The sequence below is a fragment of the Nansenia antarctica genome (genome assembly GCF_963989245.1).
Source record: "Nansenia antarctica genome assembly, chromosome: 14".
Classification (NCBI taxonomy): Eukaryota; Metazoa; Chordata; class Actinopteri; order Argentiniformes; family Microstomatidae; genus Nansenia; species Nansenia antarctica.
The window spans coordinates 32,478,615-32,550,703 of record NC_137684.1 but is presented as its reverse complement, the minus strand read 5'-3'; the positions used below and the strand labels follow the sequence as shown (position 1 = coordinate 32,550,703).

The following is a 72,089-nucleotide window of genomic DNA, read 5'->3' as shown; positions in this document are numbered from 1 at the left end:
TCAGCCGTTTAACATTGGCGACCTCCGGAAGTTTAGGCTCACTTTTGGGACACTTCCTATGTAGCCAGGGTCACAAAAAAACACACACGCCATCACTGGGATGCCAGCTTTCATCCAAAAGTGATTTCAAGTCTCTAGCCCAATTTATCACCAAACAGCACTCAATTTAGTCACTCACTACCCCTCCCCACTCAGCCGTTTAACATTGGCGACCTCCGGAAGTTTAGGCTCACTTTTGGGACACTTCCTATGTAGCCAGGGTCACAAAAAAACACACACGCCATCACTGGGATGCCAGCTTTCATCCAAAAGTGATTTCAAGTCTCTAGCCCAATTTATCACCAAACAGCGCTCAATTTAGTCACTCACTATTCGCCTCCCCACTCAGCCGTTTAACATTGGCGACCTCCGGAAGTTTAGGCTCACTTTTGGGACACTTCCTATGTAGCCAGGGTCACAAAAAAACACACACGCCATCACTGGGATGCCAGCTTTCATCCAAAAGTGATTTCAAGTCTCTAGCCCAATTTATCACCAAACAGCACTCAATTTAGTCACTCACTACCCCTCCCCACTCAGCCGTTTAACATTGGCGACCTCCTGAACTTTAGGCTCACCTTTGGGACACTTCCTATGTAGCCAGGGGCACAAAAAAAGACACACACCATCAGTGGGATGCCAGCTTTCAGACAAAATTGTTTTCAAGTCTCTAGCCCATTGTATGGCCCCCCCGCTGACCGAAAAGTTACTCAAATTACTCAAATTCAGGCTTCTCGGCCTAGGCCGGTTCAGGTCAAAGTACCGCTGTGTCTCAACCGTACGAGCCACAGACGCCGTTCTAATATTTCCTGAATCGGCTCGGGCCCGCCGAACACATATCCGAGCCCCGACTCGGTTGCGGCGCCCCCTGTTGCCAGACTTCATAACTCCCCTCCTGAGTGAGCTAGAGGTCTGTTTTTTTTTTGCCTAGCAGAAAAAACTTGACAGAGTATGGGTGCCAAGCCCCTTACGAATGACCTCGTCGAAAACGGTGCGTCTCTGCGCCTCGGAACGGCCGCGCTGACCGAAAAGCATTTAAAAATTACTCAAATTCAGGCTTCTCGGCCTAGGCCGGTTCAGGTAAAGTACCGCTGTGTCTCAACCGTACTAGCCACAGACGCCGTTCTAATATTTCCTGAATCGTCTCGGGCCCGCCGAACACATATCCGAGCCCCGACTCGGTTGCGGCGCCCCCTGTTGCCAGAATTCATAACTCCCCTCCTGAGTGAGCTAGAGGTCTGGTTTTCACATATGTCCAACATCTTGGTGAGACAAGTGTTTACCCAGAGTTTCGGCTTGATCGGCCATTCGTGGCCCAAACGGGGAGCTTTGAAGTAAGTGCAAAATCCGTAACTAAAGGGGGCGCCACGGAGCGACCATTTGAGCTAGCGCCTCGAAACTCGGGGCACGCGACTGGACCCCTGTGACGGTTCACGGTGCCGATTTTGGGGTGACTGGGACTTTCTGGCACCGAGTTCTGGTTTTCATCCTAAGGCTTCAACATAGGGTACACCTGTGTACACCCTAGGTAGGTCCGGTTTGTTGGCAAATGAGAAAATGCAAAACTCGGCCCCGGAGCCACCCAGGTGCCTGAAAATTGGCACGGTGAAGTGGCCCGATGCCTTGGACACGCACAGTGAGTTTTGAGGCGCTAGCTCAAAAGGCCGCCGCACAGCGCCCCCTGGAACAGCAAGAACTTTTTTTTTTTTTTTTTTTTATACACACACACAGACACACACACACACACACACACAGAGAGAGAGAGTTATACACACACACACACACACAGACACACACACACACACACACACAGACACACACACACAGACACAGACACACACACACACAGACACACACACACACACACACACACAGAGAGCTCATTACTTATAACTCCCCTCCTGAGTGAGCTAGAGGTCTGGTTTTCACATATGTCGATATAATGTCCCATAATGCACTTTGGAATTTTTTTTAGGTTAGGGTGTTTAGGGATTTATACCATAGTGTTGGACTTCTTTACCATGATGTGATGTGGGATGCCCCACGCCCACTTTGGCAAAGTTTTTAGGTTAGGGTGTTTAGGGATTTATATCATAGTGTTGGACTTCTATACCATGATGTGGGATGCCCCGCCCATGCCCCGCCCACTTTGGCAAAGTTTTTAGGTTAGGGTTAGTTAGGGATTTATATCATAGTGTTGGACTAGCATGATGTGGGATGCCTCAAGCTCAAGAGCTCAATTTAGTCACTCACTATTCGCCTACCCCTCCCCCACTCAGCCGTTTAACATTGGCGACCTCCGGAAGTTTAGGCTCACTTTTGGGACACTTCCTATGTAGCCAGGGGCACAAAAAAACACACACGCCATCACTGGGATGCCAGCTTTCACCCAAAAGTGATTTCAAGTCTCTAGCCCAATTTATCACCAAACAGCACTCAATTTAGTCACTCACTATTCGCCTCCCCACTCAGCCGTTTAACATTGGCGACCTCCGGAAGTTTAGGCTCACTTTTGGGACACTTCCTATGTAGCCAGGGGCACAGAAATACACACACGCCATCACTGGGATGCCAGCTTTCATCCAAAAGTGATTTCAAGTCTCTAGCCCAATTTATCACCAAACAGCACTCAATTTAGTCACTCACTACCCCTCCCCACTCAGCCGTTTAACATTGGCGACCTCCTGAACTTTAGGCTCACCTTTGGGACACTTCCTATGTAGCCAGGGGCACAAAAAAAGACACACACCATCAGTGGGATGCCAGCTTTCAGACAAAATTGTTTTCAAGTCTCTAGCCCATTGTATGGCCCCCTCGCTGACCGAAAAGCATTTAAAAATTACTCAAATTCAGGCTTCTCGGCCTAGGCCGGTTCAGGTAAAGTACCGCTGTGTCTCAACCGTACGAGCCACAGACGCCGTTCTAATATTTCCTGAATCGGCTCGGGCCCGCCGAACACATATCCGAGCCCCGACTCGGTTGCGGCGCCCCCTGTTGCCAGAATTCATAACTCCCCTCCTGAGTGAGCTAGAGGTCTGTTTTTTTTTGCCTAGCAGAAAAAACTTGACAGAGTATGGGTGCCAAGCCCCTTACGAATGACCTCGTCGAAAACGGTGCGTCTCTGCGCCTCGGAACGGCCGCGCTGACCGAAAAGCATTGAAAAATTACTCAAATTCAGGCTTCTCGGCCTAGGCCGGTTCAGGTAAAGTACCGCTGTGTCTCAACCGTACTAGCCACAGACGCCGTTCTAATATTTCCTGAATCGGCTCGGGCCCGCCGAACACATATCCGAGCCCCGACTCGGTTGCGGCGCCCCCTGTTGCCAGAATTCATAACTCCCCTCCTGAGTGAGCTAGAGGTCTGGTTTTCACATATGTCCAACATCTTGGTGAGACAAGTGTTTACCCAGAGTTTCGGCTTGATCGGCCATTCGTGGCCCAAACGGGGAGCTTTGAAGTAAGTGCAAAATCCGTAACTAAAGGGGGCGCCACGGAGCGACCGTTTGAGCTAGCGCCTCGAAACTCGGGGCACGCGACTGGACCCCTGTGACGGTTCACGGTGCCGATTTTGGGGTGACTGGGACTTTCTGGCACCGAGTTCTGGTTTTCATCCTAAGGCTTCAACATAGGGTACACCTGTGTACACCCTAGGTAGGTCCGGTTTGTTGGCAAATGACAAAATGCAAAACTCGGCCCCGGAGCCACCCAGGTGCCTGAAAATTGGCACGGTGAAGTGGCCCGATGCCTTGGACACGCACAGTGAGTTTTGAGGCGCTAGCTCAAAAGGCCGCCGCACAGCGCCCCCTGGAACAGCAAGAACTTTTTTTTTTTTTTTTTTTATACACACACACACACAGACACACACACACACACACACACACACACAGAGAGAGAGAGAGAGAGTTATACACACACACACACACACACACAGACACACAGAGAGAGAGTTTTACACACACACACACACACACACACACACACAGAGAGAGAGAGTTATACACACACACACACACAGACACACACACACACACACAGACACACACACACAGACACAGACACACACACACACAGACACACACACACACAGACACACACACACACACACACAGAGAGCTCATTACTTATAACTCCCCTCCTGAGTGAGCTAGAGGTCTGGTTTTCACATATGTGGAACATCTTGGTGAGACAAGTGTTTACCCAACGTTTCGGCTTGATTGGCCATTCGTAAGTGCAGAGAACTCATAACACCCCTCCTAGCTGTGAGCTAGAGGTCTGGTGTTCACATATGTCGAACATCTCGGTGAGACAAGTGTTTACTTAACGTTTCTGCTTGATCGGCCATTCGTGGCCAGAACGAATTCATAACTCCCCTCCTGAGTGAGCTAGAGGTCTGGTTTTCACATATGTCGATATAATGTCCCATAATGCACTTTGGAATTTTTTTTAGGTTAGGGTGTTTAGGGATTTATACCATAGTGTTGGACTTCTTTACCATGATGTGGGATGCCCCACGCCCACTTTGGCAAAGTTTTTAGGTTAGGGTTAGTTAGGGATTTATATCATAGTGTTGGACTTCTATACCATGATGTGGGATGCCCCGCCCATGCCCCGCCCACTTTGGCAAAGTTAGGGTTAGTTAGGGATTTATATCATAGTATTGGACTTCTATACCATGATGTGGGATGCCCCGCCCATGCCCCGCCCACTTTGGCAAAGTTAGGGTTAGTTAGGGAATAATATCATAGTATTGTACTTCCGGGTTCATAATGTGGGACGCGGGGGGACTCTGGCGACTCTAGCTGGTCATCTGGGTGTATTACAGAAAATCCAGGTTTGTGTATAGGGTATACGAATCCGGATTTTCGCATTTTAACATTACTGCAGTTGGATGTTGGCGGATAACGGTATGAAACATCCAGCTTTATGTATATGCCTATGGCAAAAGTCCAACATTTGGATGTGAAATGATAACCCTAACCCTAACCCTAACCCTAACCCTAACCCTAACCCTAACCCTAACCCTAACCCTAACCCTAACCCTAACCCTAACCCTAACCCTAACCCCCTAACCCTAACCCTAACCCTAACCCTAACCCTAACCCTAACCCTAACCCTAACCCCCTAACCCTAACCCTAACCCTAACCCTAACCCTAACCCTAACCCTAACCCTAACCCTAACCCTAACCCTAACCCTAACCCTAACCCTAACCCTAACCCTAACCCCACCCTAACCCTAACCCTAACCCTAACCCTAACCCTAACCCTAACCCTAACCCTAACCCTAACCCTAACCCTAACCCTAACCCTAACCCTAACCCTAACCCTAACCCTAACCCTAACCCTAACCCTAACCCTAACCCTAACCCTAACCCTAACCCTAACCCTAACCCTAACCCTAACCCTAACCCTAACCCTAACCCTAACCCTAACCCCTAACCCTAACCCTAACCCTAACCCTAACCCTAACCCTAACCCTTACATGACTTGCACTGGGCAAAATAATTACACCACCATGCATCACTATTGTAGTGTTTGGCAAACTGTTGCGTAGCTGAGTGAGCATTGGTAGATCCTACTAGTACAGACTTTACACTCACACAGGCTTTCTCTCTCTCGCTGATCTCCTTATCTCAGGTTCTGGATTCACTACACTTGTCTTTATGAATGAGTTAACATTATTTATTTAAAATGATTGAGATCAAAACAATGTACATTGAATGAACAATACTGTTTAAATGCGTTTACGTAGCACTCATCTGATACACTGCAATACTAATGTATGAACACGTGAGGGCGCTATCATCACGGCCATATAGCAGAAACACTAGGCACGGCGCCATCTGGTGGTCAATTGTCGTCAGCACAACACAAAGCAAATTGGCGAATCCAGAACTTCATGAGAATATTTCCTATTCAGTGGTTGAAACTATCACACATCTGGCACTCCGAATTGTTTCAGCAGCAGTATAAAAAACTGTTATATTTTCCAATGTTTTTATTTATATGAAAGGCCTCCTATTATTGATGAATGTATCCAGCTGTGTAGCAGCACAGTAACATTCCACTTCATGGAATGGAAAAGCAGTGGGATCACCAGCGCCCTCATGTGGACAACATCATAACCTGCAGCCTGCCACCTGGGTGCACTGATACAAGCTACAAGGAGGAAACTAGACTCTCAAACAGTCTGGATAGAATAATGGGGTGACATACGTTTTATTGCATAAAAATAGCAGGAATACAATGACCATTTTAGAACAGGGAGAATGGTTGAACTGATTCAGGCTGTAAAGCAAATATAATAATATCAGTTTTCACATGAATGTTTGGCAGAGACTTTTGGCTATGTTTTGTTGATAGCAAAACATGTCTAATATTGATAATCTGACTCCAATGTAATTATCACTATGTGCTTAGTTTTTTCTCCTCATACAGGGTTAGGGTTACACTGGTCAGATCGCTGTCATACAAAATCTCTGCTAGTCTGAGCAGAACAAGGATAGCGGGAGGATAGAAATTAATAATATTAGTGTTTCTGTGTGTCAAAGCGGGAAAAGCAAGGCTAGATGTTTGCAAATAAATGATGTATCAATTTCTTCCCCGTGTATAATACTGAAGGTAAATGTACAGCAGCGACAACCTTTATCAATGTTCAAACCTTTAAAACTGAAAGTGTTGAAAAAAAAAGTTCTGTGGAAAACTTCTGGCCACAGCACATAGTGAGAGGGCTGCCACACGGTACACGTTTATCATGAATGAAAAATAACAAACCGGCTAACCCTTTAAACTGAAACAAAAACCCGGAATTGCTAAACGTCAAACAATAGTCCAAACTTAAATAACAAGATAGAAATACGTCATTGTCGCACACTCTCCAAACACACAGCCAACTCTGCCACAGGTGTCTGTGGTTTCCTCTCACTCATTCAATCATCTGTCACGCCCCCGTGCACTTCCTCAAACTAAACAACATTTATACAAATTAATCAATGGGCAGAAAGAGTGATACTATAGGCATACATGACTTGCACTGGCCAAAATAATTACACCACCATGCATCACTATTGTAGTGTTTGGCAAACTGTTGCGTAGCTGAGTGAGCATTGGTAGATCCTACTAGTACAGACTTTACACTCACACAGGCTTTCTCTCTCTCGCTGATCTCCTTATCTCAGGTTCTGGATTCACTACACTTGTCTTTATGAATGAGTTAACATTATTTATTTAAAATGATTGAGATCAAAACAATGTACATTGAATGAACAATACCGTTTAAATGGGTTTACGTAGCACTCATCTGATACACTGCAATACTAATGTATGAACACGTGAGGGCGCTATCATCACGGCCATATAGCAGAAACACTAGGCACGGCGCCATCTAGTGGTCAATTGTCGTCAGCACAACACAAAGCGAATTGGCGAATCCAGAACTTCATGAGAATATTTCCTATTCAGTGGTTGAAACTATCACACATCTGGCACTCCGAATTGTTTCAGCAGCAGTATAAAAAACAGTTATATTTCCCAATGTTTTTATTTATATGAAAGGCCTCCTATTATTGATGAATGTATCCAGCTGTGTAGCAGCACAGTAACATTCCACTTCATGGAATGGAAAAGCAGTGGGATCACCAGCGCCCTCATGTGGACAACATCATAACCTGCAGCCTGCCACCTGGGTGCACTGATACTGTAGCTACAAGGAGGAAACTAGACTCTCAAACAGTCTGGATAGAATAATGGGGTGACATTCGTTTTATTGCATAAAAATAGCAGGAATACAATGACCATTTTAGAACAGGAAGAATGGTTGAACTGACTCAGGCTGTAGAGCAAATATAATAATATCAGTTTTCACATGAATGTTTGGCAGAGACTTTTGGCTATGTTTTGTTGATAGCAAAACATGTCTAATATTGATAATCTGACTCCAATGTAATTATCACAATGTGCTTAGTTTTTTCTAGGGATGCACGATATTATCGGCGCCGATATTTATCGGCCCGATATTGGGAAATTAATGTTATTAAATATTTATCGTTTTTATACATTTTAGCCGATATAGAGCTGATAATATGAAGCCAGAAATATTTCCGGTTCCGGTTGTCGCGGTCATGATGCTGCGCCTGCGTACAGCCACGCAGTGTAGAGACGAGAGCGAAACATGGCTGTGACAGATGGTCTGACTCTGTATCCATACGTAACATCATTCAGTATGAGTTCATATAGCTCGCTGGTAGTTTTATAATAACATTCAATTGTCCCATTTGTCTGACAGGTTAAGTGACGGTAGCTAGTATTGTTTTTCCAATGTTATTGTTTGACAGAAGTAGCAGCCAGTAAACATGGTAGTGTGTGTAGGCTGCTAGACAGCAAAGTTAGCTTATTGTTATCAGCAACAGTAATAAAAGTCGTTATCTCGTGTCACATATCACACCAGCGATCTGCATAAAGCTGAGCCGGTGGTCAACCATGTGGTAGCTATCACCATGACGCCAGCAAACTAGCCGACACGTTAGCATCGTTAGTACTGTCGTTTGATATAGGCTGCGTTCGTAAATTCACTCTGAGACCGCCGGAGCGCACAATGGGTTCAACGTCATAAAGGGACCAAGTAATCTGATTGGACGAGAGGCATTACAAGAGTGCTGATCAGACTTCCAGAGCGAATTTACGAATGCAGCCACTAGCCAGATAGCTACCGTCGCTAAACCTGTCAGACGAGACCGTTGTCTGGAAAAATGGGACAATTGAATGTTATTATAAAGCTACCAGCGAGCTATATGAACTCATACTGAACGATGTTACGAAAACATGCACATTTTGTTTTTCCATGTCAGTGCAATTTATTTTTAATTCTTATGCAAAACGTTTGATGGGCTTTATCACAACATCCTCATGCACTAAAAGTAGCATAGACCAGCCCTTTTCAGTTGCTTTATTAAGCATACTATGCTAGCCTACTATGTGCCTTGTGTCATTCTGTTTATCTGCAGACTAAGCAGCCATAGGCTTTTGGTTCTATAAAAGTCTTTATTTTTGTATTGACTGATGCACTTTATTTTTGACACTTTTTTGATCTAATTACTCTTAGGTGAGCCTTTTTTGTTTTCATAAAAGGAGGCCAGATCTTGGCTAAAAAAAAGCATTGTGCACTGTCTATAACAGATTATGTTTGTTAGAGGAAATAATAAATGAACATTTGAAGAGTCAGAAGTGTTCTCTTTGTTGTGTTAACAATAGTGATGTAAGTTAGATTTGGTGAGATCACTATGGAATATTAAATCATCAATCTTTGCTCACTACATAGCCTTTCTTACCTTCAGGTGTGCATGAACTACAGGTTATCAACTGTGAAATTATATCTGTTCTCATTAGGGATGCACCGAACATTCGGCCACCGAATGTATTCGGCCGAATATCGCAAAATAAAGCACATTCGGTATTCGGCCGAATGTGTGAAAACACTGAATGTTTACCACCGAATAGTGGGCGTGTTTTGATGATACTTGCCAGGCCATTCTTAGGGAAGAACTGACGATGAGTGAAGGGAAGTCCAGGGTAGATGTAGACAGAGGGTTGATTGGGAGTGGAGACAGAGGGTTGATTGGGAGTGGAGACAGAGGGTTGATTGGGAGTGGAGACAGAGGGTTGATTGGGAGTGGAGACAGGTGTGCAGGTTTGGCTGAAGATCTAATTAGCGGGGACAAGCCTCAGCTGCGGCGGAGAGCACACTGTGCTCGAGCTGTGGGGGCGGGGGAGGGTGTGTGAAGGCCCAGCCGTAACACTATGTCATTGAACCATACGGACATCAATACTTAAGCCACAACATACAGAATTATCAAAATCCTGTAGCATCTCTTTAAAGAGAGTTCAACTAATTAGTTAACTTGCAATCTTCCAAAGTATTTTGTAATAATATTATCATGGCACATCATTCTTGTTAACACAAGTCATGAATAAAGCTTCGGCCTACATTGATGAAAGATTTTCTTTCAGCAGCTATTCAGGGAAAACAAAAACATTTAATTTGACTGATTTATTTTATTTATTGTGCTTTGTTGGTATAGACTGGTGTCTGCTGGAATGTTCAATAAAAGTTATTTTTTTTCAATCTCAATTTCTTTCTTTGAGAAGCATGAATAAAAAGCAAAATGTATTTAGTTTATGCAATGATAAAATTAAAAACTGCCGATACACATTCGGTATTCGGTATTCGGCCAAGTGTTTCCTTAAATTCGGCTTCGGCCAAGAATTTTCATTTCGGTGCATCCCTAATTCTCATATCGGTTATCGGCCACGAGAAGTGGGTAAACATCGGTTATCGGTATCGGTTAGAAAAAATGCAGCATCCCTAGTTTTTTCTCCTCATACAGGGTTAGGGTTACACTGGTCAGATCGCTGTCATACAAAATCTCTGCTAGTCTGAGCAGAACAAGGATAGCGGGAGGATAGAAATTAATAATATTAGTGTTTCTGTGTGTCAAAGCGGGAAAAGCAAGGCTAGATGTATGCAAATAAATGATGTATCAATTTCTTCCCCGTGTATAATACTGAAGGTAAATGTACAGCAGCGACAACCTTTATCAATGTTCAAACCTTTAAAAATGAAAGTGTTGAAAAAAAAGTTCTGTGGAAAACGTCTGGCCACAGCACATAGTGAGAGGGCTGCCACACGGTACACGTTTATCATGAATGAAAAATAACAAACCGGCTAACCTTTTAAACTGAAACAAAAACCCGGAATTGCTAAACGTCAAACAACAGTCCAAACTTAAATAACAAGATAGTAATACGTCATTGTTGCACGCTCTCCAAACACACAGCCAACTCTGCCACAGGTGTCTGTGGTTTCCTCTCACTCATTCAATCATCTGTCACGCCCCCGTGCACTTCCTCAAACTAAACAACATTTATACAAATGAATCAATGGGCAGAAAGAGTGATACTATAGGCCAGGGGTCACCAACCTTTTTGAAACTGAGAGCTACTTCATGGGTACTGAGTCATACGAAGGGCTACCAGTTTGATACGCTCTTCTGAAATAACACATTTGCTCAGTTTGCCTTTAGTTATATATTATTAATAATGATTAATGATACTCATCTATGTGAAGACACTGATCACGTTAATGATTTCTCACAATAATTCTCAAAAATGACAACAAGGTGGGAAACAGATATCAATATTCAGCACTTTATCTCTATTAATCTCAGTAATTGTTACATTTTCAGATGATCACTTACATCACTACATTTCATAGGAAAAATTACCCATTTTCACTAGCCACTGACAAACCCTTTTAAGAAATCATGAACTATGTTGCACCATGTTTCAAAAAGTTATCAATTATGTAATGTTAAAGAAAAATCAACTTACATATTTTTAAATACATCTTGTCACATTTTGAACTAATGACCAAATCTGCTGCATTTTTAACAAATTATAACTGTTACATGTCATGAACACACTTTTAAATTGAACACAATTCTTCAATATTTTAATTCAACTTTGTCATGGCACTGCCATGTTGCCACTGACAACATCTGGTATCTGTTTCTTTGTTAGTGGGAAGACTGGCATTGCATGCTGTTCACCAGTATATTGTAATCTGGTGTGTAACTTGACACTGCAACTGTGAGTGAGTCTTTCAGATGTGCATCAGTGAGGCGTGTTCTGTGTTTGTTCTTGATGAAGTTCATGTCAGAAAACGCTGATTCACAGAGATAGGTTGAATCAAACAGGCTGGCAACCTTCATAGCTGCTGTGCATACACCACTGTACTTCTCTGTATCAACAAGGCACCAAAAGTTTGGTGCAGCCTGGTGGGCTTTGCGGTGGAGGTCATTTTGCAATGTTATGATTTCAATCTCCACCTGTCCAGCATCCAAGTTGAACGTTGCACTTAGTTGCTCAGCACAGCATGTTGTGTCCACATTCATGAAAGGATTGGAAATGAATGACACACATGGCTCAAGCTGATGAAGGTCACAAAACCTATTCTCAAACTCTTGCCCAAGTCTGTTTATGACTTCACAGTACTTTTCTGCAACTTTGTCAAATGTCTCAGATGCAGAAGCATTGTCTTTCAGCACCGACTGCACAGAGGGAAAGTGCAGCACCTTGTTTCTCTGTATATCCACAGAAAAAACGTTCATCTTGGCTTTAAATGCATTTAAAGCACTTATCATATCAACAACAGTCTTACCTTTGCCTTGCAGCTCGCAGTTCAAGTTGTTTAGTTTCCCAGTAATGTCTGTCAAAAATGCAAGGTCAAGTGTCCACTCTGTGTCCTCTAGCAGTGAGACATCTTCGCCTTTGGACTGCATGAACGCTTTGATTTCACCCAAAAGTGACAAAAAACGACGTAAAACTCGTCCTCTGCTGAGCCATCGGATTTCTGTGTGTAGCAGCAGGTCACCATATTCAGCTGACATCTCCTCCAATAGCACCTTGAAAATCCTGCGCTGCTTTGCTTTGGAACGGATGTTGTTTATGATTTTCACAACGGGAGTCATCACGTGCCCAAAGCCGATCACTTTTGCACATAACGCCTGCTGGTGAATAATGCAGTGGTAATGCAGAAATGTTGGGAAGTCTGGGTCACCTTTACAGTGAGCGATGAAACCTGTATGTCGGCCGATCATAGCAGGAGCCCCGTCTGTAGTCACCGCTACCAGCTTTTCCAACGGTATCTTTTTCTGCACAAAAAACTCCTTCACCGTGTTATAAATGTCAACTCCCCTCGTAGTTGTCTTTAAGGGCAGTAGTGTCAGGAGTTCTTCTCTTGTGGAGAAATCTTCAAACACCATCCGGATGAAAACCGACAGCTGCGCTGTACTGCTGCTGTCCACGGACTCGTCGCATTGGATGCTAAACCAGCTGCACTTAGCCAGATCCTGGTCCAGCTGATCGGCCAAGTTACCAGACATAGCTGACACTCGTCTAGCCATCGTAGATGCCCCCAGTTGGACATCGGAGAGAGTGGCGATTAGATCGGTTACATTTTTCTCATCGTTTAGTACAGTGTTAGCAATTATAAGCATTGCTTCTTTGACAACTTCTCCGTCTGAAAATGCCTTCTTCTTCTTGATCAGAAAATGTGTAGCTCTAAACGAGGCTTCGGTTGCTTTTTGTGACTTTTTCGCCGGCCTCGTGAAAAAAGACTGTTGCTTACCCAAAGCTGCCTTTAGCTCGCGGGCTTTTTCTGCCCGTAGTGCGCTCCCTGGTGGGTAGTTAGCATGGTAGCTTTTGTGACAGGTAGTGAAGTGTCTCTCCACATTGTGCCGCTTTGCCGTGGCCACAGTCGCCCCGCAAATGAGACACACGCAGGTTTCTTTCACAGTCGTAAAAAAGAACTCCTCCTCCCAATCGTTGTGAAAGTGATACGTTTTCTTTCTTTTTTCTGCCATGTTTTTGGGGTACTAAACTGCATTAAGCGCCCACCTTCGCTGCACCCGCCAACTTACTCTCCACTTGTCGCGCACAATACTGACGTTAGAACTAGAGTAGGTCAGAGTTCACCTATCTAAACTTATGTATAATAAACATATTTTTAAGATATTGTCATTTTTAAATCTATATGAATGCAAGTGTGATTAATTAAGAATAGCAACAGAATCAAATATATATAAATTATAGAATACATATTATTTTTTTATTTTTTTTTCATTTTAGACGCAGCTCACTAGACGCTATTTTTAGAACAGGCCTGCGGGCGACTCAAGTGGTCTTTGGGGGCGACCTGGTGCCCGCGGGCACCGTGTTGGTGACCCCTGCTATAGGCATACATGACTTGCACTGGGCAAAATAATTACACCACCATGCATCACTATTGTAGTGTTTGGCAAACTGTTGCATAGCTGAGTGAGCATTGGTAGATCCTACTAGTACAGACTTTACACTCACACAGGCTTTCTCTCTCTCGCTGATCTCCTTATCTCAGGTTCTGGATTCACTACACTTGTCTTTATGAATGAGTTAACATTATTTATTTAAAATGATTGAGATCAAAACAATGTACATTGAATGAACAATACTGTTTAAATGCGTTTACGTAGCACTCATCTGATACACTGCAATACTAATGTATGAACACGTGAGGGCGCTATCATCACGGCCATATAGCAGAAACACTAGGCACGGCGCCATCTGGTGGTCAATTGTCGTCAGCACAACACAAAGCAAATTGGCGAATCCAGAACTTCATGAGAATATTTCCTATTCAGTGGTTGAAACCAGTGGCGCCGGCAGGATTCGATTTCATAGTACGCACAGAAACGTAAAAAACTTTGCAGAAATAGCGCAGACTAGCCTACAATATACATAGGTTGGATGATTGTATCACCTATTCATAGTTTGCAGTCACGTGACTGGCGCAGAGCCCTGGCGGCCAAAACATAGTGGAAACTCCGTAGAACTGCAGCACTGACCTGTCATTAACCACCTGTTTCAAGCAACGATTATTTAGATCACCTCTCAAAAGAAGAAAAACAAAGATATGTGAACAAACTACACATTTTGGGCACTTGCGATCCATATAGAGCACCCGCCGCAGTATTTCAATCACTAAAAACAGCGAAGTCGCTGCCAGAGCTCCAGGTCGGTGATGTCTACATACATCTTGTGAGAATCATTCCCCTCACACTGCCGCCAGGATGAAAGCGAAACAGAAGTACAGACAGTTATCTGTTTTTTCGATCTGGATGGGTCAATAATGCTAATGTTAGCTAGCTAAAGGACCTACACAACCAACTCCAAGCGGGTAGCTTCCACAACAACAAACCATGTCAGAACGATTATGCAAAGATAATGACTACAAATAGAATAACTAGGCTAGTCAAAGTCAAAGTCAGCTTTATTGTCAATCCAATATATGTACAGACATGGATTATATGTACAGTCAATCCAATATATGTACAGACACAAGATTAGAAAATACCTATATATACAAAAAATACTAGATAAAAGATTTGAAATGTGCGGTACAATGTACAGGGGTGGAATACAATATGAACAATGACAATAGTGCAATAGTGGTAATTGGCTCAGTATAATCGAGTAAAGTGGCTAAGTAAATAATTAAAATCATCAGTGTTTACTTGAGCTTAATCTTCTCCTCTGAGTTTTTCTTTTTCTGACGGAATTCTGTAGAAGCCCAACCCAGGGTCGTCTCCTCGTCGCTTAGTGCACCCGATTGCACAGCAACTATCCAGCATTTTGTCAAACAACTAATTACTTGGTAAAAACCTGATACAATAGCTGGCAGGCAGCGGAAGAAAGATTTGTTTTGCCCGCCAGGTGGGCGTTCCCCTTATGCCGTGACGACACGTGCAAACAGCCCAGGTGACAGCGCACCTCGAAACACAGATGAAAACAGCCCAGGTGACAGCGCACCTCGAAACACAGATGAAAACAGCCCAGGTGACAGCGCACCTCGAAACACAGATGAAAACAGCCCAGGTGACAGCGCACCTCGAAACACAGATGAAAACAGCCCAGGTGACAGCGCACCTCGAAACACAGATGAAAACAGCCCAGGTGACAGCGCATGCGCACCTAACACATGGGGGAAACAAAGGGCCTATTTGGTGACACTGTGACAGCGCACCAATACATAGGCTAGCACCGAAACGAGAGTTTTGCACTCACTTTAGGCCTACAACACACACAGCAGCATACACGTTTCAACGACCAGATATGTGACAATATAGGCTAGCCCAGACAGAAGCCGCTGCACCACTTAACAATAAAAGCAAGACCAAACCAATCCGACTGGCAATAAAATCATAAAATGTTCCTACCTATTTGAAGTGAAGTCTGCGCCTCCCCGTTGTATCAAACTCCAGCAGAATGGCCTCCGCATCAATAGGAATATCATGATGTATATTCATAAGGGCAAGTCCACTCAGAGTAAACACAGGATCAATCTGGGAATCTGAATGGTTCAGCTGTTGTCCATTACCTCATGGACACCGTAGAACTCTGTTTTTACCCTTCTTCAGAGACGGGCCAGATCTGACAAGGATACAAAGTAGACAGTTGTTAGAAGTCAAAACCCATCACATGATCGCCATATAGAAGGTTTTATAACAACTCCCCCTCCTACTTATGGGAAACAGTTGTGTTATCACACAAAAAAGGTATAAACAGAACAACCACAAAGGGTCTTCAAGTACAGTATGTACGATATACAAAAAAGGCAAGACAGACCCCGTAACTTCAATGTAAATAATATATGTATTAAACCATATTTAGGGTTTCAAGCACACACAATAAAGAACAAATGAAATACCAAGGAATAATACATTCACTTCACTCCTTCAATTATAATAATAATAAACAGAATTTCTCAAGAATTATAAAGTCGGTGCTTCAAAATGAATACAGGAGTTTAGGATGTTTCTTATTTCCACAGTCCATTCATTAAACAAAACAAAGGTCCCAAACAAAGTCCCAAGTTCACTCCTCTAAATCAGTGGTTCCCAACCGGGGGTACGCGGACCCCTAGGGGTATGTGAGGGGATTGCAGGGGGTACGTGGAAAGATTTGGAATTATAATTTATTTCCCTTTCCCAAAAAATAATTAAATATAGTCGTTTCATAAACCTGTTGTTAAAATGGTACGCTGCAACTTAAGTTCCTCCCCGACAGGTGATGACTAACACAAGTGGTAGTCACGTCACATTTAAATCACGTTCATTTACGTTCATTTACGCGCGCACGTTTTCGCGCGATAGTCAGCTAGGCCTGTCAGTTGGCAACCTACCGCAAAGATGGACAGATGGCTAAAACGACCAGCTACAGTCACGGTCAGATCAGAGGCAGATCAGACGGTCAGATCAGAGGCAGATCAGACGGTCAGATCAGAGAAGAAAAAAAAAAAAGGACCCCGCTATTATTTGGAAACATATGTTTTGTGGGGATTTACATGTACATCGGCTGATCCACCACAGCCACAGTGCTTTTTCTGCGGCGAAGTCCTGGCTAATAATTAAATGAAGCCAGCCCATTTACAGCGACACCAGAGCACCAAACACCTAGCAACTGTTGGTAAAACTGATGACTTTTTCAAGCGAAAACTGTCAGAGTTCAAGTCAAGTCAGGCTACACTGAAGAAAGCGGCAAGTGTGTCAAGCAAAGCACTGGAGGCGTCCTATGCTGTTTCATTACTGGTGGCTAAGTAAAAAAAAAAAACATTCAACCGCCGAAGATCTGATTTTGCCTGCCGCTATGATTTTGGCTAAAACTATGCTGGACAACAAAGCAGCTGACGCGCTCAAGTTGGTACCATTATCAAACAATACCGTCTCCCGTCGGATTGATGATATGTCCATAAATATTGTCGGACAAGTGGTGGATAAAATGAAGCAAGCAGGTCAGTTCGCTTTGCAATTAGATGAAATGACCGACGTTAGTGGGGAGGCTCAGCTGCTGGCTTTTGTGCGTTATAAAGAAGAGTCGGACATAAATGAGCATATCTTGTTTTGCAAGACGCTGCCAGGAAAGACAACTGGCGAGGAAATATTTCTGATTATTGACAGCTTCTTCAAAGACAACGATCTGGAGTGGAAATGCTGCAGTCACATCTGTACCGATGGAGCGGCAGCAATGACGGGTAAGGTGCGTGGGCTGCTTGGGCGTGTGATGAAGGTGAACCCCGAAATTAAGTGGATGCACTGTATTATTCACCGGGAGGCACTCGCCAGCAAAAGGATGAGCCCCGAGTTAAGGATGACGCAGTTAAGGTGATTAACTTCATTCAGTCCCGGCCAATGAACCACAGACTGTTTCAAACTCTTTGTCATGGCAGCGGGTCAGAGCATGAGCAGCTATGAATTGCACAACGAGGTGTTTGCTTTCCTGACAGAAAACGACCACCCTCTTGCAGCCCTGTTTGATTGATTGATTGAAAAACTTTATTAGAAGATTTGCAGAAGTAGGTACATGAAAGTACATATTACATACAAGGTCAACTAACAGGATAAAAACCCAAGAAAGCCACTGGCTTATTTCAATTGGGGTCCTTGATTCTCAATTCATCGTTACATGTAAGACAGACAAAAAAACTAGTACTATCTACAAGATAATACAGACAAATAACTATTACTATCTACAAGATAAAAATACATCCATCATGGGAAGAACAATACAACAAAACATAAGGTATGTACAGCGGGTAGGACAGGTGGGGACATACACCACAGGTGGGGGCGGGGGACAAAACACAAAGTATGTACAGTGGGTAGTTCGGGTCTTTTAATCTGATTTTTGATTTAGAGGGTCCAGTTACGGATTGCAGCCTCCTGTAAATGTTTTTTGAGAGTGGTTTGAGGATGCAGTGTGGGTTGCGCAGCTGGCATATCTTGCTGATGTCTTCACTAAGCTGAATGAGCTCAACCTTTCACTTCAGGGCAAGTACTCACACATCCTTAACATGTATGACAAAGTGAATGGATTGATAAAGAAGGTTAAATTATGGGAGAGGAAATGTAAGGATGGAGATGTGAGCTGTTTCCCACTGCTTGATGGCCATCTCGCCACCACTGATGCTGACAGAGGTCCTGTGGTGAAAATAGTTAAAGCACATCTGTCCAAACTTGACACTGACTTCAACCAGTACTTTCATGACATTGAAACAAAGTCAGAAAAACTGGACTGGGTGAGGAACCCATTCAGAGTGAATGACAGGAGCAGCAGCAGCCTTCCTGCAAGCCTGCAGGAAAATCTGATGGACATGTCCTCTGATCGTGGGTTGAAGATGGCACATGCTGACAAGTCATTGACAGAGTTTTGGTGTGATGTTGAAAAGGAATATCCAGTGCTGGGAAAGTGTGCATTGAATGAACTTTTGCCTTTTGGATCTACATATATGTGTGAAGTGACCTTCTCAGCTTTGACTAGGGGTGTAACGGATCACGGATAATCCGTGATCCGTTCGGATCGCCCTCCACGGTTCGGAACGCATGTGTACCGCGGATCAATAGCAAAACCGTTTTTTTTTTTTTTTTTTTTTTTTTCCTAACACCAGGGGAGCCACCCCTCCTAAATTTCGTTGTTTGGTACCTGTACTGTAGCAATGACAATAAAGACCATTCATTCATTCAAATGTAACCGGTAGAAAAACAATCATGTGCGCTTTATTCTCACTCTCTGCATGTGTACTGAGTTGACAACAACATTCATTCACTCATCTCTGTCCCAATTATATCACGTCATATCACCCGCTAAGCAGCCTGGGTGATTGTGTAAACACACAAAAAAAGTACTCTGTTACTTTGCAGCAGTGATGTTATATATATGTTGTTATATATATATGTTGTTATATATAGATGTTATATATATGTGATATATATATATATATATCAGTTTTGACATCTTGAATGTTGTTTTTTTGTTTCACACATTAAAAGTGGTGTTTTTACAGAATTCAAGGGAAAAAAAAAATTTATATAAAAAAAAAAAGGTTTTGTGTTGATCCGAAAAATGATCCGATCCGTGACTCAAAATCCGTGACACGATCCGATCCGTGAGTTAGGTGATCCGTTACACCCCTAGCTTTGACCCACATCAAAACCAAGCCAAGGAACAGCCTGAGTGTGGAGAGCAGCCTGGTGACTGCTGTTGCCACACTGCCTCCAGAACTGTCAAAGCTTCCAGACAGGCTAGTGACCAAACTACTAGACCTGGGACTATCACACTCTGCATGGATCAAGGACTTCCTGTCCGACCGCCCCCAGAGGGTGCGGGTGGGCTCCCACACCTCCACAGCCCTCAGACTCAGCACTGGGTCCCCCCAGGGCTGCGTGCTAAGCCCCATCCTCTACAACCTCTACACCTACGACTTCACCCCCATCCACCCCAGCAACTCCATCGTAAAGTTTGCAGACGACACCACCGTGGTGGGCTGCATCTCGGGGGGGGACGAGGCGGCGTACAGGGATGAGGTAGAGCAGCTGAGCAAGCTGTGCAAGGTTAACAACCTGCTGCTGAACCAGTCAAAGACCCAGGAAATCATCGTGGACTTCAGGAGGAAAAAATCTGAAAAAAAAAAAAAAATCTGCTCATCGACGGAGAGAGCGTGGAGAGAGTCTCAACCCTCCGATTCCTGGGGGTGCACATACAGGATGACCTGTCCTGGAAGAACAACACAGCAGCCACCATCAAGAAGGCACAACAGCGGCTCTACTTCCTGAGAGTCCTCAGGAAGGAACACAACAAGCAGGAGATACTGGTGGCCTTCTACCGCGGCGCAGTGGAGAGCATCCTCACCTACTGCATCTGCAACTGGTTCTCCAGCTGCACAACCGCAGATAGGGCTTACACACCGGCAGTTCCGAACGCCGGTTCGCGTTCGCGTGCCGAAACCTCAGAACGTTGGCGCTGTCTGGCGAACGAGCCACGAACGATACACTGGTATGAACGCGGGCTCGTTCGCCAGACAGCACCAACGTTCGGAGGTTTCGGCACGCGAACGCGAACCGGCGTTCGGAACTGCCGGTGTGAAAGAGGCCAGAGAGAACTGCGCTACAGAGAGTAGTGAGAACAGCCCAGAAGATCACCGGCGCCCCCCTCCCCTAAGACCCAACCCACCCTGGGTACGAACACTTTGCCCGGCTGCCCTCGAAAAGGCAGTACAGGACCATGGCCGCAAGGACAAACAGACTGAAGCTCAGCTTCTACCCCAGGGCCATCCAGGCCCTGAACACAGCAAAGACCTAGGTTCTGGGCCCTGGACAGTCTGGACGGATTGATGGCAGCTGCTGGATTGAAAAAATCAGGTGTAGTGCTGAGGCACAAATGTGTACATTTCAAGCCTGCAAACTGCGACACTTTAAATGAATGTGCAATAACACTATGTGCAATATGACAACCCTAGTCGTTTTATCTGTACAGTATAGTATAGTGGATAGTGCACATAGCCTTTATTTATGTAAACCAGCTCCTTTCCCTTCTTGTTTTTTTAGTTTTTTTTTCTTTCCTAATGTAACAGGTTAAGGAAGGAGTCATATTTTTGTAACCTTTCATTTTATATTTTGTGGTTAGGTAAGTTCTTTTTAACCAAAATCTGGTATTGTTCATTGTAATGTGTAGGTATTGGGAGATTTGTGTGTAATTGCGCCCCTAGAGGACAGTGGTGGCTATAGGCTGCATTTTCCGCGTTTCTCTCTCAGTCTGCATTCTATGAGACGGAGAGGTACGTGTCTACAGCAGTGCAATGTAAACTTATAACATACCTATCATGAGTGCACATGAGAAGTTGTACATGCATTTAAGGATGAGTGCACATAAATGCTGTCATGTTGTATCAAAAACATTGGTGTTTTGAGCGTTTTAGAGACTTTAATTTAGCTAACCTCGTGGTTAATTTTTCTGTATGCTAGCGCTCAGGGGCGCCGCTAAGGGGGTGGTAAGTTAGGACGATTCTAAGGGCCCAGCACTGACAGGGGCCCATGAGAATCTTTAGAAAAATATATATTATATTTATAAATAATATTATTATTATTATCATAAGGACGTTAATGTAGCCGAATTCAAATTATAATTCTATGTATTATTCTCTATGTTTAACAAAATTAAGCCTTATTATTTACCCCTCTATTTATTCATTGCATGGTTCAGTCCACCGCGCGCGAGCTGCTAGACTAGACTAGAGGAACGTTACCGCAAATATTCTGACAAGGAGAGAGACGATGTCGTGAAAGGCAAAGCCAAAGTCAGGGTCTCAAAAGAGAAAAGTAAAAGTAAAGAACGAGGAGAGTGACAAAAAAGGGCGACAGCTAGTCACAAAGTAAAAAAAAAGAAGAAGAAGGGTATTCATTCACAGACCTTCTTTTGGGGCCCATAACATGTAGGCTATCTATCTAGACAACAGTGGTTTAGTGATCTAATCACTGCGTGGATGATCTAGTTAGCTCGCTATAGCTAATTAACATTAACTTCAAGTAAAGTTAACTTACAGTGCACTGTCAGTATAATTTCAGTTAAATATATGAGATGAGTGCAATTTTGGTCAAAATATAGGTTATTAGAGCTCAGTGAATTTGTATCCAGCAGCTATGCACTCTTGCTATAGCTAGCTAGCTAACTAGTATAATGTTACATGCTAATCACGTCATGCACAGATGCAGTTTCAGGATCAGGACTCCTTCCCCCAACCCACCTCCCAGTTGAAGGAGAAGGAGGTGAGCAGTAGGAGTTTGTGGTTAACAAACATATTTTGGGGCCAACAGACTGGGCCAACAGACTGGGCCAACAGACTGGAAAGAAGGCTACTTGGTCAAAATACATAAGAAAGGAGACCTCAGCCAATGCCACAACTACAGAGGAATCATGCTTTTATCAGTGCCAGGAAAAATCTTCAACAGAATCCTCCTCGAGCGAATAAAGAAAGTGGTGGATCCGCAGCTAAGAGACCAGCAGGCAGGCTTCCGACCCAATAGATCATGTGTAGACCAGATTGCAACCCTCCGAATCATAGTTGAGCAATCATTGGAATGGAACTCTCCATTATACATCAACTTTGTAGACTACGAGAAGGCATTTGACAGTCTCCACAGAAACACCCTCTGGAAATTGCTTCGACACTACGGCATACCAGAAAAGCTTGTCAACATCATGAGGAACTCCTATGAAGGAATGACCTGCAGAGTCATACACAGCGGGCAGCTCACACGAAGCTTCCAAGTGAAGACCGGAGTAAGGCAAGGCGGTATACTGTCCCCCTTCCTCTTCCTCCTGGCCATTGACTGGATATTGAAGACCACAACGGCACAGAGGAGAAACGGGATCCAGTGGACACTCTCAACACAACTGGACGACCTAGACTTCGCAGACGACCTTGCCCTACTATCCCACAGTCGACAACAGATGCAGGAGAAGACAAACATACTGGCAGACACCTCAACACAACTAGGCCTCAACATCCACCAAGCAAAGACCAAAATCCTAAAGATCAACACAAACAACGAAGACCCAGTAAACCTGGAGGGAACAGCACTCGAGGAAGTAGAATCCTTCACCTACCTAGGTAGCATCATAGACAAGAAGGGTGGCACGGAGGCAGATGTCAGAGCAAGAATCAGCAACGCAAGGGCCTCATACATCCAACTAAAGAACATCTGGAGCTCCAAGGTAATCAGTCAGCGGACAAAGATCAGACTCTTCAAATCCAACATCAAGCCAGTACTCCTATACGGATCAGAGATGTGGAGGACAACCAAGATCACAATGACTAGAGTGCAGTCATTCATCAACAGATGCCTGAGGCGGATCCTGAACATCCACTGGCCAGATACCATCAGTAACAACGATCTCTGGCAGAGAACGGGCGAACAACCAGTGGAAGAACAAATCAAGAGAAGAAGGTGGGGATGGATCGGCCACACACTACGCAAACCAAACACCAGCACCACCAGACAGGCCCTTAGATGGAACCCCCAAGGCAAAAGGAAGAGAGGCCGGCCCAAGAACACCTGGCGCAGGGACTTGGAGACAGACATCACACAGAGTGGACTAACATGGAAACAGCTGGAAAGCAAAGCACAGGACAGAGGACCCTGGCGAACTGTTGTCGACGGCCTATGCTCCTCCAAAAGGAGCGATAGGCGTAAGTAAGTAAGTAAACATATTTTGAATATTTTAATGTATGCTGCATTACCATGCAAGCATTGAATACAACTTTAGCTAATATTCATATTTAGTTAATAGTTCTTCCAGTAATTGCAATAACATTGACCACTGGCATCTTAATAATATTGTTAGCTAGCTAGATAACATCTAAGTTAGCTAATCTGGTGTAATGTATGTATTATTATGTTAATACTATTATAGGACATATTATGAATTATGTACCTATGGATACTCCATGCCAGGGCCCTCTTCAAGCAAGGCAGCCAGAGAGGAGAGCAGAGGTAAAGAGGCAGAAGAAGAAGAGCAAGAAGTAACAAAGGACAATGACAGCAGCACAGCAAGTTGGCTTCATCACTAGATTTCAAGGATCTTATTAAAGATGTTGCTACTAAGAAGGCCCAGCGTTTAGCTTTGATTTGATTTGATCTCTTTACTCCTATCTTGAATCGTTGTGCATTAGGCTAGATATAGTTTTTAGCTCTCCAGGTATACTATTCCACAGTACTGCCGCAGTGTAAAAATAAAAATCTTCCCATTTCACATTCAATTTCGCTGGCACCATGTCTGTGTTGCTCCCTCTTGTATAAGACACGTTTGTCTTTGTGTGAAACAAGCAATGCTGAGTCAGTAAATATCTCTCTGCTGTAATTCTTCATTGATCTAATCCTGACAGTATTATGGCCAACTGATCTTTACAAGATCTACATTTATTTAGACACAATACCACCCCATAAAAATTATATTTTTTACTTTTTGTGTGATTTATACTTTTATAATTGGGTTCCAATCTTCATTTAATTATACTTTTGTCCTTGTGTTGTTCAAGTCTTAATTTAATAAGTTAAAGAATGTTGAGATTTCTTTGCTGAATTGTTGATTCCTGTATTAACTGTAATTTTAAATTACATTTACAAAAGACGTCCATCATTGGATTTCTTGCAGTGCATCAATAGTTCATCAACTTCAACTGGGTTTAGGTTGATGGGTGGTTTAGGTGGGGGGGCCCAAAATGATATTCTGTCATGGGGCCCAGAATCTCTAGCGGCGCCCCTGCTAGCGCTCATCACTGTGTCAGCTAGCGTTCGTCACTGTTCTCTGTGTCAGTTAGCTGAAATGTTTCTTTTGTGCTAGGTTGACTCGTGCTGAGAAGACACCTACATGTTTTGATGTTTCATTCCAACATTATTTTTGTGTGCATTGTACAGGTATGTTGCTACTCCCAATACCAGGTTCAAAATGTAATGTGTTGAGGTGTTTTCTTTTGTTCGATGTTCAGTGGCACTGAGCTGCTAGATGTGGGGCAGGCATTTTGTATCATGCATGTCACTGTATGCGAGGGGAAGGTGATTGGTGAAGAGAGGGTGGTTTATTTGGTGTTGTAAAGTGTAAAAGCCCAAATCTAAATATTTTCTGTTTATTATTATTATTATTACTATTAGAGCGGAGTCTGCATTCTATGAGACGGAGAGAGGTTGACTCGTGCTGAGAAGACACCTACATGTTTTGATGTTTCATTCCAACATTATTTTTGTGTGCATTGTACAGATTAAAAGTGCCTAAAGTACACATCAGCGTCCTGTCATCGGTCAGCACAGAACACAACGCAGGTAGTCGACTCGAGACAGACCGAGCCGGTTACAGTGGTGCCGTGACCCGGATATCTTCGCTCCAGATCATCGCCAGGGTGATCGCCGGTGGTTGCTGTGAAAAGTTGGAACCTCTTCGGAATGTTGATGAGTACTTGGTCCACTGTTGATGTGTATATCGTGTAACTCTTAAATGCCTCTATCTCACTTAGTATAATTTCACATTGTGATTTTTTTTTTTGATATTAGCATTTGTTAGTAATTCCTATATTATTACTAGTGTTGTTCCGATACCATTTTTTGATCCCGATACCGATACCGATACCTGACCGTGCAGTACTTGCCGATACCGAGTACCGATACGATACCACGGCGTTTAAAAAAAAAAAAAAGGCATTCCAAGTTCAGTCTGTACAGTTTGCAGACGTGAAGTGGCCAGTGGGGAATGCTTGAAGTGGCCGATGATCTTTCTCCCATTGGCCACCGCTGTGACAGTAGGCCTTCCTGCACCACTAATGCATGTGTGTTCTGTGTTCTGCATATGTAAACAATTCAAACAAACATAGAGAAAACTTCTCCTCGGGAGAAGGAAGGAGGCAGGAAGTACCTGCCGCACAGAGAGAGAGAGAGAGAGAGAGAGAGAGAGAGAGAGAGAGAGAGAGAAAGAGAGAAAGAGAGAAAGAGAGAAAGAGAGAAAGAGAGAAAGAGAGAAAGAGAGACACAGAGAGCCACAACAGCAGATCCCGAAAGGGGGTGTGGCGCGGAGACGGAGCCGAGAACTATCCCGAAAGGGGAACAGCTGGGCGGGACTCGGAGAAGCGGCTGCGCGGACATTATTATTATTATTTGAACTCTCTCCAGCACGCCGGTGGCGGTGCTAGACTGTGCAACCGAAATAAATATCGATTACGGTCGATATGTTTTTCCTGTAAAATGTGTCCTATCTTGGCTGTGGGTTGTATCGCTTTAAGCGGAGTGGCGTAGTCTATATGTCTGAGGGCTGCGTTGGTAAAAGTCGCTCTGGGAAACTGATCGGCACTCGTAGAACGCCTCTTGTCCAATCGGATTCCTCGGTCCGTTTATGACGTCGGAGCCCAGTGTGCGCTCCGGCGCTCTCAGGGGGACTTTCCGAACGTTGCCCCGGTAGCATAGCTTAGCTTGGGCTCTGAGCAGCTGGAAGGGACAGCAGGTTACCTGAGGTGAGCCTCGCTGCTCCACCGCTCCTCTCCTCGACAACCACAGTTGCGTGTTTGTTTTTCCGCGATAGTGAAAGTTTGGTATCGGGTGTTATATATTTGTTAGTACTCGCCGATACCGATACCAGCATTTTTGTGCGTATCGGTGGCCATGCCGATACCAGTATCGGTATCGGAACAACACTAATTATTACCATAGTCTAATATATCACAACTTTTACAAAAATGACTGATGGTAAGGATGTGCAGACACCTCTTAGCCGTGGAAACGCTGCTCTGGTAACCCTAGGAAGGGGCAGGCTAATGAGTCGGTTGGAGTGCACACCAGTTAAAGGTGCTGGTGCACTAGGCAAACCTGTACTCTCGTCCACACACTTACACACTGACGCACCGCACATGCCTAGGTTAGAGGATTTTCCAGACATTGGGAGCGGTGTTAGTCCAGTGCGCGGCCCTGTATCCTCATACACTCACACGCACACAGATGAACATTCTCCACATCAGCCAATGTCTAGTCCTGATGCGAGTTCCTCAGACCTAGGGAATCTCATTACACAATTAGCATATGAAATAGGACAGAACATTGCTAGTCAACTAAACAGGTCTATTGGTAGCGCAGATAGCCAAACAACTCCTACTCCTACACCTAGCCTGAATTTAGGACATAGACATTCTGACTTGAACATGACTGGAGTAAAGTTAGTGATGAAGACAGATGTCAGAGACCCACCGTACTTCAGGGGAGATGGAACAGACAAACACACAGTACATGAGTGGGAAGAAATGATGAGTGTCTACCTGAATAAGAGGGGTGTCCCCCCACAAGAGTACTCCCAGGAGATAATGTCAAGACTAATGGGAAAGGCTAGAGACGTTGTTAAAGTTACCCTGCGTAGCATGCCATCGCGGCGGCTAGCTGAAAACACCAAGCTCATCTTTGATATCCTGAAACAACATTTCAGTGAGATAACCAATGCCTCTAGCAGATTTTTATAACACTCTTCCTCTAGCTGGAGAAAGTCCCATGGACTACTGGATACGCTTGAATAAGGCTGTGGATGTCGCGGATGAGTGTCTGAGAAGGCAGGGGCGAAACATTGAGGACCCCTCTCATGAAGTCACAATGATGCTGGTGAAACACTGCCCTGACCCCGCACTTGCAAGTGCCTAAAGTACACATCAGCGTCCTGTCATCGGTCAGCACAGAACACAACGCAGGTAGTCAACTCGAGACAGACCGAGCCGGTTACACTAGCACCAGGGGAGCCACCCCTCCCAAATTTCGTTGTTTGGTACCTGTACTATAGCAATGACAATAAAGACCATTCATTCATTCATTCATTCATTATAAAAGAGAAGCAACCTCAAGTGTCTCATTAAAGCTCAACTGATGAAAAAAAGAATTGCAACTGCTACTGGGTGAGTCAGAATATTTTTCACAATGGTGTAAATATCTATGTATTAAAGGGGAGTGGTTCAAATGATTTTCATTAATAATCAGTAGAGTTAGATAAGAAGTTTAAGTGTGTGTGTGTGTGTGTGTGTGTGTGTGTGTGTGTGTGTGTGTGTGTGTATGTGGGGCTGTATTGCAAGTGCAACTGACACTTGTGATGATATTCTGGTTCAATTAGCTCTAGTCCCTGAGAGGGAATTTGTGATAATCATAATGTCTTGAATGTGTTCTCTCTCTCTGTGTGTGTGTGTGTTCTCTCTCTCTGTGTGTGTGTGTGTGTGTGTGTGTGTGTGTGTGTGTGTGTGTGTGTGTGTGTGTGTGTGTGTGTGTGTGTGTGTGTGTGTGTGTGTGTGTGTGTGTGTGTGTGATAAGTTTTATCCTGTCTCATCTTGTCTGTTTCCTCTCCCCATCAGTCAGACGGATGAGAAAAGGATGACATCACTGTACCTCAGACAGAAGCCAAAGAGGAGCAGCAGAAAGGGAAAAGAAACAGATATCAAATCAAATTCATTATTATTTATTTTTCTATTTTCAGTGAGTGTGTGGGCATGTAGGTGTACACTGTTTTTTTTCCCTGATTGAAGTGGTAACAATTAACCATTGAGGTGGCCAGGTGGCACATGTATTGGCCAATTAGCTCATGTAGTCTAATTTTGAATGGCAATGTTTTGAAATGGCAAACATGTGACTTTATGTCAGATTGTTGTGTGCAGAAAACCGTGTTCAGTGCATTTAAAAAGTGCCATTTTGAATAGCAAAATGTGTGTAAAGCAGAAAATGTGTTTAGAGTTTTGGAGACATGAGAAGAGGTTTTGCTCTCTGTGTGTCAGTAATAAATGTTATATTTGCAAGTTAGAGTTTAATTGAAATGTTTGGGAAATAATCAACACGCATGAGTGAGGGGGTACTTCTGGCATGGCAAAACAGCTCAAGGGGTACACAAGACAAAAAAGGTTGGGAACCACTGCTCTAAATGATTCGTTCAAGTCCGTTCCTTGAATCCCCCGAGGCAAACAAGTCGAATCCCCAATAGTCATTGAGACAAACGCTCGTCCTCTCAAACAAACACGCAGATGGATTATGGATCATATTGGCTCACCTGACTGAAGTGGTCCGTCCTCAGCGGCGCGGTAGATTCAAACAAAAATAATCCTTGGAAAAAGTATATCCCACAGCGTGAGCACCTCTCTCCAACGCGATGCGAACGTTTTATCTATCTTTTGTTCCAAGCTTACAGCAACACATTCATACATATAGCCGACCGGGACTGTGTAGAACCAACCATTCTCCTCTCTCTCTCTGTCTCCTCCCCCTCTCTCTCTCTGCTGAATCTCCACCTTCTAATTAGTACAAGTCTCTTCACCTGCGCCAGAGCGCTTTGGCCGGTCATTTAAAGAGACAGTACCCCAAAACAAGAAGACATTACCGGTATATATCACAACCATAGGAAAATAATAACAGAAAAACACTTTTAAAAAAACATTTAGGGTAGGCTATTAGTGTACAACAACAACACAGTACATCAATGTGGCTTTGTCACAGTTTGTCAGATACAGCCACCATTTTATCAAAGACATGTATAGCATTTTATATAAAACAGCAAAAATATTCTTTAATGACAACAGTTTTTAAGAAGCAGATATCAGCTGAAGCAGGAATGAACTTAACTAAGCAGCACATCACAGGTCATGTCAGTGCAGCAGACTCACAGGTTCAGCAGTTCTGTGAGTTTTCCAGACAGGTGGAACCCTGCCGCTGCCTCCTTCACATCCAGGCCATCCTCCTCCTCCTCTTTCTCATACACTCCCAACACCAGATTTAACACAAATATGTATTACTTAACTCAAGATTCAAAGTAACTTTTTTTAACATATATTAAATTAATTAAATTTTCATTTTGGATGGAGTGGTGTACATAAATGGAGTGTGTCAATCAGTACATCAGTGGTGTATGTATGGATGAGTGGAATATGTAGTGAAAGCTGTGTTGTCAGTGTAAACCTAAAATGCCACATGAAGCCACAACAAAACAGAATAGCGAGCGTGGAGCAAGAAGGGCCGCAGGACTGGAGAAGCAGGGCTTCTGTCTGCAGCCACTGGAGCCTCAGCAGGTGTGGCTGGTCAGGCCTAATGAGACCAGCTGATCGTTCTCCAACCTGTAGAGGGCAGCAAACAGAGGCCACACACCAACCCATATGAAAGAAAAATAAGTCTGTTTTAATGTTTTAATTAATGATACGGTAACTCCCACTACGGTAACTGTTGCGTAGCTGAGTGAGCATTGGTAGATCCTACTAGTACAGACTTTACACTCTGCTTTCCTGGCTGCGTGTAATGGAAACGTTCTACAGACTTTCTCTCTCTCACTGATCTCCTTATCTCAGTCTCTGGATTCACTACACTTGTCTTTATGAATGAGTTAACATTATTTATTTAAAACGATTGAGATCAAAACAATGTACATTGATACACTGCAATACTAATGTATGAACACGTGAGGGCGCTATCATCACGGCCATATAGCAGAAACACTAGGCACGGCGCCATCTGGTGGCCAATAGTCGTCAGCACAACACAAAGCGAATTGGCGAATCTAGAACCACATGAGAATATTTCTATTCAGTGGTTGAAACTATCACACATCTGGCACTCCGAATTGTTTCAGCAGCAGTATAAAAAACTGTTATATTTCCCAATGTATTTTTATGAAAGGCCTCCTATTATTGATGAATGTATCCAGCTGTGTAGCAGCACAGTAACATTCCACTCCATGGAATGGAAAAGCAGTGGGATCACCAGCGCCCTCATGTGGACAACATCATAACCTGCAGCCTGCCACCTGGGTGCACTGATACTGTAGCTACAAGGAGGAAACTAGACTCTCAAACAGTCTGGATAGAATAATGGGGTGACATACGTTTTATTGCATAAAAATAGCAGGAATACAATGACCATTTTAGAACAGGAAGAATGGTTGAACTGACTCAGGCTGTAGAGCAAATATAATAATATCTTTTTTCACATGAATGTTTGGCAGAGACTTTTGGCTATGTTTTGTTGATAGCAAAACATGTATAATATTGATAATCTGACTCCAATGTAATTATCACTATGTGCTTAGTTTTTTCTCCTCATACAGGGTTAGGGTTACACTGGTCAGATCGCTGTCATGCAACATCTCTGCTAGTCTGAGCAGAACAAGGATAGCAGGAGGATAGAAATTAATAATATTAGTGTTTCTGTGTGTCAAAGCGGGAAAAGCAAGGCTAGATGTATGCAAATAAATGATGTATCAATTTCTTCCCCGTGTATAATACTGAAGGTAAATGTACAGCAGCGACAACCTTTATCAATGTTCAAACCTTTAAAACTGAAAGTGTTGAAAACGTACACGTACACGTTTATCATGAATGAAAAATAACAAACCGGCTAACCCTTTAAACTGAAACAAAAACCCGGAATTGCTAAACGTCAAACAATAGTCCAAACTTAAATAACAAGATAGTAATACGTCATTGTCGCACGCTCTCCAAACACACAGCCAACTCTGCCACAGGTGTCTGTGGTTTCCTCTCACTCATTCAATCATCTGTCACGTAGGGCTGCAACGATTAGTCGACATAATCGACGAGGTCGATCAAAAAAACTCGTCGACGTGGAATTTTAGTGTCGACTAATCGTATTTTAAAAAACGGTTTTTTTGCTCTGGTGCACTGGCACTGTACCAGGTTCTACACAGGTACAACCTCCAGGAGACTTTCTCTGAGACTGTAGCTCTGTTGAACATCCTAATTACCACTCCCATGACAACAGCTGAAGCTGAGAGGTGTTTCTCGACCCTTAAGAGAATCAAGAACTTCCTGCGAAACACAATGGGCCAGGAGCGCCTGAATGCACTGGCCATGCTTTCAATGGAGAGGGAACTAGTCAGGAAGATGCCTGATTTTAATGAGAGGGTCATTGATTATTTTGCTGCTTTGAAAGAGAGACGAGCTCAATTTCAATACAAGTGAGCAGTATGTATGCCGTCCATATTTTGTATTTTGTAGTATGTAAATAGTTTTATCCATCCATTGCACATTATCAGCCCCTGTGCCACTGCTCTTTATCCTGGATTTGCTGCACCTAAAATAAAATATGTGATAACTGAATACCAATGGCTGTGAGAGTCAATTTATTTAAGCCCGCTGATTTAGGTGAATTTACCCTTGAACGTGTCACCTTAACCATCAACGCAACAATTGCCCCCCCTGAGAGATTTGGCAGGAGCCGCCACTGTTTATGAGGTGGAGGCGTTATGGATTGAGGAGTTGTTACCAGCACGTATTTTTTTTGTTAGCACTTTTATCATTGGCGGGATCTTCCTCATTCAAAATATCCAGGCCCCCCGGCCCCCATCTTCCCTATGGATCCAAATTTTGTGACCTCTGTACCTACCTCCATCTTGCAGTTAGGGCATGTTGGTGCCCACCGGAGACCCTCAGTTGTGGATTGTGTTGGTCACCAGTAGTTTTTTCCTGAAAACCAGAGGAAGTTTTAGTTTATAAGTGACAAGTTATGTGATGGTTTTCTGTGCTTGCCCTAACTTGAAAGGGCTTTGACCGTTTGACCAGAGTTTCACTGGGACTCCACTCTTTTGTCTCTTTTTCATCAGATTTACAAGTAGTAGTAGTAGGTGAAAAACCTTTGAAAAGGTATAAACACAAAAATAAGCGGCTAAGAAACAATATGAAGTTGGTTGAGCACAGCACTGCAATAGCACATGTTCCTACCACAGTGTGTTTGTTGAACTGAATCCTCAACTGTGGAACTGCAGACTAAAGGGAGTGGTGATTGTTCAGGTGAGCTGCTGGGTAATTAGTGAATTGATTTCAGCTGTGCAGGCCATGACTGTCATCTCATGTTTCTCCTCTGGGGGGAATGGGAGCCAAACCCATGTTGGGATGGCTGAGTTTCTCTAGGGAGGAGAAATTGGTCTCTTTTTCCTTGTTTGTGAAGGAATGGCACTGTATTTGGTTTCTTGTTGAGTTTGCCAAGACACTTAGACAATCCCTCATTTGCATATTTAAACATACAATGTTCAAATGTTTGGTGTCTCACCTTAGTCTGATCTAATGTATGAATATGTTACCACTAACTTCCAAACAGAGGAAACCTTTGAAGCAGTCGCAGGTGAATGGTTAAGACTTTTAACCCAACATCACAGGGTTGCAAGTTCAAGTCTGACTTCACCAATCAGTAGGAGAAATGAACAATGAAGAGTGTGAAACAGTCGTAGCTCAATGGTTAAGAGCAAGCCCCAAGATTCAGGGGTTGAGGGATCAAATCCCCGGTGGAACGGCTGTGGAACAATAACGTGCAGACAAGGCTGGGATCAACAACAGAGAGAGATTCCCCGAGCTGCCAGCATCAGAACCTTGGAAAACAGGTTCTGAAGAGAAGGAAGTTGCGGACAATGCTTGGACAGAGGGGGGCCGTTGCCCCTGGACCATGCAGGACCATCCAGCACCGTCCAGGTGAGTGTGAGGGTGAGTGTGAGGGTGAGGTGGTGGTGAGTGAGCGGACAAGGCCGGAGATACTGGGGGAAGATCCCCCCGGGAGGCTCCCTAGGAGGGTTACGGTCAGGGGTCAGGGGTTAGGGTTAAAAAAAAGACACAGGTTGGTCAACGCACGCACGCACGCACGCACGCTGCGTGGTGTCAGCGGGTGGTGTCAGCGAACACGGTCGGAGTGATGTGATTGGCTGGAGCCTCCATGAGGAAGCGGGCCAGGTTCTGTCCTTCAGCACACAGCAGCCCCTTCTGCCACCCCGCAGAGTCCACACTGGGAACAACATTGACATTGCATATAAAACAGCAAAATAATTAGTTTTTAAGAACCAGATATCAGCTGAAACAGGAATGAACTTAACTAAGCAGCACATCACAGGTCATGTCAGTGCAGCAGACTCACAAGTTCAGCAGTTCTGTGAGTTTTACAGACAGGTGGAACCACGACACCACCACCCTCCACGACACCACCCTCCACCCAACCACGACACCACCCTCTTACAAGTGTTTACAAATATGATGTACAACAGTCATATAACATTAACAATGAACAGGGGGGAATGAAATACCACAAAAACAACCAGGGATTAACAAAGGGTAGGAGAAGGGAGGGAGAAGGACCATGCAAACGGTGTCACAAAACAGCCCTATTCTTCCCTACACCTCTGACCTACCTATACCACATACTAACTAACCTACCCGGAACCTAAACTACCTGCTACAGAACTACGGGCCGGAAGACGGCTCCTCGATCCACTCCAGAGGCCTGGGAGAGGGGCGTTACAAGTTTACCCCTTCATGACTTCTTCACAGTGATGCAATATTCACAAAGTAACAAACATACTGTTGTTTGTTCGTCCTCCTCTGTTGTACCCAGAGCTGAGAGACTTTGAGGGACTCAGTCAACACAACCAGTCTGATACCTTGAGGTGTTGGTGGTTAATGAGCAGAACAGCCAGTTTGACACATGAGTTAGCAGTTAGCGGTGCTAGCAGGTAATGAGTCCCCTGGTTGGACAGGTGTGAACACTGACAGGTGGAGCAGACATGGAGCTCACCTCCACTGGGACTACAACACCCATAATGACCCTCACCCCCACTGGGACTACAACACCCATAATGAGACACTAACGTCCACTCTCTCATCTGGCTCCTTAGATTGCATCAGACCATTACATCAGAGAAACAAACTGAAGATTAACTTTGATAGAGTCACAAAACAATACATGTACATATCAACAATTGACTAGAAGTGTGTGTGTGTATGTGTGTGTGAGAGAGAGAGAGAGAGAGAGAGTGTGGTATCCTGTGAGTGAGCCTTTTTGTATTCTGCACCCCAATGTTCATCACATGGAGTCACTAATGGTGTCACGGCCTCTACCTCGAGGTAGCGATGTTATCCAGTCCAAGGTTAGCAAATTGGTCGTAGTTCTTGCTAACTGATATCCAGCGAGCACTGAAAAACGAATGTGGTAACTTGGGGTCACGGATAAGACTTAGTTGGTTAGTATCCATGGTTTATAGACAGATGTTAGTACAACACTGCTTAGTTCAACAGATAGGACTTCGACATCATGGTCATTGATATAACTGTCAATGCCGGTCTTGAGGAGGTCCCTCGTTTACGACATCGCCCTTTGTGTCTATCTCCAGGCATGATCTCTTGGTGTTCTGTAGCTTTGTGGCTTGCTTGCAGCTTTCAGCGTAGCTTGTAGCGGATCCTTGTCCGGAAATAGTCCTATACCGCCCTCTGGAGCGGCCGCTCAATATGCCGCTCCCTGTGTGCCTGTGTCCTGTGCAGTGTTCAGTAAACACCATGCCCAGTCACTACCCCCCCACCGCCCTTATGATTGCGCCATCAACCTTCTTCCCGATGCACCCCTTCCTAGTAGCGGGCTGTTCAACCTGTCCCAGCCGGAGCGTGAGGCCATGGAGAGCTACATCCAGGACTCGTCATCTGCCGGGTCTATTCGTCCTTCTTCCTCTCCTGTTGGGGCTGGGTTTTTCTTTGTGGGGAAAAAGGATGGTACCCTAAGGCCCTGTATTGACTATTGAGGCCTGAATAACATTACTGTCAAGAATAAGTACCCATTACCTCTTATTAGCTCTGCCTTCGCCCCCCTTCACACCCCCTAGGCCATTTTGAGTATTTAGTTATGCCTTTTGGCCTCACCAACGCTACCTGGATGACATTCTTATTTTTTCTAAAGACCTTGCCACCCACCAGCAACACGTCCGCCAAGTGCTTCAGCGGCTGCTGGAGAACCGCCTTACTTACAAGCGCCCCTTTCAGGGCCATAATGCTGATGTGGCCCGGGATGACATTGAGTTTGACCCCTGGTTGACCCCTGGTTCATGTGATACATTTCTCTAAATATAGCCATGTCCCTTCTTCATTACCTGATGTTTTCAGTAAGGGGGGGGGGGGGGGGGGGTTCACAGTGTAATACATTCTGACATTATGTCTTACTGCTCATGACATCCCCTGATACAATCACAGGACATGTCTGATTGGTCAGCAGGATAATGTATTCATTATGGTAATAGACTATGGATGCATAAGTAGGAGATTCAAGTCCAGAGTCTCTTCACATTGTGACCAGAGACCAAGGAGTCACAATAAAGATACATCACCACCAAGGCTGAAAGGTATTGTATTTATTTTATGATTTTATTTAACATATTCTCATTCACAGCAATGACCTGACCCTGACCCTAACCCTGACCCTGGGCAGATCTGGTGGCCATCAAATAGTGTTGATGAATGGCTTTGATAACTGGTATATGAGGTTTGTTTGTAAAAATATAAAGTGTCTATGAGCAGTCCCACTCATATGTTTTATTGGATAGAGATAGTGGAGGTAGACAGGAAAGTAAGGAGGACGTGGATAGGGCATGGGCCGGATTCAAACCCATGCCAACATGGGCATATATACATATATATATAGACCACTGGATCACCTCAGGCCACAAAATATAATACTTTTGAGTATATTAAACATATATACATATAACCATGTAACTTAATATATGCTATTTCTAACTAGCCTACTGTATACACAATAATATGATGTTTAAAGAGAAAATATTGATGAAAAAACTGGAATACTTTTTTGGCAGATAAACAACTTGACCCAGGACTATGGACCCAGGACTCGGTGTCAGCAAGGCTGATATTGTGGAGAATATACATCTATGTTATGAATCAGTGAATGGCTCTTGCAAAAGAACAATCTTGTCTCCAACGATAAGAGTCGTACTGTATCTTTTCCTTGGAACAATGTCTGTTCTCACAGTGTGTGGAAACCTTCTTGTGATCATCACCATCTTTCACTTTAAACAGCTCCACACTCCAACCAACTACCTCATCCTGTCTCTGGCTGTGTCAGACCTGCTCTTAGGGGCAGTGGTCATGATTCCCAGTATGATACGATCTGTAGAAACATGCTGGTATTTTGGAGATTTGTTCTGTAAAATCCACTCTAGCTTCGATGTCATGCTGTGCAATACATCCATTTTGAATTTGTCTTTCATATCTATAGACCGATATTATGCAGTCTGTGACCCTCTGAGGTATGGAAGTAAAATAACTGTTCACATCGCTCTGGTCATGATCCTGGTCAGCTGGGGTGTTTCTGCCATAGTCGGCTTTGGGATGATATTTTTGGGGCTCAACATTTTGGGGGTTGAGGAGTTTTACTATATTTATGTTGCATGTGAGGGAGGGTGTATTTTGTTTCAGACTGCCGTATCAAACACTGTGTCTTCAATACTCTCATTCTACATCCCAGGTGTCTTGATGCTCTGCATCTACTTCAAGATTCTCCTGGTAGCCCAGAGACAAGCACGCAGCATCCAAGACTCAACCTGTCCGACCTCACGGAAGATGGCAGACAAATCACAGAGAAAAGCAACCAAGACTCTGGCCATCATTATGGGGGTGTTTCTTGCATGCTGGCTGCCATTTTTTGTCTGCAACATTATTGATCCCTTTATCAATTATTCTACTTCTGCAGTTGTGTTTGAAACATTCGTGTGGATTGCCTACTTAAACTCAACAATCAACCCAATGGTGTATGCTTTCTTCTACAGTTGGTTCAGAACGGCATTTAGAATGATCATCTCAGGCAAAATATGTCAACCTGACTCTTCAACTCTAAAATTGATTTCAGACTAAACATGTTTATTTCAGAATAAATATGTAAATGTTATTGAAGTGAATCGAAGCAGTTATTTTTTTGAATACGACGCGTATTTGAATATTGGTGACTGATAAAATCACAGCTACAAAAGCTGCTAACAGCTAGCGGCTAACAGTGGTACATCGCTACTAACGTCTAACTGTGTTTGTATAACATCACAACATGCTGAGAGAACATCGACATGCTAAAAACACAAAACTACTCATAATAAGATGAACACAGTTCTTGCTTTTGAACACGTCCTTAAACGAAAGTATGTATAAGTCAAGTCTCCATTGCCGGTAGCCTGCGGCAAATGAGAACAGTGAATCCAATCCACAAATTATAAATATTTAGTGATCGTTAAATTGTTGTTTATCGAGTGGGTACTTTAAAACTTCAAGTTGGTGTTATGAAAAAACTAATTAATGACGCAATAAGTTTCACTTTCATTTTCGACCCCTTCGATTCTGCACCAGCTGCCGTCAGAAATGCTTTAAATCTCGGGGCGCTTAGGTTTATCTCTTAGGTTTATCACTTAGGTTTATCGCTTAGGTTTATCGCTTAGGTTTATCGCTTAGGTTTATCGCTTAGGTTTATCACTTAGGTTTTACGCTTAGGTTTTATGCTTAGGTTTTACGCTTAGGTGGCGTAGCGGGTTAAGTGTAACCATGTAACCGCAGGGTCCCCGGTTTGATTCCAGCCTGGGACATATCCTGCATGTCATCTCTCCTCTCTCTCTCACCCATCCTTCCTGTCTAAATCTCTACTGTATCTGTCAATAAAATGAAAAATATGAGTGGGACTGCCCCACTCAGAAAAAAAAGAAATGCTTTAAATCTAAATCTCTATACACATTATGAATAAAAGCATATTCTTCATATTCTTACTTTGATATTCTACATACCCTAACAGCACTTTTGAATATGTTTTGAGTGGACATGTTGTTGCTGTAATCCACTGTTATCGTCTATCTTCTTCTACTTCACTCTGTTGATGGGAGAGTAGTCTCGTGTCGCCACACCTCCAAATCAGGTTGTTCTCACACCTCTTTTGGAGATCTGGAGAGTTTTAGATTAGGCGATCTAGCAGGGATTAAACTGGACAGAGCGATGGGAGAATGTGCTCACAATTTCATTGAATGTTATATTCCAAGAACCTTCCCCCCACATGCCTGTAGAATGTTTGTTTGTTGTTATTGTCTTTACCCAAACCGGGTAGGACTATTTTGCATACACTGTAGTTGTTGCCTATGCTCATTTGCAACATTAAAAACAATTGAAGAAAACGTTAAGGAAAAACTTCATTCTGTTTATTTAAAACTCCTCCCAAGCAAGGTATTTGATTGGTTTGGTTTGATTTATTCTGATGTGTCATCATCACATGACATCACTCATTTTGAACAGGTTTCCACGCCTTTGTAGCTTCTTTCTGCAAATGATTTCCCCATGCTAACCCTAACCCTAACTAGGAAAGCCTGGTATCAACGAGGTTAGTGATTGAGTGATGACATCGAGTGAGACCCCAACATACTGTAGCACTGAGACAGCTCTCTTCAAAGTAGGTTTCAGTTGGTTTATGTCTCATGGCATTTAGCATAGTTTAGATCCTACCTATACATAGTTTAGATCCTACCTATACGTACCAGTTGGTTCTACTGGGGGGAAAAGCCTCAGCGTCGTCCAAGGTCTTAGAACTCTGCCCTTGACTGTTTTCTTTGTACATGTTACTGATAGACCTCCAATACAACCCTAACCCTACCCCTACATACACACGTGGATGGCAACACATTTTCTAGTGCTAAACTCGGACAAGACAGAGATGCCTAAGGTCCTTGGCCTAAGGAAACAGGAATTTATCATCTGATTTAACGTTTACTTACAACGACTGAACGATCACTCCTAATCAGGCCGTGAAAAATCTTGATGTTACTATTGACCCAGATAGAATGTAAGATCTGCACTGCGCTTCAAACAATTAAAATGAACAATGCTTCAAACAAACAATGCTAATGAATGATTACGGTTTTTTTTCTCTAAATATATACAGTGCCTTCGGAAAGTATCCCAACCCTTTCACTTTTTCCACAATTAGTTTGAATTTAAAATGGATTACATACATTTGCTATCAATCCACACACTATAACCCAGAATGACAAAGCAAAATGTTTTTTATTTTAAATCTGAACGTTGTCATTTGTCTCGAGCTCTGTCAAATTCAAAAACACTGTTGGCCGATTATTGCATATAGTTGTTTAAGTGTTTAATTCAGTTATAATGGACAAATGAATTAACATTTCATTAACTGCTGGTGGACGCTGCTTTATCCTGTACGATGTTCACCTACTCTGCACTCTTGCAGTAGGGACATTACATGTTAATGATTACAATTACTACATGCGATTAATAGTGACTGAAATCATAATTGCAAAGGATTGGAGGAACATTGCAATGCCATACTAGTCCAAGGTGGAAGAAAGCGATTGTACAATATTTACGGAATTTATCAGATTCCGAGGCTTCAGTCTGTTGGATGTAACATTGTAGAGGTTGTTGTGCCCTGGTTGGGTCTCTTCTGTGTAGAGAGCAAGTCCTGTACAGGGTTACCAGATGGGATTGACAATTTCCAGCCTAAACAGTCTAAAAACCGCTAAATCCACCAAAAACCCGCCCCCCCCCAAAAAAAACAAGGTTATACGTCTCTGTTAATAACCGGGCAGAATAGCAGTGTCATGTTAAAGTTAAACATTAGGCACCTCTAGTCAAAATGCCTTTTAACAGTTTCTATCTGTAAAAAGAAGCAAACCTAATGGTACAAAGTTAAACATGACACATTTCATCACATTAAAGCAAGATACATATTATTATTTTTTTATTTTTTTCCAGATTTTATCCCCTTTTTCACCCAATTTGGTAGCCAATTGAACCAAACCTAGCATCCAATTATCCCCTGCCTATTGCGTAGGATCCGCCGCACGACCCCGTGGCCGGCAGTCCCAGAGGAGGCCGCCAGGCAGACTAGCTGACTGGCTCCTCGAGCCCAGTACCGTTATTCCGGCACCCAGGGGGCGGTGTTGCGCGACGGATCCTTGTCCGGAACTATTCCTATACCGCCCTCGGGAGCGGCCGCTCAATATGCCGCTCCCTGTGTGTGCCCCGGTCATATCCGGAACATTTTTGTTTTTAACTCCCGTTGACAGCGGGGGGAGAGACAAGTTCTTCCCGGGAATTCGCTCCGCGCTGTGACGATCGTGATAGGAGTGTCGTATCGACACCATTCAAATGGTTTCAGATTCCCTGTCCTCTCCCCTATCCGGACACGTTTGAATTGTTATCCTAACCCACGGTAAACCACAGTTATTAACCCGCAAAGGGTGCCTCCGGGCACCGTGTTTGTCCGTGAATAACACCGGCTATGAAGGTGGTAGGGCGATGCATAATAGTGATCAAAAAACTTATTTTTGTTAAGCTTGTTGTAAAGAAAATGTCTATAATGCATTGAAATGACAGTAAACTAAGATAATAAGATGGTTATCATACATTTTCAAATCTTTATTAATAAGTAATTACAGAAAAAGTAAATGACATTTCTGTCATGACTTCCGCATTTAGATAGATAGATAGACTTTATTTGTCATTGCTACAGTACAGGTACCAAACAACGAAATTTAGGAGGGGAGGCTCCCCTGGTGTTTAGGAAAGGAAAAAGAAACACATTTTAGAAAAAGCATAGATGCATAAAATCACAAGAAGGTAAAGAGCTGGTTTACATCAATAAAGGCTATGTACACAATCCACTGTACTATACTGCACAGATAGTCAACTAGGGTTGTCATATTGCACAAGAAAGTATTTTTTCACATTATTTTAAAGTGTCACAGTTTGCAGGCTTGAAAATGTACATGTTTGTGCCTCAGCACTAGCTGCCATACAATCCGTCCGGACTGTCCTGGGCCCAGAACTTAGGCCTTTTCTGTGTTCAGGGCCTTGACGGCCCTGTGGTAGAAGCTGTTCTTCAGTCTGTTTGTCTTAGCGGCCGGGGTCCTGTACCTCCTGTTCGAGGGCAGCTTGACAAAGTGTTCGTGCCCAGGGTGGGTCGGGTCCTTGGAGATCTTGGAGGCCCTCCTGAGACAGCGTGTTTTGTACAGCTCCTCCAGAGAGGGGAGGGGGGCGCCGGTGATCTTCTGTGCTGTTCTCACGACTCTCTGTAGCTCGTTTCTCTCCGCTGTTGTGCAGCTGTGGAACCAGTTGGAGATGCCGAAGGTGAGGATGCTCTCCACTGCGCCGTGGTAGAAGGCCACCGAGGCCACCGAGAGAGGCCACCGAAGGCCACCGAGAGAGTCGGAATGTGACGCTACCAAGCGGACCTATCACAGTTCTTATAGATAACTTAACATTAAATATGTCTATCATAAATATAATTTAAACCCAACGAACAGCCATGGGGCTCCCTGTAACTAATCATTTATTTCTAAATAAACAGGATTGTACATCTCGTAAATGTGAATCGCGCTCCTTATAGGAAGGCTGTGCCTGACGCTTCCATAGGGTGCTCTACTCAAAGCGGCATAATAGTGTTATTTTTTTTTAAATGCTTGTTGTAAATAAAAGTTCTATGATGCATTGAAATGACATTAAACTAAGATAATACGATGGTTATCATAATTTTTCAAATCTTTATTAATAAGTAATTACAGAAAAAGTAAATGACATTTCTGTCATGGCTTCCGCATTTTGGCCGACGAGAGAGTCGGAATCTTGTCGGAATCATGTGCTACCAAGCGGACCAATCACAGAGCTTACATTTGCGTAGAAACTGATGCGTAGTTACATTTTTGGAGAGGTGCGTGTCAACCCTCTCCATAGGCTACGCGGGCCTACGCAAGCTACGCCGTAGCCTACGCCGTCGATTTTACGCAGGAGCATAAACTGGGCTTAAGAGTTAAGAGTTTCAATTCTTGTTTTGGGAGATTTTTCCCCATTCTTCCGGGCAGAACACCTCCAGCTCAGAAATATTCTTCTGCCTTCTTGCATGCACGGCATGTTTGAGATCTCTCCACAGATTTTCAATAATATTCATGTCTGGGGACTGTGATGGCATGCTGGAAGGTATGCTTCGGGTCATTGTCTTGCTGGAATACCCAACCTCTCTACAACTTAAATTTCTGGACTGACCTTCGAACATTAGCCTCTAGAATGTCTTGATTTTTGGTGAAATCCATTCTTCCTTCCACCCGCACAATATTGCCTGTATATATTGCCTGTGCCCCCAGCTGCTACACAACCCCAAAGCATAATGCTCCACATCAAGCTCTGCTCATTATTATGACAGATGGTGTATTTGTCAGGGTTCACACAAGGTGCTTAAAGTGTTTAAAGTACTTGAATTTACTCTGAAATGTAAGTACTGGAATACGTTGAAAATCTGGCATTTCGTCAATTTGGTCCATGTTAGGTCCTTGGAATTATTAGAGCTGATTTAAAATGTCTCCAGTTGTAATATAATTAACCTGGGATATCATTTCAGGTGAGTTCTATGAGCGATATAGCCTTTTTTCACTGTTTCAATTTATCCTCTCATCAGGTAATGTACGGTGGACAATGTGCAATTATATTAGAGGGAGAAAACACAAATGTGTTCCATTACACAATAAATGTGATATTTCATATTTGATTGCTTTCTTTTAAAAAATGTGCTACAACAACAGCAATTAACATTTAAAATCCAGAGAGACATAATAGCTACAGGGATGTAATGTGTGCTTGCTTCAACAATAATTATCTACATAATTCTATAACAAGAATTAACGGTACATAATCTGCAACCATCCATCTTTGGGAACTACGTTGACAAATAAAATGTTCTACTCATTGACATGAATTCATTAATATTGCATGTTAGGCCCTGTCCACACCTATACGTTTTGTTGATAAACGTGGATTTTTATATTCGTTTTGGGGGGTTCGTCCAGACACAAACAAGTTTTTGCCCCCTGAAAACGAAGATGTTTAAAAACGCCTGCCAGAGTGAAGATTTTAAAAAACGCTGTAAAAAAAATGTAAATGCTGAATGCAGCATGAAAAATCTTCTCATATAGAATGTATCTTAAGAACATTTAGATAATTTACATTATCACATCAACGTACAAATACATTTATATCTGAGGAATGTCGATGGAATATTTTCAAAGTAATTATAAGGTAAAAAGACTTTCTGAACCAAGGATAGAACAGAGCATAGATCATTGGATTTAAAGTAGAATTTAAGTAACCCAACCAGCTTAAGATTTCAAATAGGTAATCAGGTGAATTGAAGCCTATGAAAGGATCAATCATGGAACAAAAAAAGTAAGGCATCCAACAAAGGATGAACATACCCACCACAATGGCGAGTGTTTTAGCTGCTTTTCTCTCAGAGCATTTAGACACGACACGTTTACCCCCATGTGAATGGACACAGTGGCTGGCATCTTCAATCTTTTTCACATGCTCTTTTGCCACCTGAAATATCCTAGCATACAGTCCCACCATTACAGTGCATGGGAAGAAAAAAAATATCAGTGTCTCTAGGGCTCCCCACAGTGAATTTAACAGAATATGACAAGTTCCCAGACAGTAAGTAGATGCAAGGTATTCCTCCAGTCCTCTCGAATATGCCTTTGAGTAGAGTAGGCCACAGGAGTACACTGCAGCACTGGACCAACTGACAGAAACCATGAGCCAAGCTACTGGCATCGTAATCTTGGTGGAATAGTGAAGTGGGTTGCACACAGCCTCGTACCGATCTACAGCTATACACACTAGGTGGAAGATAGAGACAGATGTCAGGAACATGTCAGAAGTAGTCAACAGCAGACAGAAAGCATCTCCAAAGTACCAGCAGCCGTCCGCAAGCCTGACGGGGGTGAAGGGCATCACCAGCAGGCCCAGCAGCAGGTCTTCCAGAGCCAGGGACATGATCAGCATGTTGGTGGGGGTGTGGAGCCGCTTTAGATGAGCTATAGAGATGATGACCACACAGTTCCCTACAATAGTGACCAGCATCAGGGAAACAAAAAACAGGTGCAATTGCACCTCTGTTTCTTCACTGAGCATCATCTTGGTGCAGGGTAGCAGAGCCGCTCTGGTTAGGGTTAGAGTTAGAGGGTAGCAGGGTAGCAGTTAGGGTTAGAGTTAGAGGGTAGCAGGGTAGCAGGGTAGCAGTTAGGGTTAGAGGGTAGCAGAGCCCCTCTGGTTCAGCATGCCGAGGAGATGAGGCGTCCATCACATTACCCAGAATGCCCTGTCCTCCCGTTATACTTAGAAACAAGAGAAAATTGCATTATTGTTAAAAAAAGATTATGAAAATTAACATTCACGTTTCGAATAATTCAATTGCTACCGTAGCTCATACAATATGACTACTATAGTACATTTATAGTAAATACTGTACCATTTGCAGTGTCAGATGGGTGCTGGAGTGAAGTAATGTTCTCAGAGCGGTCTGATCATGTTTATATGTAGTTCATATTGCTGTAGGCACATCCCCTGCCAGGCTGCCATCCAGTCACAATAGGTCACATGATCAATAGATTATTTTGCCTGAAACACATTGTTTGGATTATTCTCCCTTTTAAACTCCGGCATCAAACACTAAAGGGATAGTTCACTATTTTACAACCAATAGTCAAATGGCGTCTTACCTTTAGGCCACACTGGACACCTCTAGGGTTAGGGTTAGTCCACATGTGTGTCCTTGGGGGTATTCCACGTACATTGATAACTACATCAGCGATTAGTTGAAAAAGCCTGGCTCCAGCTAATCTCAAGTGTGATTTAAGACTCAACACGTGCGCACGGAGTAATATGCAGCCCAGGGTTAGTCGAGCAGCAGATTGTCGAAAAGAAGATACTATGACTGTAATTTCTTACGTAATACCTTTTAATTACTGAGGTAGGGTTAGGGTTAACCCTAACTATGATAACGTTTCTCTCTAGCTGCAACACAGGCCCACATTCCACTCCTCACACAGCCAGGGAGTGCTGCTTCTGCAGAGAGCGCCCTGTCCTCGCCGCATACTGACTCTCTGTCCTCGCTGCATACTGACTCTCTGTCCTCACCGCATACTGACTCTCTGTCCTCATACTGACTCTCTGTCCTCATACTGACTCTCTGTCCTCTCATACTGACTCTCTGTCCTCATACTGACTCTCTGTCCTCTCATACTGACTCTCTGTCCTCATACTGACTCTCTGTCCTCTCATACTGACTCTCTGTCCTCTCATACTGACTCTCTGTCCTCTCATACTGACTCTCTGTCCTCATACTGACTCTCTGTCCTCTCATACTGACTCTCTGTCCTCATACTGACTCTCTGTCCTCTCATACTGACTCTCTGTCCTCTCATACTGACTCTCTGTCCTCTCATACTGACTCTCTGTCCTCTCATACTGACTCTCTGTCCTCTCATACTGACTCTCTGTCCTCATACTGACTCTCTGTCCTCTCATACTGACTCTCTGTCCTCATACTGACTCTCTGTCCTCTCATACTGACTCTCTGTCCTCATACTGACTCTCTGTCCTCATACTGACTCTCTGTCCTCATACTGACTCTCTGTCCTCATACTGACTCTCTGTCCTCTCATACTGACTCTCTGTCCTCTCATACTGACTCTCTGTCCTCTCATACTGACTCTCTGTCCTCTCATACTGACTCTCTGTCCTCATACTGACTCTCTGTCCTCATACTGACTCTCTGTCCTCTCATACTGACTCTCTGTCCTCTCATACTGACTATCTGTCCTCTCATACTGACTCTCTGTCCTCTCATACTGACTCTCTGTCCTCGCCGCATACTGACTCTCTGTCCTCTCATACTGACTCTCTGTCCTCATACTGACTCTCTGTCCTCGCCGCATACTGACTCTCTGTCCTCTCATACTGACTCTCTGTCCTCATACTGACTCTCTGTCCTCATACTGACTCTCTGTCCTCATACTGACTCTCTGTCCTCATACTGACTCTCTGTCCTCTCATACTGACTCTCTGTCCTCTCATACTGACTCTCTGTCCTCTCATACTGACTCTCTGTCCTCATACTGACTCTCTGTCCTCGCCGCATGCTGACTCTCTGTTTTGCCTATTGGGTGGTTTGGTAACCACCCTAGATGATCTTCGTGACATTTCACACATGTGACATTTCACATACAGTGGGGAAAATAAGTATTGAACACATCAACATTTTGTCTGGTAAATGTATTTCAAAAGAGCCTATTCAAGTGAAATTTGCACCAGACTTTGGTATTAACTCAAACAATCCAGACAACAAATCTAAACATTAAAGTCCATATGTAAATAAAGTTATGTGTAATAAAATGGAATGAAACAGGGAAAAAAGTCTTGAACACACTAATGAATGAATTAATTAATGGTCTTTATTGTCATTAATACAGTACAGGTACCATACAACGAAATTTAGTAGGGGGGGCTCCCCTGGTGCTTGGAAAAAGACTAAAAACAAGAGGGCCAAGGGTAAAATAAAAAAGGGAAAAGAGCTGGTTTACATAAATAAAGGCTATGTACACTATCTACTATACTATACTACTATACAATAAAACACTGTGCTGTACACTATGCTATGCTATAGATATCCTAACATTTCCTATATCCACTAAGGCTGTGTTCGAAATGGTATACTAGCATACTCAATGAGTATATACTGAATACTGCCTACTAAATTCATAATAAGTATGCCAAAACCAGCCGACCGTTTACACTGCAGTATGGATAGAATCGCTGTCTTCTCCACAAACCCTCACCACTGGGGTACCCCAGGGCTCTGTCCTAGGGCCCCTACTGTTCTCTCTCTACACCAAGTCTCTTGGCTCGGTAATCTCCTCACATGGGTTCTCCTACCACAGCTACGCAGACGACACTCAACTCTTCCTGTCCTTCCCCCCCTCTGATCTACACGTGGCAACCCGTATCTCAGCATGTCTCGCTGACATTTCAACATGGATGTCAGACCACCATCTCAAGCTCAATCTTAACAAGACAGAGCTCCTCTTCATCCCCGGGAAAGCCTGCCCTCTCCAATACTTCTCCATCACAGTGGAGAACTCTACTGTAACCCCCTCCCTGACAGCCAAGAACCTTGGAGTGATCCTGGATAACCGACTATCCTGAACATTGCAGCAACGGCTCGCTCCTGCAGATTCTTCCTTTACAACATCAGAAGAATACGGCAACTCTTGACCCAGGCACTGGTCATCTCCCGCCTTGATTACTGCAACGTACTCCTGGCTGGGCTCTCCGCCTCGGCCATCAGCCCTCTGCAGCTCATCCAGAACGCTGCTGCCCGTCTGGTGTTCAACCTCCCCAAATACTCTCATGTCACCCCTCTCCTTCGCACCCTGCACTGGCTCCCGATAGCAGCTCGCATCAGATTCAAGACCCTGGTGCTTGCTTACCAGGCAGCTAAAGGGACAGCCCCTGCCTGCCTGAAGGAAATGGTTACCCCCCAAACTCCAGCCCATTCACTCCGCTCCTCCACCTCGGCTGGCCGACTGGCCCCACCAACTCTACACCAACACGGCAGTCACGCTGCCCAGTCACGTCTCTTCACGACACTGGCTCCCCGCTGGTGGAATGAGCTTCCCACAGCTGTCAGAACGGCAGAGTCACTACCCATCTTCCGTCGTAGACTGAAGACCCACCTCTTCAGGTTACACCTTAACTGCTCCTCCTGAGACATCTACTGCCCCCCAGCACAGCGTCTGAAGACACCCGCTTTTCCCCTCTACTGTGTCCCTAAAAACTTCTATTGTCCCCTTGTACTGTTTTTCTGTTTCTCCAGTGTCTAAATATATTTAAAAAAAAACATGTTTAGAAGAAGGTGATAGAAGAAGGTTTTTCCTTCTATCAATGGCCCCGGGCCTGAGCTGGATTACTCTTCCTGCTACGACTGGTGGATTGATGATTCACTTGCTTAGTATTCAAATGTATTGATTGTAAGTCGCTTTGGAAAAAGGCGTCTGCTAAATGCCAAAAATGTAAATGTAAATTAACTACTCTGGTCAGTTGAGACCAAAATTGAACTTTTTGGCTGTCACACAACACACCATGTTTGGAGGAGAAATGGCACTGCACATAACCCGAATAACACTATACCAACAGTGAAGTTCGGAGGTGGAAGTATCATGGTGTGGGGCTGTTTCTCCTCTCGTGGTACTAGCCTACTTCATATCACCTGGGCCCAGTAGTTCAAAATGTTTAATCTCAATCAGATCAGGATTTTTGAAATCCCACTTTTTTCTGATCCAGGATTTGAAGATATTTTTTTCTTTTATCTTAAATATTTGTGATTGACAATCTTTGCTGTGATACTTTTGTGAGCATAAACATTTATGTCATCAACATTTGGTTGAAAACAAAATAGGCCACCACAAACGTGACCAAAAAAAAATAAAGATTTGCCATGAAGGCTAAAAATGTTGTATTATTTCAGTTAACAAACTTTGCCATCTTATTTATATATACAAATATTTTTAAATAAATTGTATAGTACATTTTGCTCTGGAAATCCACCCCTCTGGTGGGATCAAGATAATCCAGTTTTTTGGGATCAAACTGCTAGAGGTGTTCTGCCAGGAAGAATGGGGAAAATCTCCCAAGACAAGAATTGAAACTCTTAGCTGGCTACAGGAAGCGTTTGCAAGCTGTTATAGTTGCCTGAGGTGGAGTTACAAAGTACTAGCTGACAGGGTTCCCAAGCTTTTGCACAAGGCCTTTTTCCTTGTTTTATTATTTTGAAATTGTAAAAAGTTAAAAACAAAAATGTATCTTGCTTTAAAATGTGATGAAATGTGTCATGTTTAACTTTGTACCATTTAGAGGTTAGGTTTGCTTCTTTTTACTTAGATAGAAACTGTTAAAAGGCATTTTGACCAGAGGAGCCTGATGTAGGGTTAGGGTTAGAGGAGCCTGATGTAGGGTTAGGGTTAGCCCTATAGGGTTAGGGTTATCCACCCCTCTGTATCAGTGAACACGATCCTCTGCCTGTGTGTGAAATACCACTAAGAAATTGCTAGCTTTATGGTCGGAAAACATAATTAGTTTTTCACTCGACTCAAACGAAAGCAGCCAAGTTTACAGCGAATTCTCTGTGGTTCCACTAGCTAGATATAGTTGAAAATAAGGCCATGCAGATTCTCCCCAGCGGTATATGATCAGGGAAACCTACAACTGGTTTGGCCATTCAGCAAAGTGCCAGTGTGATTATAGGAACATTTATGAGACATTTATGAGACAACGGGAGCTGTCCATTGAAATTGAGTCCAGGCTCTACCCGTTGGTTAGTGATGGCAGACTGCATTGATATAATTGTTGAACAAGAGGATTCTCTCAGACTTCACTTTGACATGACACTGCTATTCTGCCCGGTTATTAACAGAGACGTATAACCTAGTTTTTTTGGGGGGGCGGGTTTTTGGTGGATTTAGCGGTTTTTAGACTGGATTAAACACTTGATAGCAAATTAATTTAATCCATTTTAAATTCAAACTAAATGTGGAAAAAGTGAAAGGGTTGGGATACTTTCCGAAGGCACTGTATATATTTAGAGAGATGTATCCCACAAACAGTGTTTTTCAGTGTTTTTCAGGGTTAGGGTTATCATGACCCCCGAGGCGGCGCTAAGAGTAGGTAAACGAGGGATGGCCATTCTAGTGTTAAATGGGGTGCTTCGATTTACTTCAATAACATTTACATATTTATTCTGAAATAAACATATTTAGTCTGAAATCAACTTTAGAGTTGAAGAGTCAGGTTGACATATTTTGCCTGAGATGATCATTCTAAATGCCGTTCTGAACCAACTGTAGAAGAAAGCATACACCATTGGGTTGATTGTTGAGTTTAAGTAGCCAATCCACACTAATGTTTCAAACACAACGGCAGAAGTAGAATAATTGATAAAGGGATCAATAATGTTGCAGACAAAAAATGGCAGCCAGAATGCAAGAAACACCCCCATAATGATGGCCAGAGTCTTGGTTGCTTTTCTCTGTGACTTGTCTGCCATCTTCCGTGAGGTCGGACAGGTTGAGTCTTGGATGCTGCGTGCTTGTCTCTGGGCTACCAGGAGAATCTTGAAGTAGATGCAGAGCATCAAGACACCTGGGATGTAGAATGAGAGTATTGAAGACACAGTGCTTGATACGGCAGTCTGGAACAAAATACACCCTCCCTCACATGCAACATAAATATAGTAAAACTCCTCAACCCCCAAAATGTTGAGCCCCAAAAATATCATCCCAAAGCCGACTATGGCAGAAACACCCCAGCTGACCAGGATCATGACCAGAGCGATGTGAACAGTTATTTTACTTCCATACCTCAGAGGGTCACAGACTGCATAATATCGGTCTATAGATATGAAAGACAAATTCAAAATGGATGTAGTGCACAGCATGACATCGAAGCTAGAGTGGATTTTACAGAACAAATCTCCAAAATACCAGCATGTTTCTACAGATCGTATCATACTGGGAATCATGACCACTGCCCCTAAGAGCAGGTCTGACACAGCCAGAGACAGGATGAGGTAGTTGGTTGGAGTGTGGAGCTGTTTAAAGTGAAAGATGGTGATGATCACAAGAAGGTTTCCACACACTGTGAGAACAGACATTGTTCCAAGGAAAAGATACAGTACGACTCTTATCGTTGGAGACAAGATTGTTCTTTTGCAAGAGCCATTCACTGATTCATAACATAGATGTATATTCTCCACAATATCAGCCTTGCTGACACCGAGTCCTGGGTCCATAGTCCTGGGTCAAGTTGTTTATCTGCCAAAAAAGTATTCCAGTTTTTTCATCAATATTTTCTCTTTAAACATCATATTATTGTGTATACAGTAGGCTAGTTAGAAATAGCATATATTAAGTTACATGGTTATATATATGTTTAATATACTCAAATGTATTATATTTTGTGGCCTGAGGTGATCCAGTGGTCTATGTATATATGTATATATGCCCATGTTGGCATGGGTTTGAATCCGGCCCATGCCCTATCCACATCCTCCTTACTTTCCTGTCTACCTCCACTATCTCTATCCAATAAAACATTTGAGTGGGACTGCTCCACTCAGAAAACAATAACCTTTAAAAAAACAAACTTTACACTTTATATTTTCACAAACAAACCTCATATACCAGTTATCAAAGCCATTCATCAACACTATTTTCAAAACACCGGAAGCCTTTTTTCCCTCAGCATGTGCTCAGGTTAATTCCCTGGCTAAATTCCCAATATGGCCTCATGGCCACCAGATCTGCCCAGGGTCAGGGTTAGGGTCAGGTCTCATCCCCCCTCCTCTGCCCAGGGTCAGGGTTAGGGTCAGGGTCAGGGTTAGGGTCAGGTCATTGCTGTGAATGAGAATATGTTAAATAAAATCATAAAATAAATACAATACCTTTCAGCCTTGCGGATGGTGATGTATCTTTATTGTGACTCCTTGGTCTCTGGTCACAATGTGAAGAGACTCTGGACTTGAATCTCCTACTTATGTATCCATAGTCTATTACCATAATGAATACATTATCCTGCTGACCAATCAGACATGTGCTGTGATTGTATCAGGGGATGTCATGACCAATCAGACATGTGCTGTGATTGTATCAGGGGATGTCATGAGCAGTAAGACATAATGTCAGAATGTATTACACTGTGAACCCCCCCCCCCCCCTTACTGAAAACATCAGGTAATGAAGAAGGGACATGGCTATATTTAGAGAAATGTATCACATGAACCAGGGGTCAACCAGGGGTCAAACTCAATGTCATCCCGGGCCACATCAGCATTATGGCCCTGAAAGGGGCTCTTGTAAGTAAGACTATAAATGTATCTACTCTTTATCATATTACATATGATACAATAACTAGCTCTGAAAGCAGTAAGTCTATGAAAAAGTATAGCAAGCAGACATTCAACTAGTGTAATATCTTATATATATATATGTATGCATGTACTTGCAAGGCAAGTTTATTTGTATAGCAGATTTCATACAACAGGGGCAAGTGCTTTACATACGTTTTTATTTTATTTTTTTATAAAAGCAAATATAAGAAGTAAATAGATAAAACGTTTAATAAGACATTAGTTAAAGTAAAAAAGACATTGATAGAAGTGTTAATCATAACTGCTGCAAAACATGAAGGTTTTTAGCTTAGATTTAAATATTTTAAGGGTTTGGGCCTGTTTGATTTCTTCAAGGAGTTTGTTCCAGGAGCATGCAGCAGCGTGACTGAAAGCTGCTGCACCGTGTTTTGTTTTTACTCTTGGAATGATTAGCTGATTAGTCTCAGCTGACCTTAGGGACCTTGCTGGAATATAGGGTGGGAGGAGATCTGATATGTATTTTGGTCCAAGACCATTTTTTGATGTGTATGTAATTAGGGGGATTTTGAATTAAATTCTCTGATAGACTGGTAGCCAGTGCAGGGATCTCAGGATTGCTGTAATGTGTTCACATTTCTTTGTTTTTGTTTGGACCCTAGCAGCAGCGTTTTGGATGAGCTGCAATTTACGAACAGCTCCTGTTAGTAGACCCTAACCCTAACCCTTTTTAAATTAGTTTTTCAAAGTCTTGCTTGGACATGAAACCTCTCATTCTTGTTATGTTTTTCAGGTGATAGTAGGCTGATTTAGTTATCGACCTGTTTTTCAGTTTGAAGAGAGAGAGAATCACGTTTTGCACTGACTTTCGATCTTTTGTCAGGTGCACCGAATACAATTATCTCTGTTGTTATGTTCTAGGCTCCTTTAAGAGGGTTAGGGCTGCACGTCCTTGTTGATATACAGAGTTCTAACCACTCTGTCGTTATTCTACAGCAGGGGTCGGCAATTAAGTTTGGCCTCGGGCCCCAAAAAATTTGAGCCACTAGATGGCGGGCCCGAACATAATCAAAGGCTAATTTAAGTAATTGATTGTTAAAAAATGTGACACGTTCTAATGCTTTGACTTTTCTTTCGAAAAATGTACACATCGCTAGTCAACTAACACAGCTTGTATTGTGAGCCTGCTAACATGTAAAGTAGTGTTATAGTTAACTAGGTAGCAGTCCAATCCATTACATTGCAGTATTTTGGCTTGACTAGCGAGTTTGTGTTGTGATTCTCAACAACGTTGAAACGTAGTTTCACCCTTTTCCATATTTTTGAATAATAAATGTGTGGACTGACGATGTAGCGCAGCCTAACTTATTCTAATAATTATTTAACATAGTTTTATTCTGATAATGATTCCCCCCTCCTCCCAGACAAGGTCACATTATTATTGGATTGGTTGTTTGCGTGTCGGGTGAAGTTAGCTAAATATTTAACCTGCTAGCTAGCAAGAGAAACATCATGTCACTCTCCAAAGGTCTAAAGAGGAAAGTTGACGGTGAAAACAGGGCATTTAAAGAGGAATGGACAGCGAACTATACGTTCATCCTACCTGGTTTCATCAATGCAAAGCCGTTGTGAGAGACTCACATTTTCCGTGCTCACAATGTTCCCTTTCTATACATGCGAGTCGTCCTTTTCGTCAATGAATGTGATAAAGACGCACGAGAGGAATCGATTGATGCATAAAAACCTTGAGAACTGCCTGCGGATTAAAGTGACGTCCATATCACCAGATATCAAGCAAATAGTGACCGATGGGAGTTGCTTTTTGTTTGCGCCGATTTTGTTGTCAATGTTTTTCAGAAAATTAAACAGAATTTGCTTTGTTACTGTTCATATGTGTGTTGCAGTCACATATACGTAAACATTACGTTTGAATGGTTTACTGAGCTCGTGTTATTTTTTTCAAACCACACACGGCTATTTCAGCACCAAGCGTTGTCCACCTACTTGTGATTCACTATGAGGGGTTCAGCGTCAGTGCGCTTCGCTGCCTGATTGTCTGTCCCTGTGTCATTCACTCTCAACATGGATAAAAGTACAATAAGCATTATTCAGGTGGAGGTAGATTCTCTATTCGGACATTATAGGCGCTATATGTGGGACTGTCGGTCCAATATTGTAAAAAAATTAAAAAAGTGGATTCTCACAATAATCTGCTGGGCCAAATATTATTGGTGATGGGCCAGCAATGGCCCACGGGCCGCCTATTGCCGACCCCTGTTCTACAGTATATTATAGAGGCTAAGACACTACACCTGTTTTGTCCTTGTTTAGTTGAAGGAAGTTTTGTGTCATCCAGGCGTTTATTTGCTCAATGCACGTAGACACTTGACGCTTTTTCTGGTACTTGTCCTTCGGACAAGGGAACTTATCTTTCACTTGTCCGACAGCTCAAGTTACTTGTCCAAACAAAAATATTTTGAAAAAGCAATATATGTTTCAAAACACATTTTACTACTATTGATTTGTTAATGATGTATCCTTTATTTAAAATTGTATTCATTAAACAATATTTTGTAATTATAAAAAAATATTATGAAGGGGTAATCAGTGATTTCTTTTAGATGAAGTATCTATGAAGCTGAGGTCTGATCAGCCCCGGCTGGGTCACCTGGAGGAGGGGGATGACGTTGAAACACCGATGACTCCAGGAACATCACTGCCCTAGACTGTGGACCCCCCCCCCCCCCCCGGGCCACTCCACTGCATCCCCCGCGAAGACCACGTTTCTCTAGCTCACCGAGGGGACGAGCTAACTAGCACTAGCTAACTAGCACTGGCTAACTAGCTAACTCCCCTGCAACCCCCTAGAGTTCCTCTAGCTCACCTAGAGGCGAAGTTGTGGGGTTTGTGTGTGTGTGCGTGTGCGTGTGTGCATGTGCGTGTGCGTGTGTGTGTGTGTGCGTGTGCGTGTGTGTGTGTGTGTGTGTGTGTGTGCTTGCTCTCTGTCTGTCTGTCTCCCTCTGTTTCTTACCCTTAGGGACACCTACAAGAGCTGGTTGCTAAAGATGTTGTATTATTTCAGTTAACAAACTTTGCCATCTTTTTTTATATATAAAAATATTTTAAAATTAAATGTATAGTACATTTTGCTCTGGAAATCCACCCCTCTGGTGGGATCAAGATAATCCAGTTTTTTGGGACCAAGCTGATCCCAATCCTGTATTGTCAGTTTGAACTACCCGTTTTGAAGATTTGATCCAGATTAAAGCCATCACAGTCCCCAGACATGAATATTATTGAAAATCTGTGGAGAGATCTCAAACATGCCGTGCATGCAAGAAGGCCGAAGAATATTTCTGAGCTAGAGGTGTACTGCCAGGAAGAATGGGGAAAATCTCCCAAGACAAGAATTGAAACTCTTAGCTGGCTACAGGAAGCGTTTGCAAGCTGTTATAGTTGCCTGAGGTGGAGTTACAAAGTACTAGCTGACAGGGTTCCCAAGCTTTTGCACAAGGCCTTTTTCCTTGTTTTATTATTTTGAAATTGTAAAAAGTTAAAAACAAAAATGTGTCTTGCTTTAAAATGTGATGAAATGTGTCATGTTTAACTTTGTACCATTTAGAGGTTAGGTTTGCTTCTTTTTACTTAGATAGAAACTGTTAAAAGGCATGTTGACTAGAGGAGCCTGATGTAGGGTTATCCCTATAGGGTTAGGGTTAGGACCCCGCTGTATCAGTGAACAAGATCCTTTACCTGTGTGGGAAATACCACTAAGAAATTGCTAGCATTATGGTCGGAAAACATAATTAGTTTTTCACTCGACTCAAACGAAAGCAGCCAAGTTTACAGCGAATTCTCTGTGGTTGGGTTAGGGGTTATAATTCTCTGTGGTTGGGTTAGGGGTTATAATTCTCTGTGGTTGGGTTAGGGGTTATAATTCTCTGTGGTTGGGTTAGGGGTTATAATTCTCTGTGGTTCCACTAGCTAGATATAGTTGCAAATAAGGCCATGCAGATTCTCCCCAGCGGTATATGATCAGGGAAACCTACAACTGGTTTGGCCATTCAGCAAAGCGCCAGTGTGATTATAGGAACATTTATGAGACATTTATGAGACAGTGGTGCTAAACATTTTGGGTGGGGCACAGGTTATGGGGGCATGCTCCACGGGGAAGAATATCAACTTTAAAATCTGGATTTACAGTCGATTTTAGCATGAGAATAGCTCTACCCCCCTGTACAGACCTCGCCATCCCCTCTACCCCCCTGTACAGACCTCTTCATCCCCTCTACCCCCCTGTACAGACCTCTCCATCCCCTCTACCCCCCTGTACAGACCTCCGCATCCCCTCTACCCCCCTGTACAGACCTCTTCATCCCCTCTACCCCCCTGTACAGACCTCTCCATCCCCTCTACCCCCCTGTACAGACCTCTTCATCCCCTCTACCCACCTCTACAGACCTCTCCATCCCCTCTACCCCCCTGTACAGACCTCTTCATCCCCTCTACCCTCCTCTACAGACCTCTTCATCCCCTCTACCCACCTCTACAGACCTTTCCATCCCCTCTACCCCCCTGTACAGACCTCTTCATCCCCTCTACCCCCCTGTACAGACCTCTCCATCCCCTCTACCCTCCTCTACAGACCTCCTCACCCCCTCTACCCCCCTGTACAGACCTCTTCATCCCTCTACCCCCCTGTACAGACCTCTTCATCCCCTCTAGTGAGTGTGTGAGTGTGAGTGTGTGTGTGTGCGTGTGTGCGTGTGTGTGTGTGTGTGTGTGTGTGCGTGTGCTGGGTGAATACATAAACAAACAAGCGAAAAGACGACATTATAAAACGTACCATGCTGACGATATTACTAAATGTTTGAAGTAGCTTTTATCTTAGCTGACTCTCTTACCTTCAGGTCGAGTTTGTGTATTCTGGCTTCGCAAAACACCAACAGTAGCAGCCGGTGCGGAGATTGCGACCACAAACGAAGTTTGACTTCGGTAATAGGTCCAGTTGCAATATCCTCAAGTTGGGAAGAAAAGATGCCTCCTTCTAATCCATTTGTTCAATTTGTTTACAGAAATAAATCCTCCTTACATTGTAAACAACTTAATTTGTTAGGAGAGCAGTCCGGAAGCCCGGAAGTCCGGAAGCCCGGAAGTCGGAAGTCCTCAGCATAATGCATTGTCTGCTATTACAACCGGATATTCAGGACGCAACTTTTTGCGCCCCGGCCGAGAAATAGAGACAGCCAATTGGAGCGCTGCTACAGCTCACGTGTAAGCGAAAAGTATTTGGCCTGCGATAGACTTGCATTCGATCGGCGACCCGACTCCTCCCCCTATGTATTTTAACAGTGAATTTTACACACACACAGATAAAATGTTTATTGTATTGGAGGTTTTTTAATGAATGCTGATAGGCGCCGACAGAATATCAGCCGCATTTTGTGAATAAACAATGTTTATTTTTTTTATTTTTTTTACAAATCGCAACTAGGAAGTGAAGGTGGGGGCGGCGCCCCAGCGCCCTCTATCGGCCAGCCGCCACTGGTATGAGACATTTATGAGACAACGGGAGCTGTCCATTGAAATTGAGTCCAGGCTCTACCCGTTGGTTAGTGATGGCAGACTGCATTGATATAATTGTTGAACAAGAGGATTCTCTCAGACTTCACTTTAACATGACACTGCTATTCTGCCCGGTTATTAACAGAGACGTATAACCTTGTTTTTTTGGGGGGGGGGTTTTGGTGGATTTAGCGGTTTTTGGACTGGATTAAACACTTTTGTGGATTGATAGCAAATTAATTTAATCCATTTTAAATTCAAACTAAATGTGGAAAAAGTGAAAGGGTTGGGATACTTTCCGAAGGCACTGTATATATTTAGAGAAATGTATCCCACAAACAGTGTTTTTCAGTGTTTTTCAGGGTTAGGGTTATCATGACCCCCGAGGCGGCGCTAAGAGTAGGTAAACGAGGGATGGCCATTCTAGTGTTAAATGGGGTGCTTCGATTTACTTCAATAACATTTACATATTTATTCTGAAATAAACATATTTAGTCTGAAATCAACTTTAGAGTTGAAGAGTCAGGTTGACATATTTTGCCTGAGATGATCATTCTAAATGCCGTTCTGAACCAACTGTAGAAGAAAGCATACACCATTGGGTTGATTGTTGAGTTTAAGTAGCCAATCCACACTATTGTTTCAAACACAACGGCAGAAGTAGAATAATTGATAAAGGGATGAATAATGTTGCAGACAAAAAATGGCAGCCAGAATGCAAGAAACACCCCCATAATGATGGCCAGAGTGTTGGTTGCTTTTCTCTGTGACTTGTCTGCCATCTTCCCTGAGGTCGGACAGGTTGAGTCTTGGATGCTGCGTGCTTGTCTCTGGGCTACCAGGAAAATCTTGAAGTAGATGCAGAGCATCAAGACACCTGGGATGTAGAATGCGAGTATTGAAGACACAGCGCTTGTTTCGGCATTCTGGAACAAAATACACCCTCCCTCACATGCAACATAAGTATAGTAAAACTCCTCAACCCCCAAAATGTTGAGCCCCAAAAATATCATCCCAAAGCCGACTATGGCAGAAACACCCCAGCTGACCAGGATCATGACCAGAGCGATGTGAACAGTTATTTTACTTCCATACCTCAGAGGGTCACAGACTGCATAATATCGGTCTATAGATATGAAAGACAAATTCAAAATGGATGTAGTGCACAGCATGACATCGAAGCTAGAGTGGATTTTACAGAACAAATCTCCAAAATACCAGCATGTTTCTACAGATCGTATCATACTGGGAATCATGACCACTGCCCCTAAGAGCAGGTCTGACACAGCCAGAGACAGGATGAGGTAGTTGGTTGGAGTGTGGAGCTGTTTAAAGTGAAAGATGGTGATGATCACAAGAAGGTTTCCACACACTGTGAGAACAGACATTGTTCCAAGGAAAAGATACAGTACGACTCTTATCGTTGGAGACAAGATTGTTCTTTTGCAAGAGCCATTCACTGATTCATAACATAGATGTATATTCTCCACAATATCAGCCTTGCTGACACCGAGTCCTGGGTCCATAGTCCTGGGTCAAGTTGTTTATCTGCCAAAAAAGTATTCCATTTGTTTCATCAATATTTTCTCTTTAAACATCATATTATTGTGTATACAGTAGGCTAGTTAGAAATAGCATATATTAAGTTACATGGTTATATATATGTTTAATATACTCAAATGTATTATATTTTGTGGCCTGAGGTGATCCAGTGGTCTATGTATATATGTATATATGCCCATGTTGGCATGGGTTTGAATCCGGCCCATGCCCTATCCACATCCTCCTTACTTTCCTGTCTACCTCCACTATCTCTATCCAATAAAACATTTGAGTGGGACTGCTCCACTCAGAAAACAATAACCTTTAAAAAAACAAACTTTACACTTTATATTTTCACAAACAAACCTCATATACCAGTTATCAAAGCCATTCATCAACACTATTTTCAAAACACCGGAGGCCTTTTTTCCCTCAGCATGTGCTCAGGTTAATTCCCTGGCTAAATTCCCAATATGGCCTCATGGCCACCAGATCTGCCCAGGGTTAGGGTTAGGGTCAGGTCTCATCCCCCCTCCTCTGCCCAGGGTCAGGGTTAGGGTCAGGGTCAGGGTTAGGGTCAGGTCATTGCTGTGAATGAGAATATGTTAAATAAAATCATAAAATAAATACAATACCTTTCAGCCTTGCGGATGGTGATGTGTCTTTATTGTGACTCCTTGGTCTCTGGTCACAATGTGAAGAGACTCTGGACTTGAATCTCCTACTTATGTATCCATAGTCTATTACCATAATGAATACATTATCCTGCTGACCAATCAGACATGTGCTGTGATTGTATCAGGGGATGTCATGAGCAGTAAGACATAATGTCAGAATGTATTACACTGTGAACCCCCCCCCCCCCCCCTTACTGAAAACATCAGGTAATGAAGAAGGGACATGGCTATATTTAGAGAAATGTATCACATGAACCAGGGGTCAACCAGGGGTCAAAGTCAATGTCATCCCGGGCCACATCAGCATTATGGCCCTGAAAGGGCCGCTTGTAAGTAAGACTATAAATGTATCTACTCTTTATCATATTACATAACTAGCTCTGAAAGCAGTAAGTCTATGAAAAAGTATAGCAAGCAGACATTCAACTAGTGTAATATCTTATATATATATATGTATGCATGTACATAGGCAAGGCAAGTTTATTTGTATAGCAGATTTCATACAACAGGGGCAAGTGCTTTACATATGTTTATTTTTTATTATTTTTATAAAAGCAAATATAAGAAGTAAATAGATAAAACATTTAATAAGACATTAGTTAAAGTAAAAAAGACATTGATAGAAGTGTTTGTGTTTAATCATAACTGCTGCAAAACATGAAGGTTTTTAGCTTAGATTTAAATATTTTAAGGGTTTGGGCCTGTTTGATTTTGTCGTATATTTCTGTAGTATGTATGATCTATGTATGAATATGTAGTATATTTTAAACACACACACATACCAGGGCATGCAAGGACATGATGCCCTCTAACAATGAGGGTTCTATGGCAACCAGATGACCAACAGGGACCTCTGGGGGTTGGGCAAAGACACACATACACGCTGGCCCCTCCCCTCTGGAACGAAACGGGGAGAGGGAGAGAGAGCGTTCTCTTTCCAGCCCAGGTCCACGGGGAACAGACGTAATGTATATATCTGCCTGTAACTGATTAAATTGTCTTAAACTCAATATCTGTTCTTTGATTCATAACCAGAAGAAATACCCAACAATTTCTTCAGGGAGTTTGTTCCAGGAGAATGCAGCAGCGTGACTGAAAGCTGCTGCACCGTGTTTTGTTTTTCCTCTTGGAATGATTAGCTGATTAGTCTCAGCTGACCTTAGGGACCTTGCTGGAATATAGGGTGGGAGGAGATCTGATATGTATTTTGGTCCAAGACCATTTTTTGATTTGTATGTAATTAGGAGGATTTTGAATTAAATTCTCTGATAGACTGGTAGCCAGTTTAGGGATCTCAGGATTGGTGTAATGTGTTCACATTTCTTTGTTTTTGTTTGGACCCTAGCAGCGGCGTTTTGGATGAGCTGCAATTTACGAACAGCTCCTGTTAGTAGACCCTAACCCTAACCCTTTTTAAATTAGTTTGTCAAAGTCTTGCTTGGACATGAAACCTCTCATTCTTGTTATGTTTTTCAGGTGATAGTAGGCTGATTTAGTTATCGACCTGTTTTTCAGTTTGAAGAGAGAGAGAATCACGTTTTGCACTGACTTTCGATCTTTTGTCAGGTGCACCGAATACAATTATCTCTGTTGTTATGTTCTAGGCTCCTTTAAGAGGGTTAGGGTTGCACGTCCTTGTTGATATACAGAGTTCTAACCACTCTCTCGTTATTCTACAGTATATTATAGAGGCTAAGACACTACATCTGTTTTGTCCTTGTTTAGTTGGAGGAAGTTTTGTGTCATCCAGGCGTTTATTTGCTCAATGCACGTAGACACTTGACGCTTTTTCTGGTACTTGTCCTTCGGACAAGGGAACTTATCTTTCACTTGTCCGACAGCTCAAGTTACTTGTCCAAACAAAAATATTTTGAAAAAGCAATATATGTTTCAAAACACATTTTACTACTATTGATTTGTTAATGACATATCCTTTATTTAAAATTGTATTCATTAAACAATATTTTGTAATTATAAAAAAATATTATGAAGGGGTAATCAGTGATTTCTTTTAGATGAAGTATCTATGAAGCTGAGGTCTGATCAGCCCCGGCTGCGTCACCTGGAGGAGGGGTATGACGTTGAAACACCCGATGACTCCAGGAACATCACTGCCACTAGAACATTAGGGTGTGTTCTCACTATAACATCAGGGTGTGTTCTCAGTAAAACATTAGGGTGTGTTCTCACTAGAACATTAGGGTGTGTTCTCACTAGAACATTAGGGTGTGTTCTCACTAGAACATTAGGGTGTGTTCTCACTAGAACATTAGGGAGTGTTCTCGAACATTAGGGTGTGTTCTCGAACATTAGGGTGTGTTCTCACTAGAACATTAGGGTGTGTTCTCACTAGAACATTAGGGTGTGTTCTCACTAGAACATTAGGGTGTGTTCTCACTAGAACATTAGGGTGTGTTCTCGAACATTAGGGTGTGTTCTCACTAGAACATTAGGGTGTGTTCTCACTAGAACATTAGGGTGTGTTCTCACTAGAACATCAGGGTGTGTTCTCACTAGAACATCAGGGTGTGTTCTCACTAGAACATTAGGGTGTTCTCAGTAGAACATTAGGGGGTGTTCTCACTAGAACATTAGGGTGTGTTCTCACTAGAACATTAGGGGGTGTTCTCACTAGAACATTAGGGTGTTCTCAGTAGAACATTAGGGTGTGTTCTCACTAGAACATTAGGGGGTGTTCTCACTAGAACATTAGGGTGTTCTCAGTAGAACATTAGGGTGTGTTCTCACTAGAACATTAGGGTGTGTTCTCACTAGAACATCAGGGTGTGTTCTCACTAGAACATTAGGGTGTGTTCTCGAACATTAGGGTGTGTTCTCACTAGAACATTAGGGTGTGTTCTCACTAGAACATTAGGGTGTGTTCTCACTAGAACATTAGGGTGTGTTCTCACTAGAACATTAGGGTGTGTTCTCACTAGAACATTAGGGTGTGTTCTCACTAGAACATTAGAGTGTGTTCTCACTAGAACATTAAGGTGTGTTCTCACTAGAACATTAGGGTGTGTTCTCACTAGAACATTAGGGTGTGTTCTCACTAGAACATTAGGGTGTGTTCTCACTAGAACATTAGGGTGTGTTCTCACTAGAACATTAGGGTGTGTTCTCACTAGAACATCAGGGTGTGTTCTCACTAGAACATTAGGGTGTGTTCTCACTAGAACATTAAGGTGTGTTCTCACTAGAACATTAGGGTGTGTTCTCACTAGAACATTAGGGTGTGTTCTCACTACAACATTAGGGTGTTCTCACTAGAACATTAGGGTGTGTTCTCACTAGAACATTAGGGTGTGTTCTCACTAGAACATTAGGGTGTGTTCTCACTACAACATTAGGGTGTGTTCTCACTAGAACATTAGGGTGTGTTCTCACTAGAACATTAGGGTGTGTTCTCACTAGAACATTAGGCTGTGTTCTCACTAGAACATTAGGCTGTGTTCTCACTAGAACATTAGGCTGTGTTCTCACTAGAACATTAGGGTGTGTTCTCACTAGAACATTAGGGTGTGTTCTCACTAGAACATTAGGGTGTGTTCTCACTAGAACATTAGGGTGTGTTCTCACTAGAACATTAGGCTGTGTTCTCACTAGAACATTAGGGTGTGTTCTCACTAGAACATTAGGGTGTGTTCTCACTAGAACATTAGGGTGTGTTCTCACTAGAACATTAGGGTGTGTTCTCACTAGAACATTAGGGTGTGTTCTCACTAGAACATTAGGGTGTGTTCTCACTAGAACATTAAGGTGTGTTCTCACTAGAACATTAGGGTGTGTTCTCACTAGAACATCAGGGTGTGTTCTTACTAGAACATTAGGGTGTGTTCTCACTAGAACATTAAGGTGTGTTCTCACTAGAACATTAGGGTGTGTTCTCACTAGAACATTAGGGGGTGTTCTCACTAGAACATTAGGGTGTGTTCTCACTACAACATTAGGGTGTTCTCACTAGAACATTAGGGTGTGTTCTCACTAGAACATTAGGGTGTGTTCTCACTAGAACATTAGGGTGTGTTCTCACTACAACATTAGGGTGTGTTCTCACTAGAACATTAGGGTGTGTTCTCACTAGAACATTAGGGTGTGTTCTCACTAGAACATTAGGCTGTGTTCTCACTAGAACATTAGGCTGTGTTCTCACTAGAACATTAGGGTGTGTTCTCACTAGAACATTAGGGTGTGTTCTCACTAGAACATTAGGGTGTGTTCTCACTAGAACATTAGGGGGTGTTCTCACTAGAACATTAGGGTGTGTTCTCACTACAACATTAGGGTGTGTTCTCACTAGAACATTAGGGTGTGTTCTCACTAGAACATTAGGGTGTGTTCTCACTAGAACATTAGGGGGTGTTCTCACTAGAACATTAGGGGGTGTTCTCACTAGAACATTAGGGTGTGTTCTCGAACATTAGGGTGTGTTCTCACTAGAACATTAGGGTGTGTTCTCACTAGAACATTAGGGTGTGTTCTCATTAGAACATCAGGGTGTGTTCTCACTAGAACATTAAGGTGTGTTCTCACTAGAAAATTAGGGTGTGTTCTCACTAGAACATTAGGGTGTGTTCTCGAACATTAGGGTGTTTTCTCACTAGAACATTAGGGTGTTCTCACTAGAACATTAGGGTGTGTTCTCGAACATTAGGGTGTGTTCTCGAACATTAGGGTGTGTTCTCACTACAACATTAGGGTGTGTTCTCACTAGAACATTAGGGTGTGTTCTCACTACAACATTAGGGTGTGTTCTCACTAGAACATTAGGGTGTGTTCTCACTAGAACATTAGGGTGTGTTCTCACTAGAACATCAGGGTGTGTTCTCACTAGAACATTAGGGTGTGTTCTCACTAGAACATTAAGGTGTGTTCTCACTAGAACATTAGGGTGTGTTCTCACTAGAACATTAGGGTGTGTTCTCACTACAACATTAGGGTGTTCTCACTAGAACATTAGGGTGTGTTCTCACTAGAACATTAGGGTGTGTTCTCACTAGAACATTAGGGTGTTTTCTCACTAGAACATTAGGGTGTGTTCTCACTAGAACATTAGGCTGTGTTCTCACTAGAACATTAGGGTGTGTTCTCACTAGAACATTAGGGTGTGTTCTCACTAGAACATTAGGGTGTGTTCTCACTAGAACATTTGCTTCACTTGAATCGGAGTTTAGGATTACATTAGTTTGCTCTGCGTCGTTTGGAGCTGTGAGAACGCGCATTCGAAGTCGCTCCTGCAGCAAAGAACCAACGGATGCTCCGCTTGAAAAGGGTGGTTTCGCTCCGGTTATGAATGAATGAATGGTCTTTATTGTCATTGCTACAGTACAGGTACCAAACAACGAAATTTAGGAGGGGTGGCTCCCCTGGTGTTAGGAAAGAAAAAAAAAACACTTAAAAAAAAAAACACAAGAAGGGAAGGAGCTGGTTTACATAAATAAAGGCTATGTACACTATCCACTATACTATACTGTACAGATAGACGACTAGGGTTGTCATATTGCACAATAGTGTTATTTCACATTTATGTGTCGCAGTTTGCAGGCTTGAAATGTACATGTTTGTGCCTCAGCACTACACCTGATTTTTTCAGTCCAGCAGCTGCCATCAATCCGTCCAGACTGTCCAGGGCCCAGAACCTAGGTCTTTGCTGTGTTCAGGGCCTGGACGGCCCTGTGGTAGAAGCTGTTCTTCAGTCTGTTTGTCCTTGCGGCCATGGTCCTGAACCGCCTTTTCGAGGGCAGCCAGGTAAAGTGTTCGTACCCAGGGTGGGTTGGGTCCCTGGAGATCTTGGAGGCCTTCCTGAGACAGCGTGTGTTGTACAGCTCTTCCAGAGAGGGGAGGGGGGCGCCGGTGATCTTCTGGGCTGTTCTCACAACTCTCTGTAGCGCATTTCTCTCCGCGGTTGTGCAGCTGGAGAACCAGTTGCAGATGCCGTAGGTGAGGATGCTCTCCACTGCGCCGCGGTAGAAGGTCACCAGTATCTCCTGCTTGCTGTGTTCCTTCCTGAGGACTCTCAGGATGTATAGCCGCTGTTGTGCCTTCTTGATGGTGGCTTTTGTATTGTCCTTCCAGGTCAGGTCATCCCGCATGTGCATCCCCAGGAATCGGAGGGTTGAGACTCTCTCCACGCTCTCTCCGTCGATGAGCAGGTGCTGGATCTCGGACTTTTTCCTCCTGAAGTCTACGATGATTTCCTGGGTCTTTGACTTGTTCAGCAGCAGGTTAGAAACAGCAGGTTAGAAACGACGCATCCATCACTTTGCTTCGCTTCGCTTTTGGTGAGAACGCTGCTCGAGGCAGTCCATAGGAAAACAACAGCGCACGCGTATTGATCTGTAAGAGCGGGACAACGGGCAATTAAAAAATGTTCTGACCATTCAACTAATCACGTCTGTTGCTTCGATTGCGTATGTTACTTCGTTTACATGAAGGGCTGTGAGAACGCAAACCAGAGAAATAATTTATGCAACAATGTTGTGAACTCATCCACTTGCTCCGGGTCTCGATTCGTATGTTGATACTTTGAGTGACAGTAAGAGTTGCTCTACGTTTCAATGTCAAATTGTGAATATAGACATACAGACTGTAGCCGTAGGAGCAGTTTGCAAAATGTATACAAATGTATATTTCACCCTCTGTTCTGAAAGTTCTGCCATGCAATTTCAATGGGCATTTCTCTCCACAAAAAGTGTGTATGTGTGTGTGCGTGTGTATGTGTATGTGTGTGTGTGTGTGTTTTGGTCACCACCCTGCCCCCCCCAGCGAAATCCGCGTGTCTTTATGTCACCCAGAGGCCGAGCTGTGGCGGTTTGAATATCGCCCCATTCATTGTCAATGGGATTTTTTGCCCGCTAAACGGGGCATTGTGGGTAAACCGTAGGCAAAGCAAAGGCCATTAATGTGATGTACATTGGGGTGCAGAATACAAAAAGGCTCACTCACAGGATACCCCACACTCTCTCTCTCTCTCTCTCTCACACACACACACACACACTTCTAGTCAATTGTTGATATGTACATGTATTGTTTTGTGACTATCAAAGTTAATCTTCAGTTTGTTTCTCTGATGTAATGGTCTGATGCAATCTAAGGAGCCAGATGAGAGAGTGGACGTTAGTGTCTCATTATGGGTGTTGTAGTCCCAGTGGGGGTGAGGGTCATTATGGGTGTTGTAGTCCCAGTGGAGGTGAGCTCCATGTCTGCTCCACCTGTCAGTGTTCACACCTGTCCAACCAGGGGACTCATTACCTGCTAGCAGCGCTAACTGCTAACTCATGTGTCAAACTGGCTGTTCTGCTCATTAACCACCAACACCTCAAGGTATCAGACTGGTTGTGTTGACTGTGTCCCTCAAAGTCTCTCAGCTCTGGGTACAACAGAGGAGGACGAACAAACAACAGTATGTTTGTTACTTTGTGAATATTGCATCACTGTGAAGAAGTCATGAAGGGGTTAATTCGTTCTGTCAACTGTCAACTCAGGATGTGATACAGGCCGTTAGCCCCCGCCCCCTAGCCCCGGCCTTGATGTGTTATGTGTTACATGAAAAATAATAGTTCACCTCCCAAGTCAGAATGAACTGAAGTGACCCCTGGGCAGAGGTTAGGGTTAGGGAGAGTCACGATGTGCTGGTGGAACCTTAGTGTAGCTGCACCAGGCCAACATGGGGTCCTAACTCACCTCACAGGCTCTGGGATCCGGACCAACACACTCCCTCAAAACAAACCAAAGGCACAATGGAAACAAGCTACCTCTCCCAGACAAGCCGCTTCACCAGTCAACACACTGTCCCAGTCAACACACTGTCCCAGACAACACACTGTCCCAGTCAACACACTGTCAACACACTGTCAACACACTGTCCCAGTCAACACACTGTCAACACACTGTCCCAGTCAACACACTGTCCCAGTCAACACACTGTCAACACACTGTCAACACACTGTCAACACACTGTCCCAGTCAACACACTGTCAACACACTGTCCCAGTCAACACACTGTCCCAGTCAACACACTGTCAACACACTGTCAACACACTGTCAACACACTGTCAACACACTGTCCCAGTCAACACACTGTCAACACACTGTCAACACACTGTACCAGTCAACACACTGTCAACACACTGTCCCAGTCAACACACAGTCAACACACTGTCCCAGTCAACACACTGTCAACACACTGTCAACACACTGTCCCAGTCAACACACTGTACCAGTCAACACACTGTCAACACACTGTCCCAGTCAACACACTGTCAACACACTGTCCCAGACAACACACTGTCAACACACTGTCCCAGTCAACACACTGTCCCAGTCAACACACTGTCCCAGTCAACACACAGTCAACACACTGTCCCTGTCAACACACTGTCAACACACTGTCCCAGACAACACACTGTCAACACACTGTCCCTGTCAACACACTGTCAACACACTGTCCCAGTCAACACACTGTCCCAGTCAACACACTGTCAACACACTGTCAACACACTGTCCCTGTCAACACACTGTACCAGTCAACACACTGTCAACACACTGTCCCAGTCAACACACAGTCAACACACTGTCAACACACAGTCCCAGTCAACACACTGTCCCTGTCAACACACTGTCAACACACTGTCCCAGTCAACACACAGTCAACACACTGTCAACACACTGTCCCAGTCAACACACTGTCAACACACTGTCCCTGTCAACACACTGTCCCTGTCAACACACTGTCAACACACTGTCAACACACTGTCAACACACTGTCCCAGTCAACACACTGTCAACACACTGTCAACACACTGTCAACACACTGTCAACACACTGTCCCAGTCAACACACTGTCAACACACTGTCAACACACTGTCCCAGTCAACACACTGTCAACACACTGTCCCAGTCAACACACTGTCAACACACTGTCCCTGTCAACACACTGTCAACACACTGTACCAGTCAACACACTGTCCCAGTCAACACACTGTACCAGTCAACACACTGTCAACACACTGTCAACACACTGTCAACACACTGTCCCAGTCAACACACTGTCAACACACTGTCAACACACTGTCCCTGTCAACACACTGTCAACACACTGTCCCAGTCAACACACTGTCCCAGTCAACACACTGTCAACACACTGTCCCAGTCAACACACTGTCAACACACTGTCAACACACTGTCAACACACTGTCCCAGTCAACACACTGTCAACACACTGTCCCAGTCAACACACTGTCAACACACTGTCCCAGTCTAGAGTACAGTCAGGACTCCCTGCTGCTACACACTGAATATCCCTTGATAAATGTCCCCCTTTTCCCCTTTCCTTATTGGTTTGTTACACACATTGCCAAATGTGATATTGCCTCTAATAGCCACAACGCGTTCACATCACCAACCACCAGTGTTTCCACAGCAGTTGGATGTCATCATAGACACATTTCATCACCTCTACAATCCATCACTGTTTGTCTTAGTCTGTTAATGATCATGAGCCATTTGATCAAAAAGGAAGGAAGTGTCCATTTAATATCTTTCCAACCAAGAAAGTGAATCATTTTATAGATGACAACATGTGTACTACTTCATCCAAATCACTTAACAACAAATACATTTGTCTAAGTAAGTGAATCATCTATCCATCAGTAATCATAAGAAATAGTAATCTATGCCAAATCCAGGTCCAGTTACAATGCTAGAAGAACATCATTACCAGTCAGAAAGGCTTCAAACACCATTGTAGTTTTGTCAGTTCTCGTAAATTAGCCTACACCATCATTTGAATCATATATATTTTGATTAGATTAGATTCGATTTGTTATTGCAGAGTAGAAGTATAGAAGCACTAAAGAGTCAGGTGGGATTCGAACCCACGCCTCAAAAGGACACTTTAATCGGGTTGTAGCAACTCACGCCACTCTGCCATCCTGACAATCTGACTATTTGTGCCCACTACAGGCTGATCAGGCCTGGGTGTGTGTCGCACGGTGGCACCACGTGGTCATTTGGGAGCCCATGTTGGGTCCCTACGTTTCAGCCACAGCCAGTGACTGCTCCGTTCTGCTGCAGTGGACAGTTCTCTGATTGCCTTCCGTTGGGCCTGTCCTCTGATCCCTACTGCCCTCAGGAGCCTTGTGGTGGAGCTGGCTACAAAGCCTCTGCAGCCCACCTCCACTGGCCACACCTTCACGTTCCAGCCCCGCCCCTCTGCTTCGACTGCTAAGTTGGCATACCGCAGCCTCTTCCGTTCGAATGCCTCATCGATGGCCTCCTCCCATGGGACCGTCAGTTCTACGATGAAGACACGCCGGCAGGACTTGGACCAGAGGACTAGGTCTGGGCGCAGGTTGGTCGCTGCAATTTCGGGTGGGAAGGTGAGCCTCTGGCTGAGGTCTACCCGCATTTCCCAATCCCGGGCTGCGTTCAGTGGGCCTGAGTCTGGAGGTGATGGCTTGGTCCGCTGTTTCTCCCCTTCCCGGATGAAGGTTGTTTTCCGTGGAAAGATAGTCTGGGCATTTAGAGGCATGGCGTTGGTGGTTACCCTCTTGTGCTCAAGTTCGGCAGCCAAGCACTTTAGCACTTGGTTGTGGCGCCAGGTGTATCTTCCTTGAGTTAGACTGGTCTTGCAACCCACCAAGATGTGTTTGAGGGTTGCTGGGGCTGCACACTGGAGACAGGCTGGGTCCTCTCCATACCAGAGATGTAGGTTGGTAGGAGAGGGCAGGACATCATATGTGGCTCTGATGATGAAACTTAGCCTATTAGACTCCATGCTCCACAGCTCGTTCCACGTGATTTTCCTCCTCTCCACGCTCTCCCACTTCATCCAGCGGCCTTGCTGGGCTTGGGAGACTGCCTTGGCGCACCTGGCTGCTTCCTCCTGGTGGCGCACCTCCTCAACCACCATCTTCCGCCGTTCGGTTGGAGTAGCCTTTTGCCATGTGGGTGTTGTTGTTTCCAAGCCAAGGCCCCCTCTGCCATGTTGGACATGCCCCACTATATCCCGGTGTCTGAGGGCGGTCTTTGCCACCGCAACTGCTGCAGATGGCTTCCATTTCCTCCCCGTTGCTAGGATTGGAGCAGCACCTCTGACGAATGGATCCCGGGATTCTGTTAGAGTCATTTCCAGCCTTGATTTGGCACATTTGTACTCCTCCTAATATAACCACAGTAGTGAATGTTTATTATTTTTTTAAATAGGGGCTAATATGACCTACACATTTAATCTGTCAGCAAGCCATTTCCCTCGCCTCCTTAACTGCAGCAGAGTTAAACTGCTTATTATGGTTATGGTTAGACATTATTATTATTTCTAACAGTCATGGATCCAACAAACTCATACAAGTGGTGTATGCAAAGTGGGCCGGTGCCCAGACGAGACCGATCCATTCCTCTAACACTAAACATGCCACCCAGACTATCATTCCTCTAACACCAAACACGCCATCCAGACTATCATTCCTCTAACACCAAACATGCCATCCAGACTATTGTCTCCCACCGGAATCCCACCACCACAAACACCACAGGTTTGTGCATCTCTGTGAAGCTCATAATTATAATAACACCATATTGCAATATTTATTACTATTACTTTTGTATAATAATAATCAACCATCATTCGTTAGTAATGAAAACTCCCGCAGTCCCGATCAATCTCCTCTCCACTTTACACATTACATAACCAAGATTTATTTTGACATCACAACAATGTCAACACAATCACAACAGAATCTTATTTTATCCAACCAGGTTTTATATTTTGATTATGACATCATGT

At 43.6% G+C, this 72,089-nt stretch overlaps 4 protein-coding genes across 4 annotated transcripts; 1 reads left to right on the top strand and 3 right to left on the bottom strand.

The window, feature by feature from the left end:
- Positions 1-36,598: 36,598 nt before the first annotated feature.
- Positions 36,599-37,633, top strand: LOC308170094 (trace amine-associated receptor 1-like; the record flags this gene model as incomplete). The annotated part of the gene is made up of 1 exon (XM_080544828.1): positions 36,599-37,633. The coding sequence occupies one exon, from the start codon at positions 36,599-36,601 to the stop codon at positions 37,631-37,633; it is 1,035 nt and encodes a 344-aa protein (XP_080400954.1).
- A 6,141-nt stretch (positions 37,634-43,774) lies between these two features.
- Positions 43,775-44,734, bottom strand: LOC308170093 (trace amine-associated receptor 13c-like; the record flags this gene model as incomplete). The annotated part of the gene is made up of 1 exon (XM_080544827.1): positions 43,775-44,734. One exon carries the CDS (start codon positions 44,732-44,734, stop codon positions 43,775-43,777), a length of 960 nt encoding a protein of 319 aa, XP_080400953.1.
- A 5,674-nt stretch (positions 44,735-50,408) lies between these two features.
- On the bottom strand, positions 50,409-51,443 carry LOC308170092 (trace amine-associated receptor 1-like; the record flags this gene model as incomplete). The annotated part of the gene is made up of 1 exon (XM_080544826.1): positions 50,409-51,443. One exon carries the CDS (start codon positions 51,441-51,443, stop codon positions 50,409-50,411), a length of 1,035 nt encoding a protein of 344 aa, XP_080400952.1.
- A 7,130-nt stretch (positions 51,444-58,573) lies between these two features.
- On the bottom strand, positions 58,574-59,608 carry LOC308170090 (trace amine-associated receptor 1-like; the record flags this gene model as incomplete). The annotated part of the gene is made up of 1 exon (XM_080544822.1): positions 58,574-59,608. The coding sequence occupies one exon, from the start codon at positions 59,606-59,608 to the stop codon at positions 58,574-58,576; it is 1,035 nt and encodes a 344-aa protein (XP_080400948.1).
- Between the last annotated feature and the right edge of the window lie 12,481 nt (positions 59,609-72,089).